Source organism: Equus przewalskii, chromosome 20 (genome assembly GCF_037783145.1).
Source record: "Equus przewalskii isolate Varuska chromosome 20, EquPr2, whole genome shotgun sequence".
Taxonomy (NCBI): Eukaryota; Metazoa; Chordata; class Mammalia; order Perissodactyla; family Equidae; genus Equus; species Equus przewalskii.
This window is the reverse complement of record NC_091850.1, coordinates 17220337-17292425: the sequence shown is the minus strand read 5'-3', so window position 1 is coordinate 17292425 and position 72089 is coordinate 17220337. Positions and strand designations below refer to the sequence as shown.

The 72089-nt window shown below is 43.0% G+C and overlaps 2 long non-coding RNA genes across 2 annotated transcripts; one reads left to right on the top strand and one right to left on the bottom strand.

The window, feature by feature from the left end:
- Positions 1–2154: 2154 nt before the first annotated feature.
- Positions 2155–3743, top strand: LOC139077926 (uncharacterized). The gene is made up of 2 exons (XR_011530600.1): positions 2155–2347; positions 2964–3743. It is a non-coding gene; the product is annotated as an uncharacterized lncRNA (long non-coding RNA).
- Positions 3744–27770: 24027 nt separating this feature from the next.
- On the bottom strand, positions 27771–66205 carry LOC139077925 (uncharacterized). Its single transcript, XR_011530599.1, has 2 exons — positions 66044–66205; positions 27771–28497 (listed from the first exon to the last, which is right to left on the bottom strand). It is a non-coding gene; the product is annotated as an uncharacterized lncRNA (long non-coding RNA).
- Between the last annotated feature and the right edge of the window lie 5884 nt (positions 66206–72089).

Here is a 72089-nt window from a genome sequence, read left to right as displayed (position 1 = left end):
TTCATACTATCAAATATCCAATTGGTGTTCAGATGTCTCTGATGATCTAGTGCATGTCTTGTTTTCACATAACTGCTTTGCTTGAGTCAGGATCCTAAAGTCCACACATCACATTTGTTTGATGCTTCTCATAGATGTCTTTTAATCTATAGGTTCCCGGTCTCTAGTTTTTTTCTTGTGATCTGTTTGTTGCAGAAATTGGGTTATTTGCCTTGTAGAGTTTCCGACATTCTGGATTTGGCTGACTGCATCTCTATGGTGTTGTTTAACATGTTCCTCCATCCCTACATTTCCAGTATACTAGTAGTTAAATCTAGAAGCTTAATAAGAATCAGGTGCAAGTTTTTGTTAAGAATGATTTACAGGCTGTATGGTATATTTCTTCTTGCATCTCATCACAAGACAAAATAACATTGGGTTGCTTCTCTTTCGGATATATTAAGATTGATAGGTGAATTCAAGTGTTGCCAGGTTGATCCATCTATTTTAAAGTTCTCCATTAGCCTGTCACCTAATAGTTTTGCAGAGTCACTAATACAATTGCCTAAATCCCTTATTTTTGCAGTGGCAAAGCACTGAAGTTATTTATTTTATCATTCCTTCTTCATTCTTATCTGAAATTCTTCTATAAAATTCCTCCATCAGTGATTTGGTTAGACTGAGGCACAGTGCAAGCAGGAAAGATAGGATAAGTGCTTGATTCTTTCCTTTTATACCAACTTTTAGAAAAATGAGTCCCCTGGCTCCAATCTCCAAACATGACCATTGGTTCTGTTTTGTTTGTTTGTTTTGGAATCGTTATAAACTTGTGAATTTTAATATACAATATATTTCATTCCATTGCAATTACTATTCTTATTGATGTTCAAATTTTCCCACCTTGCTTATGGTGTTTTTCAAGATTTAATCTAAGTCTCTAATGCCTGTTGCTTATCAATGTCCTTTCTAACTCAACTGACGGAAAGTCAGTGTTTTGTTGTTGCCCCCAGTGTTTTGTTGTACAGACACCATATGGGTAGTCCTTCCTCCAACAATAGTGATTGAAACTTCTAAAACTATAGCCACAGAAGAGAAGGCTAGAGTTAAAATATTCAACCCTGAATTCCTATAGGTCACATCTTTTTCTTACCTGCTATCTATTATAATATCTGAACTTACAGGTGCGTTTTGCCAAGGTGTTTGTGTCTATGTCCAAAGTGCCTAGAATAAATTATCATATAATTTACAGAGCTGTTGAGTCTATTTCATCAGTCAATATTTGGAAATACCGTATCAGTTAACAGAAGTTTGGTGACATGTCGCTGTGGCTCAATGCTGCTACAGTGGATGTCCCTAGATCCAGAGTTCCAGAAAGGCTTTGATCTAGCAAGTTTCCATGGAACATAAGCCTCATGTTCCCAGACTGGCCAAAAGCTGTTAATGAAGAGTTTTTGTTCCTTATCCTATTCAAGGATAAGGCAAGAAAATTCTGTCATTTGGGGATTTTAAATGGGGAGAAGAAAATATCATTTCTCAACATTTCCTCATAAAGAAGCAAGGTCACTTAGGAGAAATTCAGAGTTTCTCTGAAGGTAGTCGTTTCTGGTACTAACTAGTGACTTAATTCCCCAGAAGTTCCTCTGGGAGAAGGCAGTTTTATTCAGCAGTTCTACCATTTCTATTTCCAGCTAAAGACTTATGACAAAAGATCAGTTATAAATGTATCCCTCCTCCTAGGAACAAGCAACTGTGCCATGCATTTGGTACGGGAAGATGGTTCCTAAAAGGCGCCCATTCTGCTTGAGAGAGGCGTAATACTATAAGGCAAAAAATATCCAGTTTCTTAATATTAAAAGTAATATAGTCTATTAACCAGGAGAAATGGTTTTCTTGGAAGCTGGCCAATCTTGTCCATTGCTTCTTTGGTTTAAGTAAAAATTGGTTTCCCTGAAAAATATACAACAAGTTATTGGAATAATCTAAGGATCTTCTGATGTATACAGTGCGGAGAGTGAGCATTCCAGGGAAAGAATGGTTCTTACAGATGAGGACAGTTGAGATGAACGTCAGAAATCTGAGGGAAGTAACTGGGGAGAAGTCCCAAGCATAACTTTGTACTTCAGGAGCCTAGGGCGGGAGAGGTCTGTTATAGGTTCTATTTTTAAAAGGCATTTCAAGAATGAGAAATTGTGAACAACCAGTTGACTCCTTTTACACTGGAGAGAGAGAGAATTGAATTAGATTCATCTTGAGTGTCTGAGTTTTAAGACTGGATAGCAGATAATCGAGAGCCCTGAGCTAGAAGTAAAGGGAGTGAGTGGGCCTGCAGAATGTCAACTCGGCAGCTGTGCCCTGACAGAGGTTTGAGGTGAGTAGAGTCTTTAATGTTTAGAAGACAGCTTTTGCCTCACCAGCTTTAAAAGTCAGGTTCTAAGGGGTGTGTGTGTGTGTATTGGGAGAGGGCTGGGAAAGAGAGAATAAGACCAAAACTTTATGAGAAAAAGTGTAGCATAAACTCAAGGAGAGAAGGATCTCAGAGAGAGTTAGCAATTTTGTTACCTCAAATAGAAAGCAGCCTTAGGAACAACTTCCAACAGCTCTGTATATTTCCACTGTGTTAAATATAGACAGATAAGCCACTTAGCTGAGTACCTGGGCTCTGGGATTAAGGGGAGGGGAGAGTGTAGGTTTTATCTCCTAGGGAGTTAGATTAGCCCAGATATTTTCTCTTTTACAGATAAAGTCTTTCTGGAATGTCATTAGAAATTCAGTGGTGTAGAATTCCAATAAAAAATGTAGAAGGAAAAACGGAATGAGAAAAATCACCATTTGGCCATCACCAGAGTAATAAATGTCCCAGGCAAGGACCTTAAAATGGTTGCTAAAACTAGTGAGCTAAATTGTGCTGAGAAACAGGATATTTAAATACCTTCTCACAAAGTATTTTTTCCCGAGATACTTGTTAATTACAAAGGGGGCAATAGTACCTTCACAGTGGGGAAGAACTGAAAGGCAGCACCTGACCAAGTGATGAAAGAAGACCTCATCCATGACAGGGTAACGTGAGCATCAACGCCTCCTGACGCGAAGCTCTGAGAAGGAGTCAGCATCTCTCATGGCATTCCTGCCCAAAACACACAACCTGAATCTGATCCTGAGGAGACATCAGATAAAACCAAGCTGAGGGACATTCCACAAAAAACTGGCCTGTTCTCTTCAAAAAAGGGCACAGTCACAAAAGTCAACATGACTACAGAATGGTTCCAGGTTAAAGGAGACTAAAGACACCTGATAACAATATGCTATGTTTTATGCTGTGAATTTCTTTTCTTTTTCTTTCTTTTCTTTTCTTTTTTTTTTTTTTTTTTGCTATAGAGGACATTATTGAAACAACTTGTGAGATGTGAATAAGGTCTACAGATTATGTAACATCATTGTACTAATGTTAATTTCATGATTTTGAAAATTATACTGTGGTTATAAAAGAGAAAGTCCTTGTTTTTAGGAAACATACACTGAGGAATTTACAGGTAAGGGGGCATCATGTCTGCACCTGGCTCTCAAAATTTCAGAAGTGTGTGTGTGTGTGCGCGCGCGCACGCACGCATGTGTGAAGAGTAAATGATAAGTGAAAGGCAGTTAAATAACTTTTGGGGAATACGGATGAAAAGTGTATGGGAATTCTTTGTACTCTTTTGCAATTGTTCTGTAAGTCTGAAATTATTTTAAAATAAAAAGTTAAGTAAAAATAATAATTTAAAAAAGTAAATCCTGTGGTGTTTTACTATATCATCTTCAAGAATGGATCAACAGTCCCTTTTCTCTGATGACCCAGTATACGCAGAATTGGGGAAGGAACCCACAAATGCCTTGAGCAATCTGAAAGCAACAAGTGGTCATTTCCTATCCTGATATGGTCCCCCCCACCTGCAACTTGGTCCATTGCTCTAGGACTTTAACAAGGCTGTATTCCTACCTGGCCTACAAATGGGTGGATATGTAGTTCCAAATCCTAGACCTTCTGATGGTAGTGCTTTCATTTAGAGGGACAATATAATTACATCCCTTGGCTCTCTGAGGTCTAAACCTTCTGATCTCATATCCTTGATTCCTATAGAACCACAAAGAAAAACATTTGTCAGAGGCAAAAGAGATGGATTTGGTTCTAAGAAGGCCAGGAGTCCTACTGACTTTTCTGTGATGGGTTAAAGTTGACAGCTGAGAGGCTGCTGAGATGCTCAGAGAAGTTGGGAATTTCGGGAACTCCTCTCCCTCCTGTCAATCACAGGGTAGTTGGTAGCAGAGCTGGGACCAGAAGCCAGATCTCTAGTCTTGCAGATAGGAGCTCTTTCTCTCACAGCACTTTACTGGGGCCTCTTCGGCTCCAACTGCCTGAATTACTACTCTTCTTTCTCCGAGGAGGAAAGGAATGCTTATGAATATGAAAATGGAAGCAGAAGAGTACAGTGGAATTTGAACCTTGGAGTAATCAGACCTAAATTCAAATATGAATGCTACCAACTTTCAGCTCTGTGGCTTTTATGCAAGTCATGTCATCGTTTTGAGCCTCCATGTCTGCATTAAAATATAGAATAATATCTCATTTACAGATATGCATTTGACCTAATCAGTCTATTCTTACATCAATGTACAAAATGGCAGGCCCTGGGTATTTCTAGGTCTTTCAAGAAAGCATATAAGTCCTCACTGACCAATTTCTTACTAGGACAACAGGGGATTCTGGTTAAGATGGAAGGCTATACTCACTTTTTTTTTTTTTTTTTTTGATGAGGAAGATTGTCCCTGAGCTAACATCTGTGCCAATCTCCCTCTATTTTTTGTATGTGGGACTCTGACACAGCATGGCTTGATGAGCAGTGTGTAGGTCCTTGCCCAGGTTCTGAACCTGCAAACTCTAGGCTGCTGAAGCAGAGCACACAAACTTAACCACTATGCCACTGGGCCAGCCCTCCTATACTCATTTTTTATAGTGAATCATGGCTTGAGAATATCAAGCAATCGGGAAGTTCTAAAACATGCCTAATAAAATAAATATTTTCCCATTAAAAACAAAAGAATTTGTAGTCTGGAATCTTGGCACGTATTTCAGGAGCTTACCTCTGGTTGCTTTGTAGATAAGTATTAGCTCACCATCTATACTTGGCATTTCAATAAATATTTGTTTAATGAATAAATAAACTACTTAAAAAGTGCTTTACAAAATTTAATTATAAAGTGTATATTTATATAACAAAGCTGTAGAAATAAGTCAGTGCAAGACATTTCTTACCCATTTATTTAGCAAAAACACATGGACAGTACCTAAATTTATTGAGGTCTAAATATGTGCCAGGCACCCTGCTGGGCACATTATGTAACTCATTTGATTTAATTTTGTTTTAAGGGGGCCTGTTATGCTCAGTTAACAGATTAAAAAAAAAACCTGAGGCTCAGAAAATTTAAATAATTCACCCATAGCCAACAAGTGGGAGAGCCCAGTTTTTGACCTAGTCCCGTGTGACTCCAGACTTCATGCTTTTCCCATTACACTGATGCTAGAGTGTGGAAAACTCAGTGAGACTCAGGCAACCAAGAAATTCACAAGACATGCACTCCAACCCGAAGGAGTCTAATAACGTGGAACATCAGTTGGTAGGTAGGACTAGGGCTGACAAATGCCATTTTATGGTCTGGCCTGGCTAGGATACAGTCACTATTGGCCAGAGTTTCTAATGATTCAAAGAAATAGCTCATTCTCTATACTGTACTTATTAGAAATGGCAAGTTAAAGACAAGCAGTATTCCAGTTCTTCTTTACAACTGCCATTATAGATCAGATAGAGACTTCCTCATAAGACACTGGGGGAAAGAGGTTAGGATTGAGGGGAAAGGAGTTCTCACCTGGCTCCAGGCTGAAGGCAATCCCTTTCTTGGCCCAAAGGTGACTAGCAGATACCTTCTTTCTTAAGGCTAAGCTTTTTTAAATTCGGAGGCAGAGAGCTCAGGGCCATTACCAGTGCCCTTGGGTGAACCCAGGGATGAAGTAGGAGCTCTGATATACCACACTTGGTGGTATCAACTGTGACATGGAATCAATTTTTTCCCTAAAATCATGTAGACATTCCACAGACCCACAAAATTACATGTGGACAGGACTGAGTGTTATGAGAATAAAATTGTCAAACTTGGCCAAAAGACAGGGCTAGAATGCTCTGGAGCATATCTTGATTCTGAGGGTCTTTTTAAATACAGCTCCCTATGATTCTGATAAGAAAACCGGAGCTTTATACTGATCCTTCCCACAGTGGGGTCTCATAGTCAACCACAGCTTTGAAACTCCCACTGGAGAGGAGAGTAATCGAATTATCCTAGGATCAGCTGGGAGAAGGGGAAGGCAGAGAGGGAGACATGGAGTCTACTCACTTGATTCTCCACAACCTGATGGCTTTGCCAAAGGTCCAAGTCTCTGGACAGGACAACGGTTGGCCAGAAGGTGCAGGGGAAAGGGAACTGGCCAAAAAATCTCTATCTTGAGCAGATATTCATGGGGAAAGGAGACTCTGGAAGGCCAAACAATTCAAAAATTTAGTCCCTAATGTTCTGTGTGAATTTACCAAAATGTCCTCACAGCTAAGATTCAGAAGACAACAAGATCCTGCGCTCCTGAAGGATGAGCTCAGAGAAATGCCTCCTCTCTATGCGCCCTTTCTTCTTTCCATCACAATGGGCAATATTATGTTTGCCGAGAGCAGCCTGGCATAGAGGGTTCTAGGTTCCTAGAAGAGGTCAGAAGTCCATGGCAGCCAGGATGCCACAGTTTAGAGGGTGCCCAGGTAGCACGCTAAATAAAGTGGGACTCGGTTAAGTCCCAGGAGTGATTCCTCTTAGTGGGAATGAGTAGCAGAGGCATTTTAGGAAACCTGAGTTCCTCAATGCTGATTTCTGCAAATCAGAAATGAACAACTGAAAACCAGGTCCAAATAATTATCCATGCTCCACCATGACTGGGTCAGTCTCTGCATAAAAATACTAAACAAAAACCTTTTCGAGGAGCCAGACAATACATTCATCTACAGCCCTACCTGGCAGAGAGGTCCAAATCCACATTTATATAGAAGTAAACAGAGATTCTTATGGGGCTTATGCCATTACAAGCATGGAGACCTTCCATAAAACTAGCAAATGATTGGGGGCCAGCCCACTGGTGCAGCGGTTAAGTGCGCACATCCCAGTTCGGTGGCCTGGGGTTCGCCAGTTCAGATCCCGGGTGCGGACATGGCACCGCTTGGCACACCATGCTGTGGGAGGCGTCCTACATATAAAGTGGAGGAAGATGGGCACGGATGTTAGCTCAGGGCCAGTCTTTCTTGGAAAAAAGAGGAGGATTGGCAGATGTTAGCTCAGGGCTAATCTTCCTCAAAAAAGAAAAAAAAAACCCTACCAAATGAGATTGTGTAAAAGGTGATTCATCAGGAAACAGCAGGAGGTAGTAGGGACATCTTGCCTGCGTTAGATACGAGTGTAGTAGGCTAGAAATGCCCTCCAAAGATTTCAGATCTGAATCCCTCAAGCCTGTGAATGTTACCTTATCCAGCAAAGACTCTGCAGACGTAATCAAGATTCTGAGATTGAAAGATTACCCTAAATTATCCAGGTGGGCCCTAACTTTAATCACATACATCCTTACAAGAAGGAGGCAGAGGGATGTTTGACACAGACAGAAGAGGAGGAGGCAATGTGACCACGGAGGCAGAGACTGAAATGAGGCAGCCACACGCCAACAAAGGCAGTCAGCACCACCAGAAGTTGGAAGAGTCAAGGAAGGAATCCTCCCCTCAAGACTCCAGCAGGACCCAGACCCTGCTGAGACCTCGATACCAGCCTGGTGAAGTGGAGCTCCAGCTTCCTGCCTCCAGAACTGTGAGAGAATAAAGTTCTCCTATTTTAAGCCACCATGCTATGGTAATTTACTAGAGCAGCCATCGGAAATTAATACAAGAAGAAAGGATAAACCACTCTCACTGAAATGGGAATTAGCTCTATCTGCTTTTTTCAAAGAAAGAGCCAACAGTTCTAAGAGAATGGGACATTTTTGGTTATTCAAAGCCGTTGGGCCAGGACCCATCAGCCAATTTCCAGTTTGAACAACGAACAGATAACTAAGCGACAATGCAATACAATAGTTCCTATACATGGAAAAATACGTTAGCACCTAATTCAGTGAGCTGTAACAGTCAAACCAAAATTGCCAAAACAAAAAGCTGGTGGAAAATGTGTGAAATGACTCCTGAGTCTGGTTGCCACTGAGCTCGCTACTGAAGAGACCCCAAGAAGCAGGGGTGGGGGTGGGGCGGCAGTGATCAGAAACACAAAGACGCTGATCCTTCCCTACTCAGAAAATTAAAGGACCAAGGTTTAATGACCCCATTGTGCTCTCCATTAAGTTGTAATAAATTAATTTCTATCTTATGGGAAATGTGTTCAGAGTTTCTTAAAATGTAGGTGTTGTCTTGAGCAATAAACCCAGACTCTGGGAGAAGAGGTAATTAGACAAAACTCCTAACCCAGAATCAATCGTACTATTTCCTCAGTGTGGCCCTGGAAACCTGTATCTCTGCGGCAGCAGCAGCAGCAGAGACTAAGATGGATGATCTTCCCCGACACCAGCACAATGGTTCAAATGCAATTATTGGCTTTAGGGAGAAGGAACAAGGCCAGGCGTCATAAACCTCAAAACCAGAACACTCCACTTTTCAATGATCCTGAATGATCTAAGCTAGCACTAGAATGAAAATCACTCAGTTAGCCTTGTGCTCTACTTGGCAGAGATCAGTGCCTTATAGAATCCAATTCTTACTTTGTTCATACATTCCTTGAAATGAACAATAATTTCTCTAAATCTGTAAAAAGCTTTCATTTCATTTTAGAACTTGATGATTCATTGTCTTTGTGGATTCATATGTTTAATTCTTCAGGATATAAAATTTTCAGCCCAAGTTTTTGTGGTTTAGCTTTTCCCTTTTAGATAGACGTCATATTATGGTGAAAAACAAGAATGTTACTTGTTTATCTTGGTAGGTCGACATGGTATAGTTTGAAAAAACAGTGAATTTATTCTGGAATAAGAAAATAGTTTGAGCTGTAATACAATAAATGTTTTCCCCACAATTATCTTGTCAAAGTATGATATTAGGCGTAACAGAGAATGTTTAGATTTCTTTCACAAGCTCTACCCATCCAGAGTCACTGATTAAAATGGTCATTTTTGTTTAGCCATCAAAAGCAAGAAAGGGTGTGGGTTTTTTTTGCAAATGACACAGTGGTTTTGCCTCCTCCAGCTGAGGATGGTAGTGGCTGGAAACAATTTAGTCCTTTGAGGTTAAGGTGTGACAGAAGACTCGACCATCAACTGCCTAAAACACTCTCTCAGTTGGATGCTTAGCGGGTTATTGGCTGGAACCGACTCTTGAAATTAGAAAAACTGGTTTAGGAAGCCAAACAAACAATCGCAGACATTTGATTATGTGTACAGGGCTGGGTAGTTCTGAACTCCTTTTACAATTGAAATCGATTCCTGAGTAATCTCTCTTTCCACCAACCAGATTGCAGAGGACATAACATATGCTCAATAACTGTCTTCACTGAGCAATTTCAGAGAGAAGGTTTTGATCATCTTCACCATCTCCAAAGCATGTCTCCACGATTTTTTTGTTGTTGTTTTTTTTTACTTCCTAAAATGTTCTGCAGCTGCTGGGTAGTAAATCTGAGGCATCATAAAACGGCTGAGAGTTGACCAAGCTCCTATTTGACAGAGGCCATAAAATTACAGATTTTAGCAAAAGATTCACATTCCATTTGCATGTGAAAAAGGAGACAGGCTCTGCAAAGGGGAAAGCCAGGACAATAAATAATAGGTTTCTTCCTCTTCGCAAGTCACAAATAAAAATGTGCGTTTTTGAACACACAAGCTAAACAGAATTGGAATGCCTTCTGGCTATCTCCAATTGTACTGAATTGAATGATGATACCCTGCTCTTTTTTAATATAAATTTATTGCTTTAAGTTTTACTCATTTTAGTTTCACAATGTGGTGTTCATACTCAGAACACACACGCTGAAAGTGCTAGAATTAGCATTTGGGTTTCTATCCTTGCAGAGTTTTCTCAACACACCCTCTCTTCTCCCCATGTAATGGATGTTCTTTATGACTGTTAAAGAGGAAGAGGAGACAGGGTATCCCAATGAAATTTATTTATAGAACTTTAGTCAAACATATCCTGCAGAAACATCTCAACTTTGTTACAGTAGCTCTCAGCTGCTCTGGTGAGGAGTCCTTCCAGTGGGGCCTCCTTGTTCTGAGCCACTGGGGCGGGTTTTTGGAGCCCCCCCCCAATCCCAGACCTCCTTCTGCCTCCAGCCTGTGCTCTGCCTAAGAATGATGTGCTCGATGCAGGCATGAGGCCCCCTATCGTTTTCTTCAGCCCCCTCCTCTCATCCTCACTCAGGTAAATGTATTCCAGAACACCAGGGACTCTCCCCCAAAGGGAAACAATAAGTGGGCTACCAAGTAAAGCAAATGTCATTCTCCTCCACCAACCTCGTTTCATTTATTAAATTACTGCAGCGTATTAGGGTAAACGGCGGCCAGTCCTAGTGTCCCAGAAAATTGCCTTCTCCTGTGAAACTAGTCTTTTGGCTACTATAAGAGGGAAAGGACCTCTCACACTTCCAAGAACAAAAAGATAATAATAGCAGCCTTAGCTACCATTTGGCTCATGTCTGCTATGTGTGGAGCAGTGTGCTAAGCATTTTGTATTCATTATCCAGGTTAATCCACACACAATCCCCATGAGGAAAGTACAGTCTAGTGGACAGGAGCATGACCTGGAGTCAGAGGCCCTGGGTTCAAATCCTGGCTCTGCTACTTCCAAGCTGTGCAACTGTGGGTAAGTTGCTTGACCTCCCTGTGCTTTAAGGTCCAAGCCTGTAAAGTGAGATAATGAGTAGTACAGAAAAAAGCTTAGAACAGCACCTGAGACATGGTGAATGTTCAAAATGGTTTCAATTATCTTTACTACTATTTTCCCCATTTTACAGATGAGGATACTGACGTTTAAAAGATGTGTCATTTGCCGTAACTCACGGAGCTAATCTAGATCTTCTGACTTTAGAGGCCAAGGGACTTGTCCTCAGTCACGAGTAGTCAGCAGTAGATCAAGGAGCAGCAACAGGGCACCTGGTCCCTAAATGATATGCTGTCTCCACACTCACACCAGAGACAGAGAGTGCGGGCTGCTAGGGTGAATTTCTATAGACTCTAAACACTTCTTAGATGCTGCTTTAGGGGCACAGGAATTGTCACATTCAGAAGTGTATTCACATAAAAGGCAAGGTACACAGTCTGAGGCCTTGTATACAACAAAAGGAGCTCTCTTTTGTCCTTTGAGTCAGAGCACTGGCCAGGCCACTGGCACAGTGGGTGCCTGCTTTGCAGAGGGAAGGGCTGTGCGTGGTGAGAAGAGCTCACCCCGAGAAGGAGGATGGAACCCCTCTCTTACCACACCTGACTTGTGGCACTTCCCCTCCTTGTGGAGCCTGCCCCTGTCTCTACAAGGACCAATAGTTGGGTCAAAGGTCCCTCATCCCAGACACCCCTGTGCCAGTCCCTTATGTAAGACATCACCTGTTATGGCTAATACCTGCCATTGCTAATATGTTTTCTTGATACTTGCCTCTTTGTTCTTAAAGTAGAAGGAATAATGAAAGAAAAAAGAAAACCTTAAAATAATTGGATTTTAATTAATCAGTTAATTTAATTAATCAATTTTGCCTTCCCTGGGCCTTATAACTAGCTTGGGGTTTTAGTTCCTGTTTACAAATGTGTTGTATTATAACAGTGGTTTGTTTTCATAGGAAAAGTCACACTCTAAATGTATTATAAACAGTTTCCCGATTACCAGGCTGTGGCAGATTGTTCTCTTGTTCCAATTACTCAGGGCCTCCTCCCTGTGAGACGATTATCCTCCCCCAGCCCACTGACATCAGGCTTGCTCACGTGACTTTCTTTTGTCAATGAGATGTGAGCACAAGTGATACATGGCACTTCTGAGCACAAACTTTAAGAGTCATCACGTGATGTCTTTTCCCTCTGCTGCAAACACAGCAGCGCCCAAGAGAGGAGCTGCTCCTTCAACTTGGATCACGGAATAAAGGAGAGATGTCGAGCAGACCCACAGCCGACCCACAGCCCACACACAACAGGAGTGAGAAATACACTTTGTTACTAAGCCCTTGAGATTTGAGAGTTGTTTGTTACTGCAGCACATCCTAGTCGATCCTGGCTACCATATCCACTAAAGCCTATTTAGACCAAATTCATCTAAAATACTGTATATTTGCAATGAAAAGTAGTGGAAACTGATGCTTGAAATGATCACTGTTAAAAATTTTTTTAAGAACTAGGGCTAGAGGTAAGGCATCTTTACATGACCAATAGCATTCTTGTCAGTTTGTATTTTGGTTTTGATGCCTTGGGACACATTAAGCTCCCACAGAAGGTAGTTTCCATCCTAATCCTTTCTTTCTTCCTCTATGGTGCATCTGTGAACTAGAGAATTCACCCTTCCTCTTCTCAGTGTCACACTCAGAGCTTTTGCTAGCCTCATGATCTGCTCCTTTAAATGCATTCCGGACAGAAGCGATTGCAAAGCAAAAGCCAAATTCAATCCTGCACATCCCACTGCAGAGAAACGGCTCAACGGTTAAAGGCAGACATGTGGTTCACTCTTGCTATTTCCTCTAAACCCGACTTCAGATTTTTTTATTCCTTAGTCATGTAAAGCTATAGCCAAATCAGCTCTCAGATCCATGGACACTGTTTAGAAAAAGAAGGTGGAATGGCAAACGAGAAACAGTTATATTCAAGAAGACCATTGGGAAATGTAGACTTTTAGAAAATGAAATCACATGTAAGCAAACATGCTCAGTCAGTCAAATTCCTAGGATGCAGGAGGAAAAAGATCGAAAGGTTTGAAGGTTTATCTATTAAAATAAATAAGGCATGTGGAAGGTGGTGGGGGTAAAGTACCAGTGAAGTTTAAAACTGATGGCTCTGGATACAGATTAAATACACACACACATACATATGTATATATACACATATAACTACAGTATGTTAAATAATGGATATAATTTTATGTACTAAATCTAAATGTACACAGACATATCCTGCAGGATTTACTCATGCAACTCTGCTTTGAGTTTCCTTTTAAATCCATCTTTAGTGATAAAAGGATCCCTTTTTATTTATTAGACACAGCTTGAATTTGCTTAGTGTTTTCTGACAATTGTGTCTATCCTGTGCTCACTACAAAGTGTCTGGTTTTAAAACCAGCAGTACTGAAATGAGTAACTGCCTGGGCAAAGGAGCACGTCTGTTTGGCTTAACAGGATGAAGACAAGCGAGGGGCTGGCCCCGCAGAGACGCCCAGCTCTGCCCAGCTGCGCCGACAGCAGGACTCACCAGATTCTGAGTAAACACGGAAACGTCCTCCGTGCTGTTGTCAGAATTCACGCGCACCAATCTTCTAAGTCTGGCGGAACTTACAATCGTAAAAGTTATAGTTCTGTTTCCTGCACTGTTCACGTCATTGGTCACAGTTCTCAGGCGGTGAGATGAAAGGGGCTCCATGGAACCTAAGTGAAGTTTAAAACACACACGTAAGGAGAAAGCATATGAAGGCTGCCAGTTAATGAAATGATCTTTATAGACCCCTGAAAACTCTGGAAAACACACATGGTTACATATGGGTGGACTGGCTAGCTCTAATTTGAAATTGGGCTGTGAGGCGCTAGTGATCCTCAAGGTATCTATTTATGGGCGTGATTTACTACTGGGGCTGGAGAAGGAAAATCAGAGGAGGTGGGGTCCTCAACCCCTACCCGGTCTTGGGTATCTAACTGATTCCAAGAAAGAGAAGGCAACGCCCGTGCATGAGGCTCCCAACTCAGCAGGAAGTGGAAGCTGACTGTGTGCACTGAGAGAACTAGAGACAGCACCCTCCCCTGGGAGGGCACGCGCGTCCTGGCCTGATGGCGGCTGCAGGTGCTCAATGGAGCGTCCATCTGGGGACTCCTGGGGGGAGAGGTTGGCTCTTAAGCAAACGTGAGACGTCTCCAGAGGACCCCCAGACATGCAGGCTGCACTGACATTGTGGGGAGGGAAGGGCTCGTGTGTGCTACTGTGACCTCATTGGCAACCAAAGGCCAGAGAGGCTTGAGAACCCTCAGGTTAGAGCAGTACTTCTCAAACGCTCGGGGAAGGATCAGTGTCCGCCCTCCAATCCATTGTGGGCTAATTTTACAAAATACAATAAAATGCTGCAGCAATGTCAAATTGCTATAAAACTTTCTAAACACTTCTTTCACTTTCCGTTCTTATCAGTTCACAGACCAGAAGGTCTGTGGACCACAATTTGAGGAGCACAGGTTGGAGTACACCTCCCTTTACTCTGCAGTGATTCAGGGAATATCCCCAACCTTATAGGATGGCAGGTGGGGGGAGAGATTCACATAGTCACCTCGGCCCAGAATCTTACCTTTTCGGTTTTGGCCCTTGCTAAAGGGCTTTAGCATTAGGCCTCTGCAGGGCAGCCCTTGGAGTAAGCCCTTTATAAATTGTTTATGAAGTTGAATCAACCACCCAAAAATAACTAAGCCTCCTGAATGACATCCATTTTGCTTTCCTTACTCAGCCTCTGTAGCTTTGGAGAGCGAAGGCCACTGGTTGTGGTGTTTAAACCACATTAGGCACTTAAAAGTGGGACCCAAGGGGAAGCCAGCTCTGGGTAAGATTTTCAAATGTCCAAGGATTGTTCTGAGCCTTCAATTAGGAGGCTCCATTTAAAATTCCTAACAACAAAAACAAAAACAGACAAGTAGGACCAAATCAAACTAAAAAGCATCTGCTCAGCAAAGGAAACCATCAACAAAATGAAAAGGCAAACCTATGGAATGGGAGAAAATATTTGCAAACCATATATCTGATAAGGGGTTAATATCCAAAATATACAATGATCTCATAAAACTCAATAGAAAAAAACCAAATAACCCAATTAAAAAATGGCTAAAGCACCTGAATAGACATTTTCCAAAAAGACTTACAAATAGCCAGCAGATACATGAAAAGATGCTCAACATCACATCATCAGGGAAATGCAAATCAAAACCACGATGACATAGCACCTCACAGCTGTTAGAATATCCATTATCACAAAGACGGGAGATAACAAATGCCAGTGAGGGATGTGGAGAAAAGGGAACCCTTGTGCCCTGTTGGTGGGGACGTAAATTGGTGCAGTCACTATGACAAATAGTATGGAGGTTCCTCAAGAAATTAAAAATAGGAATACCATATAATCCAACAATTCCACTCCTGGGTATTTATCCAAAGGAAACAAAATCATTATCTCAAAAAGATAACTGTGCTCCCATGTTCATTGCAGCATTATTCACAACAGCCAAGGTATGGAAACAAAGTGTCCATCAACAGATGAATGGATCAAGAAAATGTGGTAGACGTATACAATGGAATATCACTCAACCTTTAAAAAGAAGGAAATCCTGTCATTTGCAACAGCATAGATAAACCTGGAGGACATTATGCTAAGTAAAACAGCCGGACAGAGAACTGCATGGTGTCACTTATATGTGGAATCTCAAAAAAAAAAGTCAAATTCATAGAAACGGAGAGGAGAAAAGTGGTTGCCAGGGCCTAGGCGGTGGGGGAAATAGGGAGATGTTAGTAAAAGGGTAAAAACTTTCAGTTACAAGATAAATAAAGCCTGAGGGTTTAATGTACAACATGGTGACTATAGCTGATAACACCGAATTATAATTGAATTGTGCTGAGAGATTAGAACTTAAATGTTCTCACCAAACGAAAAAGAGTAAATATATGAGGTGATGGATGTGTTGATTAACTCCATGGGGGGAATGCTTTCACAATGCATACATGTATCAAATCATCACATACGCGTTGAATATCTTACAATTATATTTGCCAATTATGCCTCAATAAAGCTGAAAAATAAAACAAAACAAAATAAAATAAAATGCCTGAGCCTCTGGGATGGACTGGGTCCTGGGGCTCCTGGCGGTGAAGTAGGAGTGCTGGGAATGTCAGCTTCAGGAGCACAGCTCTGCCCCTGGTTCAAGACTGCCTTGGCACAACTCTGGTTGTTATACAAAAGGACTCATGTGATGTGTGTAAATGTCTCCCACATTTCTCTCACTTCTTGCTGCGGAAAGTTTTGCAGTCACTGCCACCTTCCAGCTTCTGGAGCTGGGGACCCAGGGTCTGAGGTCAGCCGGAGCAAGCCCAGAGGCATTATTCTGTAGTCTTAGTCAGTGTTACATGAAATCAGGTGGATTCCTGTCAGGTGGGTTATGTCTCTCGTGTGTGTAGTCTTTGGGTACCCCAACATCCAATTCCTCTACCTTCAGTTTTTCTTTAGAACTTTCTCCACTGTGCCTTCTTAATTATTTCCTTCTTATAAAGGACCCTAACTCTTCACTTATTCCTTCACCTCCAGGGTTACCTTTGGTGGATGGGAGGGTGGAAGGGATTCTTTTTTTAAAATATATCATTCCATTCATCTTTGGGGGTAGAGGACCCAACAGAGATGTTCCAGACCAAGAATCCTTTTCTCTCAGCCAAGGTCCATCAATCCCTCATTCCCTCCTCCAGCTACCTAACCCAGCAGGGTATCGAGGGCTTAATGCCTATTCAGCAGTCACCCTGGGCATGCTCAGTTGGCAAGAGTAGCTGGCCGTACATTGCAAATGCCTGACAAGCGTCTTTTACTGTCCAGCCCTATTCACCAAAAGCCAAATATCATTTTCCCCCCACCCCGCCCCATTTCATCCAAGCATTGATATTTTCATCCATGAACTCCAGGCACTAATTTGGGAAGAATTTCTTTAAGGTCCCACCCAAATCTATATCCCACTGAATGTCTGGCTGTCCTCCAGGGGTGCGGTAACAAAAGAGCTCTAAAACCATATCTGTTTGGCGAGCTCTCACTCCACATGCACTTCTTAGAGATTTGAAGAGCAAATCAGACTCTAAGTCTTGGAGTAAAGAAATCTGTTTAATCCTCCTTTTAAATACAGCATTTCTCAAACATACTTATATCTTATTGTGTTTGTTTCATGAAAAACAACCACTACCATAACAGCAAGAGTTTCATGGCCACCAGGCTAGGAGGCCTTGTGCATTTCTTCAACAGACATTATTAAGTGCCTCATATGTGACAAGCCCTACAATAAGGAGTGGAGATACACCAGGAGACATAGTCCTGCCCTTTCTTTTAGACATCATGATAATGCTAAGAAGTATATATTTGTTTCTGCATCACTAAGAAGGGATGATAAAGTTCAGAGAGGTTAAGCAACTTGCCTAATGGTCAAATGTAGGTCTCACTGACTCTGAAGTGAGTATTTTTAAGGTTGACACTGTCTTGCCTCCACCGTACTAATTGGAGCTCAGGGCCGAAATGATATCTGAGTTTGAAAAGAATATGATGGATCATTCAACAAATCCAACAGACTCTCCTCTTCACCTTCCAAACACACCCTACCTCTTCCCCGGTCTTACCTTCTGCAGCTATGCTGTCCTCTCTGGTATGCTCACCCCTCTTCATTGCCACACATCGAAATGCTACTCATTCTGCAGGGGCAGCTCAAGACCTGTTTTGGCCAACACGCTCTCCCTGACCATTCCAGCCTACGGGCAATTTCCCTGCCCTGAACTCACAGAGCTCACCCGGTCTCCACCACTCACCAGACACTCAGCATACGTGTTTTGCAGGATTAGCGTACCTTTGAGTGTAAGTCTCTTGTTTCCTTGAGGATTGACAATCTTTTCTTATAGTCCTTGGTTACTCTCACTAAGTCTTAGAATATTCAGTTGGGTGTTTTAAGACCAGCCGACTAAAAGGTTTTACAAATCTCTGCTCTAAACCCTTTAACAACATGCCGTGATTTCCTTCTTTGTCCTTTTCTCCTTAATTCCTGCCATGGAGGACAGATGGCCTATTGGTAAGACGCCATTGCCTCCATATCACGACCTAACCCCAAGGGGATTGAAGTCACACAGTTTGTTATGAACGCCCTTCACTGATGGACTACTTAACTGCGGTCTGTGCAAGCTTATATTCTAGACCAGTTTGACAAAACTCTCAAGGTCAACCCCTCTTCAACACTCTTTGTGAAAAAGCCAAGTACAATTTGTATACACAGAAAAATTCAGTTGTGAGGCCGCAGTGTGTTCTTACATGACACCACTAGAGATAAACACATTCAGTGGAAGCACTCAAGGTGAAAAACTGGTTACAAAACTCCTTTCCGGGGACTAAATGTCACAGAAACAAATGGGACCAACTTCGTTGGTGGCTGCTGCAGAAGCCGGGCTGAGCGAGGCTCAACTGGGTCCCTGGAGAGAGGACGAGGAAATGTGGTCATCAGAACCACACACACACAGGGAATTCTGATATGGAACAGGGCGGGCCACTGCTACTTGGGGATGTTAGGATAGGAAAAAATGCCAAGAACAACGGGAGCAGGAGACCCATAAGGTCCATCCTGACTCTAAAATCTGTGACTCCACAGCTCTCATTTCCACACCCACCCAAGTTGAGAGTTTGCCAAATATAAGAGCCACCTAACGGAAATGTACATGAAGTCTATCTTCCTTCCTACAGGCCAGGAGCTGGAACTGAAACAAGTCACAGTCTGGAGATAGAGAGTGACACAGAAACCAAGAATAACAGACCTAACGTGCGTGGGGGAGCTAGGAAAAAGGAGTGGCTCACTTTGAGATTTGACGATAATGTGCAAGCTCCGGTGGAGGGTTCTCGGACACAGGGAGGCCTGGTCAGGGCGCAGGGCACGTTGGAAAGGGAAAAGAGAAGTTACTCGGGGCTGTGTTCAACTGTTAAACAGAGGGCTATGAAAACTCGATGTTTTACACCGTTCTACAACGGTGACGGGAATTCTGGCCACTTTAATATACTTTTCATGCTGAACTAATATTCAGCAAAACAGGCATCAGAAACTCAAAACTTTCTAGGCTGTGGTGGCTATAACTCTAATACAACTGTCTTCATTACTAAACCAGAGTTTAGCCAGTGGAATGAAAGATATTTAGTCTTCTGTAGCAACCAGATTTACTCTGATTTTAGAACTTTTTATTTCACAGATTACTATATTTTTCAGATTATGAGGGTGCAGTAGTTTGCTTACTTTTTAAACTCTAAATGGCACCCTAATTGCCTTGAAAAATTGATAGAAGCATCACACTTATTCTCAGAGAAATATTACGGAACATAAAAGGTTTTGGAATAGAAGAATCTACGCTAATATATCTTTCAATGGATTTCGATAAAGTTTCTTTTCATGAACTCAAATGCTTAAAGCAACTAAAAATTTCAAAATGTCTCCTAAAACTTGTTGGATCTTTTTTAATAGTTACAGTGATTTCTTTCTAGGTCTAGTATAGAACAAGCGAGCTTTATCCATCGTTTACTGGTTGCACAGCCAAATTACATCATCTCCCTAAGCCACAAATCCTGCCAGCTTCCTGTGCCTATATCACCTACTTCACTTAGATGGAAGGATTAAAAGATGATCACAGTGCCTAGCCCATGGCTCTCAATCTGGCTGTACTTCAGAACCACTTGAGACTTAAAAAGTATTATGATGGCCAAGGCCCCATCCCAGAGACTCCCATTCAAGTGGTGTAAGGTAAGGCCCCGGCACTGGTATTTTTAAAAGCTTCCCAGTGGTTGAGAACAATGAACTAGAGTGACCATAGAGTAACCATAACTAATAAAATGCATAGTGTCCTTCTCTATCTATGTTTCACTGGTAATGCATATCAATTAAATGAGTCATGATGCACAGGGGTGTTTTTTTATCTGTAATAGAAATTTTATTGTTTCATGTGTTGTCTACATCAGTGCAGTTTTTTCTGGAAACAATAAATTTAAATTTATTTTCCTCCTTTTTTATTACTCCTGCCACTGAGTAAATCTTTCCTTATTCCTGCAAAGAGAGTACCGAGCCAGAGATGCTCATTTAGATCTTTCCACCTCAGCCCGGCTGAGATTCTTGGCAAACAGCAGTACGGAGGCTTCAGGGCCCCGAAGCAAGCACTCAGGGGAATCCTTACAGTCCCGTGATGCACAGGGTTTTTATATTCAGAAAAAGAGAACCCCAAGATCTGGATGGTCACTGCACAGCCTAGCTCTCCTTGCTTCTCAAGGACCCTCGGGAGAGAGCAAGAAAAACGTGTACATGGACCAGAAAGATGGCTGCTCCAGTGACTCCTCCCCCCTCGCCCTTCACCAACATGCCCTCCGCTGAGGAACCGCAGAGGGGACAGAGAGAGAGGGTGGAAAGACCCAGCCTTGCCTTTGCTAAATTCCCACTAAGAGAGCATTCTCTCTGGGACTTTAGAACTGCTCTTGGTACCCCTCTCTGGTAAAAGATACTTTATACCATGCAGGTAGAACTTTCTAAATAAATTGAAAAACAGTTAAACCGAAACACTCACTCAAGGCAAAAAATCTCACCTGGAAAGATGCTCAGTCCTCTGTTTACTTCTAAGCTAATGATCAGAGCTTGAGCTGTGATGCTGAACTCACATCAAGGTGCAAAGTTCAAACCGTCAGTGACCTGAAAATGAAAGCTTTCTGACATCGCTCCTTCAAAGAAGAAATGACACTCGGGTCAATCTGGTTGTTCTGCAGAAGCCACCCACTTTCACCCTCTCTCCCACCTGACCCCCTGCCCAGCGACCCTAACAACTGGAGAGCGTATTAATATAGGCGCTGAGCTCACCAAATCACATATTGCCAGAACACGAAGTCAAACGAACATCAATAAAAGTCTAAAATGCATTTTCTCCCCCACCCCTCCCCCATGACACAATAAAAGAAAGCAAAGATGTCACCTCCAAGAAATTCTTTTTAAATTTTAAAACATATTCATCATCCACATTTTATTATTTTGGAATCAATTTATAACAGGAAAAGTAATGCATGCATGCAACACACACACATACGCACACGCCCTAGCAATTTCTGAAATATTGATCATACTTATTTGATAAAACTGAAAATCAGGGGCTGGCCCCGTGGCCGAGTGGTTAAGTTCGCGCGCTCCGCTGCAAGCGGCCCAGTGTTTCGTTGGTTCGAATCCTGGGCGTGGACATGGCACTGCTCATCAAGCCACGCTGAGGCAGCGTCCCACATGCCACAACTAGAAGGACCCACAACGAAGAATATACAACTATGTACTGGGGGGCTTTGGGGAGAAAAAGGAAAAAATAAAATCTTTAAAAAAAAAAATTAAAAAAAAAAATTAAAAAAAAAAAAAACTGAAAATCAAAACTAAAGGAAAGTAAATAAGACTTAGCCCCTCCCGCAAATTAATTTCTAATATGCATCTATCTCAAACTAGCTGTTTTCTGCTAAGAGCGGAAAGAGAGAATGGGGAAAGAGCCAGCTCCACTTTTGTTAAATTTCTGCAAGAGGAGAATTCTACTCTCACGCTTCTGTCAAGGGATTAGTGATATTGGTAAAGTTATAAATTCACTTCCGTGCATAACAGAAATTGAGGAAGGCTGCCTATCGATCCAGTTCCCAGTCCAGTTACCAGTCCGACTCACAGAGCACCGGGCAAGATCACCATGTACAGAGCCGATGTCCGCATTCCCATCACCCTCTGAAAATGTTCACCCAGCAGTGAATCTGGAGGCCCAGAGGTTTTTGCATCATGTGATGGGTAGAAATGTCTCTTTGTCTCCCTCAGGGATATGTGGCAAGGAACAAAGAAGGCATGGTCAGACTTTGCAATTACAGGCAAGTACTCCCTTAATAACACCATTAAATAAAGGGTTGATCGATAGCTTAACAGTCTCACAAGTCTCTGTTATCTAAGCAAAACCACAGAGTTCTGATTCCTCACAAAAAAGGGTTACAGACTTCAAAAAATTACCCAATACACTCAAGAGTCGTCATTTAAAATGAGAGAATTCTGAGTCTGCCTGATTTAGAGTAGGGGCCTATCATCAAATTTTTGTTTTCTTGTTTTTGCTGAAAATAGCACTTCGAAAGTTGTATTTACTGAAACGTGAAATTAGGGAGAGAATGCTTTCTGCCATTAGGCCCTTTGAACATTTCATGAATCCGGAAATGATAGAAATGGAATCGAAAGGAATATATCAAAACAAATCCTAGAATAGTATACTGGGTATGCCCTGTCATGCTAGTTATGAGCAAAGAGAAGAAAGGAGGGAAACATGAAAGTCGGGTGACCTGTGGATGTTCCCCTGTGCAAGCTCGGATTCTCCTGACAGCACTCTCAGAGGGCAACCTTAAATCACTTAGCCTCTCACATCATGGCTGTATCAACCTACTTAGGTTGCTATGTGGAATAGTGAATGAGATTAATGGCAGAGCACTTTGCAGATACAAAATGCTAAGAGACTAATTAGACCTAAGCCTTTGTTTGGGGCTGACGGGGGTGGGGGGACAGATGTAGCAGGAGGACCAGCTGGTTCAGCATGTTACAGACCCATCTGCGGCTAGGCTCCAGCCACGCTGAGGGCTATTACTGCCTCCACATCCATTTAGAAAATGTAATGGATTGGCTCTCCAAGAGCTTGCTTTGAACACTCCTTCCTGCTTTTTTAGAAGAAATTATTTTCTGTACTCACCAAAAGCAAATATTGACCTGGTAGTTGACAAATAAATCAATCCAGAGAGCTAATTTTTATTTTAATCCTTGATTGCAAACAGCGACTTCAGTTCCTCAGCCTCCTCTGCCCTTCAGCGGGTGGCAGCTGGTGGAGAAAGGCCAGCTTTAGGGTCAGACCAACTTACATCCTTCTGATCCTAAACTCCTTCATCTCTAAAATGGGGTCATTACTCCCAACACACTAAGAGAACTTCCGCAGATTAAATGAAATGGATCATGTGGTTGCACCTCCTGGGGCCTAGCAGGTGCCAGAGAATCAATAATTCCTTTCCATGGCAAACTGCATACTTTCAGAAATTCGGAATTTCCCTTGTGCAAGTCTCTAGAGCAGTTTTCTCCATTTTGAAAATATGGTAATCTTTTCATAAAAATAAAAAAACTTTCTAGTCTTTCACCTAATAATACTTGGAGTTTTGGTATCTTCTAATCAAAACCACACATAATGGGCAGAAACCTCCTATCCACTCAGTGCCTCTTTAAATAAACTGTCTTTTACTAATCAGCTCATCTGCACACATTTAAAAAATGGGAACACAGATATATAGAAAAGGTCACTCAGTCTAGAAACCATGCTTCAGCACATCTGTGAGTAGATTTAGGATATTGTTGCAATAAAAGCAACCCCATAGGTCCCCAGGCTACAGGTTCATTACCACTAGATGAGAGCATCACATAGTAAATTATTTTCAAATTACTTGGGGATTCTTTGCATTAACTGCAAAGACAATCAGGAAATTACTGCATTTGGATTTAGAAGATGTTTTATCTTTATTTTCTTCTCTACATTTTCAAAGAAGATAGTTCAAAATGGCTGAAAAGATATGACTTTTGGCTTTCCCATTCTATGTGCCTTGCTCATGCTCCCTCCATTTCCTCCCACGGGCTGGGCAGGGGCTGTTTCCTGCCAGTCCACTGACAAGTGCAACCCAGACACAAAGCCAGGCTGGACTGCGCCTTCTGCAGATTTACTGCGGCTGTTTGGCTTATTGATTTTTTGATTAACAGAAGGAGGAAAAAAAAGCCTTTTAATATCAGAGTCTCTTAGAATTATGGTTATACTCATCTGTTCATTCATTCATGTCGTCATTCATTCAACAGTTATGTTTGTTTTGTTCACTAATGTATCACTAGCACCTGGAACATTACCTGGCCCATGATAGGCATTGAATATTATTTCATTCTTTCGACAAATTTTTATTAAGCCCTTCCTATGTTGTAGTCACTGTTCTAGGTGCTGAGGACACCAGAGCAAACAAAACTCAGCTTCTGCTCCTGTAGCACTGACACTCATGGGGAACACAGACAGCAAGCAACATCAGTGTTGGGTCGTCAGGGTAGGGATGGAGAGCACCAGAGGACAAGGTGCTAGTTTATCGGGTGGTCAAGAACAGGCTCCCTGAGAAGCTTCTATTTGAGCATAGACCTTATATGACAATGTGAGAATGCCATGCGTCGGTTACAGCTACTCTCTAACGTCTGCTCTTATTAGCCTTAGTAAAACGTGCCACTTTTTAAAAAATAGAGTCTGGAAAGTTTTTAGATGGCTTGTGGTTTTCTGTCAGCAACTCTGAGGTGTGACTATCGTGTTAACCTCTGATTGAAATGCATTTGAGTTTCATGGTGTTTTTCTCTGTGACTGAATGGTGTGTACAAACACCAGCTGGCCCTCATTGATTTGAGCCTGGGTGAAGTTCTGGATGCTTCATCCAGGAAAGGACTTGAGAGCCAAATGCCCATTGCTGGGTGGAGTGACCCAGCAGGTGAGGTCCTGTGGGGAGGAGTCCCCATCCTCTACACAAAGGTCACCACTGGTAATGTCAGTGACAGAATTCACCCACACCTTAAAAAGAGGAGAAACAATTCCAATTGCAAAGACCAATTCACACTGGTAAACTGGATAGCAATGATATCCTGGACCTTGCAGGAAGATTTGAAAACTAAAGGCATTCACCAGTGTTTTTAAAGCATGAAGTTTTTTAATCCAAAACAGACACATAATTAATGCCAGATGAAATGCAGGGCATGTTGCAATGTTTGTTTAATTTATGGGGTCTATGAGGATTCAATAAAAAGTACTGTTCATAATTATTTATTCAAAATTAATTACTTAAATTAAATTAATACTTAATAATTAATTGAACTATTTAATGCATATATAATGCATTATATAAAGTATAGTAACAATAAAAGCTGACGGTTACTAAGCACCTTCTGTATGCCTGGTGTGTGCTAAGTATGAAGCATATGCTAAGATTCTATGTGGAATCTCAGAAAATCACAAAATCTACTTCATAGGGCTGATTTAAGGATTTCTATTGATTGTTTTAAGAAGCAAAAGATTTCATCAGTTTATAAATATTTGAGGGAAAAACACACATTGCACATTTTAAAAATTCTCCTTTATCTTACTTTTCTTGCAGGAAACCAAAAGGCTGGCTTCTATGGCCTTGCAACATTGGCTGTGCCGATAGGTTATCTACAATAGTTTCAGAGTAACAGTCTCTATTTTCCAGTTACATTTAAAATCTATCTAAATTGCCTAAATGTCTTAATTCAACAATTCGTCATTTATTGAGCATCTACTGTGTCCCAGGCAATGTTCTGGGTGCTTGCAATCCATCAGGAAACAAAACAAAGAGTCCTGCCTCGTGGAGCATTCATTCCGGCAGGAGAGGATGAAGGAACACAGGGATGAAACAATGGGCACAATAAAGAAATGAATGATATAGTCTATTAGAAGGTCACAGGCACTATGAAAAAATTTGAAATAAAGCTAGATAAGGGGCTCAGGAGCGGGAGAATGTTAAGTAGGAGGCTCATTTGAGAAAAACTGGAAGGTGTTAGAGGAGCCACATGGATATCTGGGGAAGAACATCCAGGCAGAGGGAACAGCCCTAAGGCAAGAGCAAGCTTCATCTGTCTGAGGAGCGAAAAAGAGGCCAGCATGGCCGGAGCAGGAGAAGCAAGATGAAGAGTAAAAGGAGATGAGTCAAAAATAAAGGAAGCTCTTGAAGGCCACTGTAAGAGCTCTCGCTTTTACTTGAGTGCAATGGGCTATCATCGTATGGCTTCAGGTGAGGAGTAACCTGGTCTGATTTAGGTCAGAATCCTTGTGGCTTGTGTGTCAAGAATAGACTGTGGGAGGGCCGGGGTGTTAGCAGGGAGACCAGTTACAAGCTAATGCGAGATCCCGGAGAGAGATGAGAGAAGAGAGTGGTCAAAGTTGTAGAGGTGGTTAAGAAGCGGTCAGATTCTGCGGGTATGTCGAAGGTAAAGCCAACAGTTTCTGATGACTTAGATGTGGTGAGGTGTGGGAGAAGGAAAGGTGGCAAGAAGGACTCCGTGGTTCAGGCCTCAGCAACCAGAAGGATGGCGTTACCATCAACTGAAATGAGGAGAGCTGCAGGGAGCATGGCTTTGGGAAGTTAAGATCAGGAGTTCAGTCTTGAACACGCTGAGTTTAAAATACTTACTTAGACATCCAAGCACATCTGATGGAATTAGGCTGTTTTGAGTTTCTATAATCATGCAGTCACATGATATTTCACTAACACTAAAAATGGGCGGCTTTAGCACTAACTAAATTTTTACATTGCTATCTGTATTTACAAACGTCTTCCCCACAGAAACACTATGACATTCCTAAGCTTGTGTGGCATTCTTTGCTTTCTGACTAGAACCTTATTATCTCCCGTGCTTGTTACCAAACTTGTTTAGAAATTCAATCCTAAAGGACTTAGAAGATCATCTTTCTGGTCTAAGGACTGTTTTCCTCAGTAGAACAGGCATTTTGCGAAATAATTTATGCCCACTCATCATCTGATAACTGTTTAAACAGAATTTGAGAAAGGGAGATCACAAAGTATATAGGGTTCCTACATTTTCATGTCAGGATACGCCACTTTAGCTATGTACCCTTGGGCACACTTTTTCATTTCTCTGTGCCTTAATTTCCTCATCAGTAAACCAGGAATGATAGAACTATTTTGTATAATGAGTGATTTAAGACATGTAAAGTACTTAGAACAAGCTTCACCTGGCACAGAGTAAGCATTCAATAAATATTAGCTTTATGTTACCCATCCTCCTCATCATATTTGGCTCCAAGGATGGATGTGATTTTTTTAATATTTCTTAAAAGTCATTCCGAGTGTGACGATTACTAATCTAGGGGCCATTCTGTAACGAGTACTGCAGACTTTGTTTAATCCCATGGCATTCCTCCACAATTTGTGGTGAGTAGTTATCTGTTTAGTCACTGTGTTGTCAGTGGATGCTCCTATATCTCGGCGTTTTGAATATGCCCACTCAGGATTTTTCAGCCCTAAACTCTAAGTACACCAATTTTTTAATATCTGTCAGAAATGCAAATCAACTTAAGGTTTAAATTATAAAATTTTGGCCTTCAGTTACTCCACGGAAAAGCTACAGTTTCTATAAAATACACAAATTAGACTGTTTCACAAAATTCCAAGCCCGCTCATTCTAGTTTTTCACTTTTTACATTTTAAAATCCATCCATGTATCTGAGTCTCATTTCTTCAAGAACTCAGACTGATTTGGAAATGTATCGCCATTCCTCTTCCCATGACTGGCAGATACTAATTTTTTCCAACACCATGCATACAAAAGCTGGATGAAACATGTTTTCCATTGTAGTTACTCTTCTGTGAAACACTGCTTTTGCCCCCTCTTGCCTCTGGAAAATACCATCTTCCAAAACAGATGGAAAACCCGCCACTCAAAACAAGAGCTGGTAAGCTCAGGTCTTCATTGCCACTCAAACCAAATTTAGTTCATTTAACAGCCCCGTTAGTTTGGGTGAGGCCTCATCCGGTTCCCAGTCATCGGTAATAGAAACTTCAGATAGATGGGGAGAAGAAAAACAACGGCCCCCAAACTTGAATTCAGAATTAAAAGTAATCCAAAACCAAAGAAATAATGGTTTAAGGAATAAATATCTGAAAAAATTAACACATTAATTGGGATAATATATTTTTAATTCACCTTTAACTTAAACAGCAGGTTAATGGGATTTATAAACCTAATTATAGTCCAGTATAATCCTAATTATTATCCATCTAAAAACCCAGACCGTCGTTTTGAGTTCCATAGGAGGGATGTGAAATATTCATGAATTCACTACCCCATTATTCGAACTTCTGCTCCGTCAGTCATCATTTCAGACTGTGCTCCCCTAATTCTTCTACTGTCCCTAGCTCTCTTTTTACTGATGACAAGTGTTTATCAGAAACAAGCAAGTGTTTCTATTTTTGGTATAAAAAACACCATCAAAACAAAACGTACAGTATTATTGAAAGCAAAAGTTGAAAAGTAAGAAAATGAAGCCCCCTTGTGGACACACATATATTTTATCAGGTATGCGCAAAAATCATTGGTCTGCCTGAACACAAAAGTACTCAGTAGAACATATTTCAAAGTAAAATGCAAAGGATTCACTGGAAGTGGTCTAACTCCAATTCCTAACTCCAGTTTGTCAAGATGGAAATGATCTCTCCTTGGGCCGGACCAGTGGCGCAGCGGTTAAGTGTGCAGGTTCCACTTCAGCGGCCTGGGGTTCACTGGTTCGGATCCCAGGTGTGGACATGGCACGGATTGACAAGCCATGCTGTGGTAGGCGTCCCACATGTAAAGCAGAGGAAGATGGGCACAGATGTTAGCTCAGGGCTATTCTTCCTAAAAAAAAGAAGAAAGAAAGAAAGAAATCATCTCTCCTACCAGTGAATGGCTCTGGGGATCTGCCAGCCACAAGTCCTATGGCTTAAGGAAATGTGGTTTAAAGCACTTCAGAAGAAGAAGTGGACTTGAAATGCGGGGAGAGAGTGGGTAACATTCAGATTCTGCCTTTGAACTCCCATCCAGAGTCTGAGATGCTATCAGCGGCCCTACCTCTTACACTCCCACTTCCTTCTCCCAATTAGACTGCAGAGGACCCTTCTTGCCACCTCGTCCAAGCTCCGATGACAAGTAAGGAGAGCGAGTGGTCCTGTGGGATAATCGGAAGGTCTTGAGAAAATGCCGTTTGAAAAATCAAAGACAGCATAGAATCTGGAGACCATGATGGTTAACTTTATGTGTCAACTTGACCGGGCCACAAGGTGCCCAGATATTTGGTCAAATATTATTTTGGGTGTTTCTACGAAGACATTTTTGCATGAGATTGACAGTTAAATCAGCTGACTAAGTAAAGCAGATTTCTTCCCTCACGTGGGGGCCTCACGCAATCAGTTAAAGGCCTGAGTAGAACAAAAAGGCTGATCCTCCCTCCAGCAAAGAGAATTCTTTCCTGCCTGACTGCCTTGGAACTGGAACATCAGCTCCTCCTGTTGGCCCACGTTTGGGAACTAAACCATTGGCTCTCCCGGGTCTCCAGTTGCTAACTGACACTATAGATCTTGGGACTTGCCCACCTCCATAATCACATAAGCCAATTCCTTATAATAAATCCATTTATACAAATAAAGGTATTTATTTTCTATATAAAGGGAGGTATATCCATCCATTTATATATTTATATAGATACAAAATATATATATATATATCTCATTATGCACACACACACACACCCTCTTGGTTCCGTTTCTCTGGAGAACGCTAAATAACACTGAGACCTTATGAATTCATATTTAGAACTGCCTTTGCCCCAAACTCTGCCACTGTCTAACTTGCTTCTTTTGGGCAAGTCACTTAACCTCTGAAGCTTTCTTTCTTTTTTAAAATGGGAATAAGAGTGATACTCATTTTATCTGCTTCACCAGGTCCTTGGGCTTCTGAACTATAACTGTGAAGGATGAGGGAGTAGAATGTCATTGTTACAAGCAAACTTTTGCCTCCCACCTCTGCCACTTCCTGCCTGCCAGCAGCTCCTCCACTGTTGACCTCAGGCAAGTGTCTAAGCCTCTCTGGGCCTCAGACTCCTCATCCTTACAATAAAAATTGTGTCCCATAGAGCTGTTGATGATGAAATGAGTACATACAAGTAAAGTGCTTAGAACAATGCCACACACAGAGTACATGCTACGTAAGCATTGGCTATCGTTAACGATCATGTAAATGATGGCTATTAGTACCATTTGATATGCTCTGAAATCTACAAAAACCACTGACTGAAATAATCCCCTACATCTGAACCTTTGCCTGGCAAGAAGTAACTAGGAACCATAGCTTTGGAGACACTGCCCGTTCTTGGAGAACGCACTCCCACAGCTCTGCTATTGTGATGACACGCGCTTTACACATTAGTTTTCAGAAAGTTAACAAGCCTGATGTGTGACAATTCTTTAATTGTATTACTAGTGACCAAGTTGTGAGAACACCTTGCAATATGTCCCCCCACACAGTATTTCCAGGAAGTTTTCTAGGCTCATCTGCCATAGTTATATATTCTCATAAATACGATAGAAATCTCATACTCCAATAAAAAATAATTAAGGGAAGAAAGTAAAGGATGTCTTAGATTTCATAAACTGCCTATACAGGCCCTCAAAACTAGCAAGACCAATTCCTGGCTGCCTCTTGGCCCTTTTTCATCAAGTCTAAATTATGCTGAGATTGATAATAGACACTGTGATTATATCATAAAATTTCAGTGCACAAGATTTCATTATTCTAAAATCCTTAAAGCAATTTCATTCACATTGTACTATATATAAAAGGAAAGCATTATGGTAACTATATGCCCTAGTCTACACTCCCCCTTCTTCAAATATTTAGAATTTTATAATTTATTCTGTTCTTCCTTTTCTGTATTTCCCCTTCACACCATGACTTTGGGCCACAGTAGCAGATCGTAAAGTAAATCAGCCAGGTTTGCAGACAATGTACCTTGTCCTTCCATCTCAAATCCTTCCCTGTCGGAGAGAACACAGCAGCTGGGCAGCGTCTGGGCAGGCAGGTTAACCCGGCAGGAGGGGCTATGGCGCTGGGCAGTCACAGGGAGACTTCAAAGCTGAGGACAACAGTTCGACGTGCCGCCCCAACACAGAGACCTCTGACACATAGGAAACTATCCTGATAAAGGGGTATTAGGGGGGTTGTTATAGGCGACATCAATTCTGTTATAATCCTATTATACCTGTTTCTAGGGGCCCTGGTAAATATAAATTTCCGTAAACGAACTCCTAGGATTTACTCAACCTGTAGGAGGTCCTGGAAACAAAAGAGTGATAAAAAAAAAGTGATTTATCCATATAAAAACATCTAGCTTTGCTAGATCAGTGGCTTACAATAGTTTTTAATTAGCACCCAAAGTAAGGAACACACTTTACATGGTAACTTACTACACATATGCATATTTGTATGTGTGTATGTTTAAAATCCAACATATTTATATATGCATCTGAAGGAAAAGTTTCATAAAACAATACTTACTCTCATTACACACTGTGCATTCCAATAATATCTATTTTATTCTATTGAATTTGTTTTTTAAATAGTGGTCCTGATCCACTCAATTAATTTCATAGCCTACTAATAGGTTGCAACCTGAGCTTTAAAACACTGTTCCAGATCCCTCCCACTGTGGATAGCAGAGTGCGGACTCCATGCTCAGACCGCCTGGGCTCAAATCCCATTGTCTCTCTTACTAACTGTACGACCCTGGCAAGGCGACTTACCCTTTCTCTGCCCCACATCTCCCCACATCTACTGTGATCCTCATTCTATGCCAAGGGTTGTTGAGAGAAGTGAACGAGAAATCACATGTGATGCTTTCAGAACTGAGCCTGGCTTACAGCAGGGGCTCCATAAATGCTGGCCCACTTCCCACCATTATCTCTGGAGGGCAATGGAACAAAACAGTCAGGCGTCGGGGTCCTCATGCTCAGAAATCAACTCTCACCATGGAACCTAATATCTTACCACTCTCCACCTGGTCCAGTCACTTTGAGCTTTTCATGTCCTTGAACACACCAGGCCCTCTACAGACTCACTACTTTTGCTCTGGATTATTCTTTTGCTGGGAATGCTCCTCCCTCTAACATTCATATGGCTCCTTGCTCTCCCACCTAATCACCCCCACCCCCATCCTGTATTCAAAAAAAGAGGAAACACGGCAGACTTAAAACTGACTTTCCCTGGAAAGGCCTGCTTGCAAAATTGGCCCTTGGCTGGTGTGAGGGAAACAGTTTCCTGAACTGATATAAAACTTGCTCTGAATGATAAGAGCGGCTCACTGTATCTAAACCGTTTGCAGGAAGAATGTGGTTTGTGCTGGACACCTGCTTTCCTTCTGGGAGTCTGGGATTCTGGTACATACAAGGCAGCGGGTGCCCACCAGACCAACCCCCAATCAAAATCTTGGCTCTCAGTATCTAAGGAACTTTCTTGTAGGCAATACTTCCTGTGTGTTGTCACAACTTGTTCCCGGAGGAATTAAGTGCGCCCTGTGTGACTTCACTGTGGAGACTTGGAGTTTGCCTTAGTTTCCTCTGGGCTTCAGTCACATGCCTTTTCTCTGTGCTGATTTTCTTTGCATCTCTCACTGTAATAAATCTTACCCGAGTTTGACAATATGCTGAGTTCTATGAGTCCCTGGTAATCAACTGACCAAGGGAGGTCTCGGGAACTCCTGACACACAGGCCTCCACTCAAATGTCCCTTCCTTGGAGAGACCTTCCCTCACCCGCTCCCTGCAATGTCAGCATTCTCTAACCCCATGACTCTCTGTCCCCTTAAATGCTTTGCAGAAAGACACAGCAGATCGTCACTGTTTATCACATCATTTCATTGCCTCCCCCCCTGAGCAGAAGCTCCCTGAGGGCACTTAGGCATTCAATACTTGTGTCCCAGGTACTGTGCCAGGCACTGAGGTACCACAGGGAAAACACAATGTCCCTTCCGCATGGAGCTTACACTTATGGGAGGAGACAAACAGTAGATTATTTGCTTAATATCAGACAGTGATGGGCAGTAAAAGGAGAATAAAGCAGGGTCACGGGGTGGAGAACAGCAGGCTCTCTCTGCTGCCTGTTCACGGAAGCCTCTGTGACACACCGCTTCCAGAAGCCTGGGGAGCCAGAGGGTGACCAGACCTCCCAGAGTGGGTAACACACCCACTCTCAAGGAGAACTGCAGCTACATTCTGCACCATATGACTGAAAATCAGTGAGATCTCGAAAGGCTCTATTCACAATTGCTATAATTTAAACAAAGAAAAATATCAGTTTTGGCAAATGAGCCGAACACCTGAGTATGGAGAGATTCTCATTGATAGAGCACCATGACCTTTACCTACAACTGAAGAAACAAATTCTTAAGATTTCTGCCATTTTAAAACAATCAAGCAAATCCTGCCAAAACTTCTACATCTTTATGTGACTAGTTAATGTGTTCCACAGTGATGCCTAGTCACCTCCAGATTTCAGACCCACTGACTTTAAAACCAAAACTATTCATGTGTTTCTCAAAGAGAAGAGAAAAGGTTTCCCCTAGTCTAGATTGGAGTGAATCCATCCAGTAGAAAATGGCGGCCCTACAGCCTCTCCATCTGGCCAAGCGCAGCTTCCCCCGGAGAATATCGAGCAAGGTTTACAGTCCTAAAAACCAGAGGACATTAGAACTGGGAGGGACTGAGAGATGACCAAGGGAAACACACACACACACACACACACACACTCCTCACCCTGCAACCTGCTCATGGTTTTGCTCTTGAGGAAAGTGAGGCCCAGAAAAATGTTGCTCATGGTAGGCAGTTTATAAACCTTAAACTCTGGTCTCCTAACTTTAATCCAGAACTTTCAAGGCAGAGAATGAGTTTCTTATCACATAAATGAATGAATAAACTCAGAAAGAGCCAGTATCAAATGACTACATCCATCAAAATTGAGAAGTAGCCCACTTCCTGGCCTGGACCCAGCTATCCAGGGAAGAAGGTAGGAATAAAGGCAATAGCCCCTGCCCCCAGCTACTCTTCCTTTTTTTCTTGATAGAAACACTGGAATCAAGGATGAGGGAGGGAGTCTGGGCAAACTGCCTGAGCAAGCTCAACGTTCCTGGCAGAGACTGTATTTCCCTAATTTTAAGGAAAGACGAAGACAAAGACAAAGTCTAAGGTACACTTTTTCCCATCACAGTTTGATGGGTATATTTAAATTGATGCCTACATTTAAATGTAGTAAAGCTATTATTAAGTTGATGGTACATCTTCTAATGGATGGCACCTTAGAACCGAAAGCCAAGCCTACAATGGGGCTTCAATTCCTTTTCATAAAGAAGCTTAAGAGTTTACTACCTTATTTCTTGGTCTTCTCTCCTTCAGCCAACTCCAGCTCTTTTCCTGTATCTTTCTAGATCCTAGGTCCCTCCGCTGGATCTTTCTCATCTTGTGGTTCTGCATCACATGGCAAAACGCCCAAATCCTCCACCAAGGTTCCTGTGCAGATGCATATGTGTCAACACAGCTGCTGTGGGCCTCTTCCCTTAAAGTCCACTTTAGTAGGAGCAAGGGGCACAGCAGCTTTGGAGCTTTTTTCTTACTGTAAGGACAGCCCTCGATTACGTGATGCACTGAGAGAGCTTGAGTCAGTCAGGGGTAATGGGGGAAAGCAGCAGAGCATGGTGGAGAGAGTCAGACATGGACAGACTTGGCTTCAAGTCCACACGTTCCCTGTGCTCCCACTTTTCAAGGAGGAGATTAATCACAGCGGTTCCTTTGTAGGGCTACGAAAATCACACCAGTTATGGAAGATGTCCAGTACTCTACTCGGTAAGCAGACAATAAACGTAAACTTTTATAGCTCTGTACAATTCCTCACTCTATCCAACAACCTACTTCTCAGATCGCTTTGCTGAGAATGAGTTCAGTAGGTATTAATACAGCCAAGAAATCAAGAGAAGACTGAGACTCGGAAGGGCAGCAATGAAAGAATTAGGAAAGAGCATCAAGAGTAAGGAAGTGTCATTAGAGACCAAGGCCAAGATTATCCACGCCCTCATAGTCCCTGTTACTATGTATGGGTGTGAAAGCTGGACAGTGAAGAAGACTGGCAGGGAAAAGCATTGATTTGTTTGAAATATGGTGTTGGAGAAGACGTCTATGGACACCCTGGACTGCCAGAAAGATGAACAAGTGGGTCCTAGGGCAAATTAAACCTAAACTGTCACTGGAGGCAAAAGCGATAAAACTGAGGCTGTCCTACTGTGGGCACCTCATGAGAAGGCAGGATTCTTTGGAAAAGACAATAATGCTGGGAAAAGTAGCAGGCAGCAGGAAAAGAGGAAGACCAAATATGAGATGGATTGACTCCATGAAGGAAGCCACAGGCACGAGTCTACAGGAGCTGAAGATGGCTGCCGACGAAAGGACATGGCGGACATCACTCACTCCCAGGGTTGCCAGGAGTCGGAGAGGACCTGACGGCATGTGACAACAAGGTCTTAACACAACCAGAATCTGTGTGAGGAGAGGGAGAAAAGGAGCTGAAAACACAGGGGGGTGCCTACAAGTTTGACCCGCTAGAACATACCGTCCCCAGGCTACCTGGGAAATGACTGTGAGGTACACTACAGATATAAAGTGACAAGTTCCAAAAGTATAAACACCACTAATTTTTCACTTAAAATGTAGAGGCTGAATAATGAGATAAGCTAGAAGATAACTAAAAGCACTAAAAAACCTATTCCTAGATCCAATTTTTATGAGCAAATAAAAATAGATCTAAAAAACCCCAGCGATTTTTAACAATGTAAAATTTTCTGCTTAGCTTAGCCCCAGGTGGGCTCCCGGGTGTGCCTGCGCAATCAGTTAATTGGCACAGGGGTATTTTATAAATTAAGGTCAAAGGCTTACTGCTCCTTATTGCCGGCTGTTCTCCTTGCTTTCTTCCTGTCCCTCGCTGTCACCTGCCTGGCCACCACTCTCACCAAAGGCCCTTTTTCTCTTTGTGTCAACCACCACCCAGACATGGAGGCTCTGCTGCACCATTTTGTAGCTCGGTGGTCTAGATTCTGTACCACTTAGAAAATAACATTTAAGATCTACTGTTTTAGACTAGCGCCAATCCTATCCATTGTTTTGTTAGTTAAATGGTTTATTTAACCACTCCCCGCTCCACCGCCCCCCACCCCCCCAAAAAAAACAGGGTAGAAGAAAGCAGGAGCAAAGGATTCTTGGAGTAGAAGTCAGGAGACCCTACAACCAACCAGTTACAGTACCTTCGGCTCCCCACTGCTCCCTGGGCTTGTTTCGTCATCTGTTAGGGTTCAACTTGATCCTCTGTTTTTCAACAGAAGGACTATATATAAAAATACGTAAAACACACATGATACATACAGACATAAATATTATATACACTCTGTAATATATAATACATAAATACGTTTCCTATAGCTCAACTGATCTACATTAGTTGGTTACTATGCAACAACTAACACTCATGAAAAACAGTGATGGGGTCTTTAAGACCCATGACTAAATTCAGCCACAAGGCCCTTCAGAGACTGCTACATAGACTTCCTATCCTTTAGCCACGATTATAATGAGCTTCAGAAATGGAGGGGGGGAGAACAAATGTACTTTAAAAGGCAATTCTGGAAAGAATCTGGAGGTAGACTCCAAAAAGAATGAGAGGCTGTCTGAAGCAAGGGAGAGGGACTCCCTAAAACAATGAACACGATATTCTGTTTTTCCTTTTTAAACACTATGAAGATAAAGTGGCTTTGAAAGTTCTCCATTCTCCCAGGCCTTCTAGACAGATAGAATATATCTGCATATTCTTCCCATGGCCACAAAATAAAGTCCAAATCCTTTCATAGTATTCAAGGCCCTCATTTCCAATCTTATGCCGTAAGACACGGATCTTCGACTCCAACTGGGTTGGTTTTCTCCCTATCCCCTGTACGTTCTTGCCTCTGCCTGTCAGAATCTCCCCTTAGAGCCTGGAACTGCACAGCCCAATACAATAGCCATGAGGCACATGGGGCTATTTAAATTTAATTTAAATGAATTAAAATTATATAAAATTAAAAATTCCATACCTTAATCATACTGGCCACATTTCAAATACTTCGTAGCCACATGTGAGTAGTGGCTACTGTGTTGAACAGCACATATACAAAACATTTTCATCATCACAGGAAGTCCTATTGCATAGAGCTGGTCTACAGAAGGGGTTGGCATACATTTTCTGGGAAGAACCAGAAGGTAAAAGTTTTAGGCTTTGTGGGTCATGAGGCAAAATTGAGGATATCACATAGGTACTTATGTAATAAGAAAAAAAATTAATTTCCACAAGTTTTTACTGATAAAATTCAAATTGTAATAATAGAATACAATTTTTTGCAATACGAGAAGAATGGAATTTCTTTTTGAGAGATAACATTTTGCTTACATGAGTTCAAAGTTAGTGTTCTCTACTATCAAATTGGTTGCCAATGATCGTCTATAAAAAGGACTCTTAGCTTGCACAGTGTACAGATGAACAGGCAGCAGTCTGATGAGGCCCATGGGCTGTAATCTGGCAACCCCTGGGTAACAGTGTTTCTCAACAGGACACTATCAGCACTTCGAGTAGGACATTTCTCCATTTCGTAGACTGTCCTGTACAGTGAAAGATATTAAGCATCCCTGGCCCTCAGGCATTAAATACAGTAGCATCTTTCAGTCAATCTGACAACAAAAAATGCCCCACTACATTTTCAAGCTCTCCTCTATCCAAGGGAGGTACCATTGATGCGGGGTCGGTGAGCCGAGGAGTCGAAAGAAAGATTTCTTAGACTCTTAAGATCTGGCAGTAGTGCTCTTTTATTTAGAGAATAGTGTAGCATGGGGACAGGACCCATGGGCAGTCAGAGCTTCCGCTGCTGCCGCTTCTGTTGCCCCTGCTGGCATGGGGACAGGGCCCATGGGCAGGCAGAGCTGGTGCGTGGGGACAGGACCCACGGGCAGTCAGAGCTTCTGCTGCTGCCCCGAGTTGAGGGTTAGGGCTAAATTTAAGGCATAGGTATATGATTCATCTCTTTACAAGACAAAGGAAAGAACATGAAAAAAAGTTAAAATGGTATCAGTGCGGGTGGGGTCTGGTCATTGGGTGATCCCATGACTTTTAGACAAGAATCAAATCGGATTAAGTAAAGGTTAGAAAGGTTAGACGCCACCACCCTAAACCAGTTACATGAGATTGCCAGACAGCAACCAACTTAAGTTCTTGCCTTCCCCATTAAGAGCTTCTAGAGATAAGACCATTCCCCCTTCTTCCTGGCACAGAGAGGGAGGCATCTTCACAGATAGAGGTTTCCCTTAGAAATCTAAATGTTTCCCAACAAAGGGGAAAACAAATTCCACTCCTTGGAGCCTGAATCTCATCTGTAGTTTTAAAACTAACCAGCCTAAAAATCCTCATCATAAGCCATTTTAAAATTAAGCAGCCTAAAAATCCTCATCACCATGACCAGGTGGAACCACTGGACCTCTACTCATATCTACCTCTTCTGCATCTTCTCTGGTCAATCAACTTCCTCTAAACTTCTAAAGAACCTATTATTAACTATTTGCCTTCACGGGTGGTATAAACAAGGCTGAAGTTGCCCAATATGTATGTAGGAAGGTTTGTCTCAGCTAAATTTGAACGTGAACACATTCAGATTCCCATGTGTGGATATAGCTAACGAATGAATCCACTAGGGGCTGATTTGTGTGAGGGGTCAAGGATTCTCCCAGAAATGCAGCCATACCAAAGGAATAACAAGCCAAGACAAAAGCCTGGTCTCTGAAAGATGGGCCAGTGTGGGTGAGGGGTAGGGAGAGGATTGACAGTTTATATTCTCATTTACTCACTGCCTTAACAAATATTTCTTGTTTCCTGTGTGTCAGACATTGCTGGACACCATGAACAGAAGCATGAACAAGCCATCAGACTCCCATGCTGTCACTCTCTCCTGAGCCTGTCATTCAGCTGTCATGCAATTCCCTCATCTGTCCAGTGAGGGAAATGGCGACACACATCTCAGCGAGCTATAAGCCCTTAGAGCGGTAACTGGCACATGATATAGCCAACATGTTTTGAGCACTTACTATTATAATAGTTACAATCATTCTCCAAGCTAGAATAGCGGATTCGTGCCCACGTCCTTAGAAGAAGAAACAGCAAGAAGTGGTGAGTTAAAACCAGGAAAATTTATTAAATGAAAGCTTTGGGATACTTAAGTGTAAACTGGCACAAATGGGTTCACTGGCATTGGCACTGGTAGTGCTGGTATGGCAGGAGGTGGTGCCATCAGAGCCAGATGGCTTCCTGTACATCAGCCCCTTTGTGTGGGCAATGAAAGCCCCAACAGGAAACCAGTATAGGAGAAAACCAAAATGGTGGACATTATGTGGCAGCCAAGACATATTTATCTGCAAGTGCTAAAGAACCACCCCCAGGGGATTCTCAGAAAGAGTGAAGGGTGATAGAAGTTCCCAGAACCAGCAAAATACTGATGCATGACTGTATTGTGACTTTATTTTATTCTAAAACTGGTGTGGTCTTGGAGTTTTTTAGTAATAATAGCTGCCATTCATTAAGCCCTAACCAGCTGTTAGGCACTATGAAAGAGTTTTATATCATTTTATCATTTAATCCTCACAACTCTGTCTCCATTTCAGCCCACCTATACAACAGCAAATTAGGGCTAAATAACTTGCCCAAGGTCACACAGCCAATAGTGCGAGCTGATTCACACCCACAACTCTCTACCACAGAGTCCACTCCCTTAACCCCCGAGCTACCAGCCTCACAGCAGTTTCCTGTGTGCAAACACCTTCCCAACTGTCGAAGAAAATAATGCATAACCAATCTATAAATGAAAATTTGGGTGAGTTTATTCTGAGCTGAAATCTGAAGACCATGGCCCGGGGCCTTTCTTCCCAAAGGAAGAAAGGGCACCCAAGATGTGGGGTGCACAGAGTGGCCATATACCCCCAAACAGGGTGTTTCACATATGATTGAAATGTCCCTCCCACAATCATCACAAGATTGCCGTGTCGGCACAGCACTTGATGGACAAAGCAGGTAGTGGGTCTGCTATCTCAGAGGGCGTAGCAGGAGGCAAGTCTATTGTCTCGAGCTGGGCGGTCACAGGTGAGGGCAGCAATCAGTTTCCAGCCTAAGGAAAGAAGCTTAATCCTCAAGGAGACGCCAACATTGGGAGGGGGAGGGAAGTTGCACCTTTATCTCAAGGGCCTTTGTTCTTGCCATAGGGAATATCTAAAGCAGATATACAATGCATGCTCAACAGCCAAGGTCAGGCCCTTTTGGAAAGACAAGGTCAGGCCAAATTAAGTTTATACCAAATGGCTTCCTCATATTCTCCAATATATCCTATTGCTTGCCATTTTTATTTGTCACAACCTAGTAGAAAAGGCCATGCCACAGGGAACACAGCGTGAGAGGTACCCACTCAAGAAATACAATATGACGGTAACTCATCGTGATTCATCATCTCCTGACAGTGCCCAACAGGATGGACTGGTAATAACTAACATTTATGTAAAACCAGTAGGAATATGTCAACTATGCATACATAGTCATATGCTTTATTATTTAAAATTAGAAATAATACAAAAGAAAATCAAATCAGTAGCCCTAATGTGATTATGATAAATCAAAGAGCATGGAACACTTACCTGAAGGATTTTACTGACTGTTATTACTGGAGCCTCATCGTTCACTGATTCAACAACCACAAAAAGAGTTTGGGGCAAACTCTGTTTTCCAAGATCTGAGCTATTTGCAAAGATGGTGAAATTGTCAAGAAGCTCCTCACTATCATCATGAACATAGTAAATCAATTCATTTTCCACCTATAATCAACAATAGAAAAAATCACTGACTTAACTGAAATGTGATTTAAAAATATGAATAAATTGCTATAAAAGAAATCCTAATTTTGTATATCCCTCTAAAGCATAGGAGCACATGTTCATCTCATGAAGTTTGATTCTGACAATCACAGTGCAAACTACAACGGATGGTATAGTTTTTATGAATGCTGCATTCTAGAAATAAGTTTAAGGAGGCACAGAGTGATGGAGCAATGTTGGGTCATAAAGACAATGAGGGACGGGTAATCAGAAGACTCCAGTTCAAAGGCTATTTCTAACACTAAAATATGTTGTAGGTAAGTGATATAATCCAGCCTTTCTTCCAACAGAACGACACCCATTAAAATTCAGACTCTGTTTGTTTGCTTAGAGTGACTAATCTTTGAAGTTGTGGATTGCTCTGTTGGACAATTCAGAATGTTAGGCTTAGCCTCTGAAGCTTCCACCCACTTGTTGGATTTCCGATCTTTCGTCCATATGGAGATATATGGACCAGAGCAACTATTCAGTTTCCCTGAGCTTCTCTTTTCTGAGCTAAGCATGCATTATTGCATTAAATGTTCTTTGTATGAGAGGTTATACCTGCTACCTCCTAATCCTGCTCCTCCTCCTTCCGAATACAATTGTTTTTTGGTGTATCTTTAACAGATGCTACCCATGGCTAGCTACCATACATTGCCTGTGGGCAGAATATAATGAAATATATTGGAACCGAATTATTCCATCAAGGCAAATTTCCCTCACTCTGCTAAACCCGATGTAAACATTTACTTTTATCTCTGTTAGATTTCATCTTTCTAATTTTCACTCTGAAATGGTCATCCAACCAATTAGTTATTCCTCTTGGATTTGTAATAACCACAAATTTGATCAGAATGCCTTTCATGTCTTTAAGGCTCTGGTGGAAATACCAAAGAGGACAGGATCAAAATCAGAGACCAAGAGAATTTTAAAGCTAGAACAGAACTTGATTTCAGTGAGTCTGTGACCCAAACATACAATAGCGGAGAACTTCCAGAGCCCAACAGGAGTACTTGAACTTCTGAAAAAGTCTCTGAGGTTGTGTTTGTTTTGATAAAATACAGCCAAAATTTTTAACCGTTCAACTTTGCCCATTCCTATGGCTCATTTCCTTTGAGCAAAAACTTTTGATCTCTCAGAGGTGTTTCTGACAAGAGTTGAAAAGTTCATGAAGAGTCTCAAGGGAAAGTTGTGGCCACTTGTACACAAGTGTTATGAGAATTTCTTTTGAGTTCCATGGGCAGACAAATTTCAGACCTTAGGCCTGATCACGTGTTCCTGGAACATGCTGTTTTAAGCTATTTGAAAACAAACATGGAAGATAGCACTAATCAGAGGGTGGGAGAAATTTTAACCTAATATGCTTTAGGAACATGGCATTTGAATAGAAGTTGCCTCTTTAGTATCTTTCCTGGAGAAATGCATCGTTTCCTCAATGGAGTGGCACTCCCAAAAATTACATGTCATTTAAAAGGTATTACTCTAAAGGCAAAGAGAGGGTTTGGTGGGGATGTGTCCATTCCTAGACTTCTAACACTAGAAAAAATCTGCTGACCTAAAATTAAAGGATATAACAAACTTGTGGAAAACCTTAAAAGATTAAAAAGTATTTGGTTCCCCACCACCAATCATGTTCAGGGCATTTTGCGTCACTCTTCTGCTCACTTCCTGCCTCCTCTATTGCTCCCCATCTCACTCAGGGTCAAAGGTGAAGCTGAAGGCCCTCCCATGCTGGACCTCCCTAACCTCATCTACTGCTCTCCCCCTTGTGTGCAGCTCCAGCCACACTAAACTCCTTGCTGTTCCCCACAGAGCTGTTTGCCTGCTCTTCCGCCTGGCTGAATCCTCTTCCTCCATATCCACCTAGCTCATCCATCCATCGCCTCCTCCAGGTGTCTACTCAAATGATGCCTTCTCAATGGGGCCTTCCCTGCCCACCTTATTTGAAACTGAACATCAGTACACACACACACATGCACACACGCACACACACAGACACACACACCACTGAAGACCCCAGCATGTCTTATCTCCTTTTCCTGCTTTATTTTTCTCCATAGCATTAATCTTCATTCAACATGCCACTTATTTCACTTATTTATTTATTTTTTGTTTCTCTCTGCCTCATTCTTTCCCCACCAGGAAAAAAGATGCATATGGGTAGGGATTATTGCTGGGTTAGTTCACTGCTTTGTCCGCAGTACTTAGAACTGGCCCGATAATAGACACTAAAAAACTACTTGATGAATGAATGAATGGCAAACATGGCCAGGGAATCTCCTTCTCCAAGCCACTAAAGGCTATAGCCACTTAGGGGTTAGTGTCACTGTAAGTGAAAATGATGATGTCTCAAAACTTGGAGACCTCAGGAGTTACATAGGAAGAGAAAGTGTGAAGGGGTCACCTGAAGAGCAGAGACACACAACCTTGACTGTGAACAAGGCTACATGATAACACAGATACTACAGGGAACACACATATTCCACCTACAGATCTCAGCCAACTATCCTTAAATACACACTTCTTACAAAGCACAGTCAAAAATGAATTGGCCAAGACAGAACCAAAATTTAGCACTCAGTCCCTCACTTAGAGTGCACAAGGTGAATGGTACTAAATTCAACTCACACCAGAGTGAGTGGTTATCTTGGGTGGTTTGTCCAGCCTCTGAGAGGGAGGCTATGATTAAGAGATGCCTGCATGGAGTCACTAAAGAATCACCTTCTCTGGGTCCCCAGTTGCGAAGCTCTTATTTCTAAGGTCTTTTCTAACCCTCAGAATTCTCTGCTTCTCCCCATGGCACCCTAATGCCACCTGGTTAAGTCTAACCCTCTTGACGTGTAATTCAAGACTCTCCACATTCTGACCCCAAGCACTCTCTACCACTCCTCATCTGCGAGCCTTGTGGACTAGTCCCCCGTCCCCAGAATGCCTTTCACTTCAATGCCTCCATGCCTTTGACCATGCTCTTACTTTGCTTGCATTGCTTTTCTTTCTGTTTCCTCCTCTGTTAGCTCCCTGCTCTTTCTCTCTCTTCTCAAAGCCTAGCTTGAATGTTATTATCTCGGTGAAGCTTTCCCCAATTTCTTCAATTGAGTCAAATGTGCCATGTCTGCACTCTCACAGCACCACTGTGAAAATGCTATGTGAAAGATAAGAGGAGTATACCTTACATTAAAGTTCATGTGCCTCACTCCCCACGGCATTCTTGAGGGAAAGGAATGTGTCTACTTGTCACAGTTTCCTCGCACAGTAACTTGAACAGAATAAGTGGTTAGTAAATCAGTTGATGAGTTAAAATCCTTAGAAGCAAAATGAAGCAGTGCACATGAGTTCTTAGCTAACTGGGCAAAGATACCCAAAGGTGCCAGGTGGTTGTTAATGGTTTCCAACCTGAAGAATGTGTATTCCTAGGAGCTTATAAAGGAAATGATGGGAATCTGCAAGCTACTTTTCAATATTTAAGAAGAAAGTAATGGAAATTGTTCAGAGAAAGCAAAGTCTCACAATAATACCATTCTGGCCCAAAGCAAAGAAACCTGACAGCAGCCTGGAGTTGACTCTGGGTATTTTATGCTGATTGCACACCAGACTAGCAGTTGTGTCCGGATGCTGGACTGCAGGGCCTGGGCCATTTTAGCCATTGATAGCACTAAGCTTTCTTGTTTTTGTTTGTTTGTTAATAAACTTTTTTATTGAAGTTATAACATGCGTACAAAGACCAGGTCTGCTTTTGCTCATTATTATATCCCCAGGGCCTAGCACAACACATGATGGGTAGACACTCAATAAATATTTGTTGAACAAATAAATGAATGCAGAAATACCCCTTATGCGGAGGTGTTCATAAAATTCACTTTAGGCAGGGAGAGGCTGGACTTTGGGGTCCACACTCCCCCAAAGGGCCCAAAACATAACAGCTTCCACGTATTGGGCAGACTCCTACTATGTGCTGGATCTTATGCTTCATCCTTTACACGAATTGTTAGCTCACTAATTCTTTATCAAAACCTAAAAGGTAGATTAGGTTTCCCCTTGCAGATGAAGAAACGGGGCTCAATTAGAAATGAGGCTCAGGAAGTCCAGCATCTCTGCGACTCCCGAGCCCAGGCGGGGCTGGACACCCTCGAGGCATGGGGCGGATCAAGGAGTGGAGCGCATGGGGGTGACCGGCCTCCCGGGAATGGGGACAGGCCCTGGGCCATCACAGGAGGAGAGGACTTAGCAGGTGCCGGGGTGCCGGCTACGGAGTAAGACCTTGAGGCCGGACCGGAGTCGCTTCCCAGGCCCAGAAGGCCCCGGCGGAAGAGGCCTTTGTGTTCGTTGCAAGTTCTACCTCATCCGGTAGTGAATGGCGACGCGCTCACGGTGCTGGAAGCCGCTGCCATCTATGCCGGCCACTGCCCGAAATGCAATTGTCCCCGCCCCAGGGCTATGCTTTGGATAGGTCATGGCACAGTATGCACTCCAGCAGCATCAGAAGTTTCTAAGTGGCAGATTTCAGCTCAGCATAAAGAACTTTCTAACAATTGGAGTGTTTTTAAAATGAAAGGGCCCATCTCAGGAAGTAATGAGTTCTCCATCCCTGAAGATATTCAAACAATGGCTGGATGGCCTCTCTATGGGTTATTGGGGAAGGCCTTCTGGCATCTGTTGGGAGGTTGAACTACATACCCTCTGAAGCCCCATCACTCCCAAGAGTCTATGAATCTAAATAATAAATAGCCAAATTCCTTCTCTTATCCAACATACCCAAATATATTAACTGAGAGCTATTACCTGTTTCCTGGTAAATTTCCTTAGCTTTACTCTTGGAAAATGACAATTTTCAACATGACCATGTTTTGGTGGTTTGAGTTGAGTAGAGTCAAGTACCTCAAAATATTTGCTTGGAATTTTGAGGTAATCTTCCAGAAGTGCTTTGGACCCACTTTCTTGGACTGTGATATTTTGTACCTCCAGAGGAATCCACTTAGGGACGGATTTCAACTCCCCTCACAACTTGGAAACCATTCATCACATCCAGTGAAAAATGGTCCTGTTGTTGGTCAAGAGCTGTCTGCACGTAACAAATATTACCATCATCAATACCTTATTGTGTAAACGTCAACGGGACTTTTCATCTTCACCCAAGCTGCTTTCTTCTGGTAAAGATTTTTGGAAGTATCCATGCATTGCCAGAGTTCTGACAATGAACAGTGCCTCTGAAGGAATATTATCCTCACGCACAGCCTTGAGTTCACATACACAACACACAAACACAAAAACACATTAAGATAGGTAAGAGTCAAGACCCTTGATGAATCAAAGTTTTTTCTATTAATGTCCACAAATGGCTTAAGTTACAATCAGGGTTGATACACAGTTTAAAACTGGGTCTGCTCCGGTGATCATGCCAGTATTTTGAATTTCAGCCCTGGTCGTAAAGATGAGTAATGGTCAACAACACTTGAATAGCTACTAACGTATTAACAAGGCATCATTCACAGTGGCAATAAACCCAGGACTCAGAAAGATGAGGTGACAGAAATAAAATGGTCCAAGGAGAAGGAATAAAATATGGTGGACACAGCAATTGAATCACTAAAATTGCAAGACTCAAGAGGAAAATTTGTTTTTCTCTCCCACTTTAACTAGCTCGGCATTTTCAATATATATTGAATTTATTGATTCTGCAAAATCCATCTCAAAACTGTTCCCAATTTATAGCCACTGAACTAGACATGCCACCTTGTGGTGAAACTTACACATAAACTATCTAAGATCCTGAAAAAGAATTGAGAAAAGCTAGTGGGCCCGGTATTCCCTTGGTCAAAACTCATTATTTAGTAAACGGCTTCTGATCTGAATTGATTTCTGTTTGATGTTGTTGGCTCAATTTAGCAAACAAACTTGTTTGCAGTCCTGAAGGTAGATTCAGAAAGCCTGCATCTGTGGCCAGTTGTCATAAATCACATTTTATGCACCCTGTGTACAGTATTACCCTAAAAAGAACACTCTCTCCTAACTCTGATCAGCAGGTCTGGGCCTGCTGGAAATTTCCAAGTAGGAGCCCCAGGAAACCAGGTGGCCTCTGGTGTGAGGTCTCACCCATGGCTTTCCATTGGTCAAGGCCAATTTTATCCATCAGTTTCAGGAAACTAAACAAGGCCACATTCAGAGCTAAGGAAATAAACTGTGTAATGCAGTATCCTCTGATGCTTTAGGAATCCTCTTTATGTTTAAGTTACTCTAAGTTTTTTGACGCTGCTTCATCACGTTACGAACGTAACTCAGTTGAAAGGAAATATTGGCAGTTTCGCTATGATAAATGATCTCTTAATTTACTATAATATATACATCCCCTCCTCATTCCCAGTTCCTCCTACACTCAACATACACGCATATTCACGCCCATGTGCACGCAGCTTTAAAATAAGGCTTAGTATTACTTATATTCCATTTCCAACTACAGGAAAATTGGAAATATCAGTGAAGTCTTCCGGCTTTTCTTCTCAGTGCCATCTACACTTTTAAAGAAGTCATTCCAAATACCAGGAGAGAAATCAATACAAAAATAACTTTCAGAAGCAAACAAATAGATCGTTCTCCTCTGTGGTTCTGAGAGAGTGAGAATGGTTGGTGCTAGGACGACTACGTCCCTAGAGCCTTCCTCTGCTCAGTTTTACTGGTTTTCCTTCTTCAACTACAAGGGTCTTGCTGTGCAGAATCTGGGTGTGATGTCGGTGGCTTTCCAAGTACACTCATACATAGACACCCACTTGTAAATATGTGTCTTTAACTTTTACCATCACGTTGAACACATCAAAGTTGCCACTGCCATCATGCCTGTAAATCACACGTCCTTGCTTCCCATCATGCTGGGAAAATGAGTGGGACACTGAATTGTCGACCAGCGCTCTGCCATGCTTTGAGGACCACACGATGTGGAATTTGATCTCATGGTCTGTTCTGACATCTTGGTTTGTGGTGACACTGAGACTAGCTGCTGTGAGGGTATTGTCCTTTCCTCTCTGTACCAGCATCCCTGTGCTGTTGGCTATCTGGACGTAGGGGTCTGACACACTGACCTCAAGAAGGGACAATGTGTAGTGGACGCCATCTGTCACAAACAGCACAAAGCAGGCCAACTCTGCACCCTGATGCCTGAAGAGCACACGTCTTTCCTGCAGGCTGTCTTGCCTACACTGGTAGAGTTTCTGAGTGGGGGCACTGGCTCACACCAAGTCCCCATTTGGGACCCCCCACCGGGTGTAGAGCAGTTGCCCATCATCAAAACCTGAATCAGGGTCATGGTGACAGAGATCTGCCAGAGTCCATAAGCACTGGCCATTCTGCACAACACAGAAGGCCTTATCTACCATATGCACTGGTTTCTCATCATTCTTTAACTAGATAGAAATGGTGACTTTGATTTCTGTAGACAAATGCTCCGAGTCAGGATCCCTCATCATTCCCTCTTGGCCTAGTCTCATGCTGGAGGCCATAAGAAGGAATTCATCACAGTGAGCCTCAGAGTCCTAGTGGACATACACCAGCCTCTCGTTCACTATGTCTTGATCAATGAATATGGTGATATTGTCAAGACTTCCTAGAGAATCTGGAAAGTCAATCAGTTTCAGCTTCCCATGCTGAGGATTCTTGGTGATTTTGTATTGGAAGGTCTGATTATTCAAGGTTTGAGCAAATAATCCTGACTTTTCAATTAATTTCCCTTCTCTTTCTTTTACAAATAATCCTGTTGGTTACAATAATATGCATCTTATCTGCTTTAAAGTTTATTATGAAAGTATAATCTTTCAATTCTATGTGTTTTGCGACAATCAAGAACCTAAAAGTATCTTGTGTGTCTTCCCTGGGCCTCTCCTGTGGCTCATAACTTATCTTACAGTCTGTAATGTTTTGGTGGCTGAACACCAAGTTTGTTTTTTAGAATTTTATTGCCACATAGCAATTTTCCTTTTTCAGGTAAGGTCAGTAACTTAAAATGTAATTCCCTCTCAACTGTTTCCACACCCTCTGTCACAGCCTGCAAATGATCGGAAGTCAATACTTGTCTGTTTAATTTACTGATCTCCAGAGGAACATTTTTCAGAAGTGTAAACTTTAGCTATTGTACGGTAACAGGAAACATCAGCTCTTCACTGATTTTCCCTTCTATGTTAACTTTAAATTTAAAGTGATCCGTTACATTTTCTAGCTGCAATTCTCTGAATATCTTATGGTACCGGACCTGACCCCAATCAATGGAATGCTGAGAAAAGGTACTGACTTGTTTCCATTCGCCACCCGACCCCTGCTACTGACTCTGTCAATATTGAGGTGGACAAGTGATAGTATAGTGGGTCTCCATCTCACGGCATCAACCATTATCTTCCGCTGACAAGTTACTCTGTGTAATCAGAACCATGCCACTCTGCGGTACAACCACACCAGTTCTGTTGACCACTTCAAAGTCCCAAGGAACAGCCATGACCCGTAGCATCACTGTATTGCTAACCAGCTCTCCATCACTTGCTCTCAGAAGGATCCAGGAGTTCTGATGGCCCCTGTGCACATAGAAAATATTGCCACCTCTTAAATCCCTGTGTGTGAAACCATTAATGGCTCTCCCAGGATCATTGATGTTTTCTAAAAACCCAGGACCTGAATTGAAGTTGCCAAGAACTGAAAGACTAAGACTCGAGGAGTCTGTGTCAGGGTCTGACACATGTATCATATTTGGAGTCAGTCTTCTCTTAGAGTTCTCAAATAGGAGAAGCAAGTTTCCTTCAGGAAGCTCAAGGTACGGGAGATGATTAACTGGAATAACACACGTGGAACATGTCCTTGCAGATATAACAGCACTTCCTTCTTGCTGTTGGAAAAGACCAAAAACGTGAAATAATCCCTAGGTTCTTCTGAACCATCATGGACATACCAAATCTTTCCTTGCCCCAAATCTAATGTAGTAAAAGCCTTCTCCTTTTCGCACTCATGGGAAACATCTAACTGAAGGAGCCCATGAATAGGCGTTTTCTTTATTTTAAATAGTATTTGAGAATGATGTACACCCAAATCCTTAAATTCCACATCCACCTTCACATGCCTTTGTTCCAGTAAGGCTTGCCCAGCTTCTTGAACCTCCAAGTTATTCAGAACCAAGAAACAGCCACTCACATCTTGCAGAGAAGGCTTGCTAGCTTCAGGAACGGCAGTGGAAAGGGGAACTTCCGACTGAGGTAGGTTTGCTGTTGTCGTTATGGAGTGATTTACATTCTCATTACTTTTGATTTTACACTCAGCAGATATATCTTTGGAAACAAGGGCATCCTTTAATGCTCTCTTCTCTGGGTTGGTTTCTAAGCCTCTTATGCACCCTTTGAAAGAGATCCCTTGAGCAGATTTCCCAGGCACACAGGCAAGTTCTAACCTTTTAACTTCTTCTCCCTTATGGTTATCAAGACCTCCCACAAAGAGGGGGCCTTCAGATACAAATAGTTTGCTGTGCAAAGGCAGCAACGTCCTCACCCCTTCTTCATCTATCATGGAGTCCAGATACTTTCCAGTGAATCTGAGTTGAATAACGTGCCACTTGTTGTCACTAAATAAGCTAAAGGAAAAGAGCCAAGTATTACTTTCACTCCTTCCTACATGAGACTTCAACAGACCTTTAACTATTCCCAAAGCAGCAAAATCTCCTCCTCTTCCTGACTGAAATAAAAGCAAGGCTTGTTGAGTTCCAGTCTGCAAAGCAAATTCCAGTAGCCCCTCCCCTTGCACCCTCCATTCTGGGAAGGTGACACAGGATCTGGAGCTAAAGAAATTGATGGCTTCATCCTCCCCTGCAAAAAATTCATCACTGCACCCTTGTGACACCTCACAAACCTTCTCAAAACCAGAGTAAGATCTAAGGGATGTAAGGATCTCCCTCTGGTTAAACACCACATCCTCCATACATTCACAGAAATTGGGGAGTGCTCCATCTAGGTAAGGGACATCAAGTCCACCTTAACCTGCTACGTAGATACCATATTGAAAGTGAAAATTGTGCATCCCACCAGTGATTTGGCCAGTTGTCTCATAATGTTTATCAATAACCAGAGAGAGATTATCCTTAACATAGTACAGTTCCACTATATGCCAAAGCAAGTCATTCATACGAAGCCTTTGCTCAGTAAGGAGCACTTGTTCACCTGGACTCAAATTCACTCTCACCTGAAAGAGAAAGAATCACAATTAATCAGTCTCATCCCATAGTGTTTTATTGAGAAAACAGGGCCATTCACAAAGAGAGAGAGAGAAACATGGGCATGAAAACTTTTTCTATATTTATGAACTACACATAGGAAAAAATTTCAGGTCCAAGCTTTGGTGGCCTAATGGTTAAGTTCAACACTCTCTACTTTGGCAGCCTGGGTTCAGTTCCTACGCGTGGACCTACACCACTCATCTGTCAGTGGCCATGCTGTGGCAGCAACTCACATGCAAAATAGAGGAAGATTAGCAACAGATGTTAGCTCAGGGCGAATCTTCCTCAGCAAAAAGAGGAAGATTGGCAAGAGATGTTAGTTCAGGGTGAATCTTCCTCAGCACAAAAGGAAAAAAAAAGATTTCAGAGTGAGAATATTTAAGAAATGCTGGTAAAATTGGAGAAGATACCAACTCTTAGAAACAGCACATGATTTTATTTTAGTGAAATAATAGTAATCAAATGGATAGATATTTTGTTCTCTTTTTTCCTCCACTGTTTTTCTCTCCAGTAATTGAATGCTTATATGTTTTTAAAGACTTTTTAAAATCTTACCCATAAGTTTCCTGTAGAAGTTCTATTATACAGTAGTCATTTTCCCCAGCTACAAGAAAAAGTAGTCCCTGTGGGTTGCTGGTTTGAAATTTTAACTAAAGAGTTAACTCAGAGAAAATTTCTATGATGTTAAGCTCCACATAGCTTTCACCATAAAAAGATGCTAGGGAAAAACTTTTTAAAAGAAGTTTAAGTTAATAAATTTATTACATAATGACTATTTTACTTTATATTGTCATCTCCCTTCAGGGACTGACCCTCCAAAGAAAGCTGCCTTGCCCAAGACCACATCTGCTCCCTGAGGTGGCCCACAGATCCAACGTGGGGCCTAAAGGCTCAGTGTTCTCTCGCCCCAACTCAGGATGGCTCTGAGGAGTCAGTCCCTCTTCAGAACTCTCAAGAGGCATGGCTGAGGCTTCTGATGAAACTGAATTGCATCTCGACTTCTCCGTCTACCCAATAATGCTTCTTTCCTTAATTTCTACAGGGGTTAATCCCAAATTGCTGGTAGTAAACTGGTGTAACAGCGGAAGGGAACCCATTAGCCAGTAGGAAATATCAAGCCATGAAAAATACAGGGCAAATAATAACTCTGAGGACAATGCAATTGGGTGTCTATTGCTAAGTTTGAATGAACCTTTGGGAAAAGATAAGGAAAACCTAGGAGAGATTAACTGACTATTACAAGCTAAGTGTGAAAGCCGGAGGGCTTCCCTGGTAGCATGTAAAGTCCTTCTCACCTCCTATAGCGAGAAGGCAGAGGAAGCTGAGACTCCACCCAGGAGTCAGAGTCATCAGCTCCAAATAAAGTTCAAGTCCCAACCAAGACAGGCTTGCTCTAAGAAGGATAAGGACCTGGCTGGAAAAGAGTGGAAACCTGACATAGGAAAGAGGGGCATCTGGGTTGATGCATTCAAATATCGTAGGTCCCTAGACCCCTCTGAACCCTGCAGAAGGGGCCTATTTCTCTAGTAAGGCTGGCACGCCCCTTGCTTAGAGGATGCAGAGGTCTCTCCCCACAAGTAACAGGTGACCCCTGAAGATGTGTCTGCATCTCTCCTGCTGGCCGCTAGACAACAAACAAAGTTTAAGTCACCACGTAACCCGTTTAGGGACATGCTGAGCTTGATATGGGAGGAAAAGGATGAGACCCTACAGGAGCTGCAGGACCTACCCAGAAAGCACTGCCTGTAGCTGGGAGAACACACATGGGTCAAGGGGCCAAGAACATCAGGTTGAATAAGGGAGAGTTTATAGATTTGGAAGTCCTCTCCAGGGATATAGGATATAACACACTGGCAAAGACTCTCGGAAATGGTGTGAACTCCCTACTAAGGTGGCTCCTAGAAGCATAGAAAATGTACTGACCCACTCTTAAGTAAGGCAAACATGACACAATTGCTATGACAGATGGTGGAAGAAGAGATTAAAGGGATGGCAGTGGTACGTCTGGGATTAAGCATGAAGAGGACCAGAAGGCACAAGCAAGCTACATGAAAGGGTAGCCCAGACCGCCATGTCACCACCATTCTCGCACGAGCACCTTCCGCTCAGCTCACACCTATGGCTGCACGGAGGATCTCTTATTACCAGCTGATGGAGGAGCAAAACACCTGAGCTTGGTTCATGGTTGAATCAGCGTCATCATATAGGTGCAAGCTACAAACGGACTCAAGCTTTAATACAGCTCCTCTTAGGTGAGAAAAACACTAGTGAGGGAAAATCCTCCCAGAGGATTTTGTGGTAAACCTCATCATCCGCTTTATATGGAGAGAGAAGTGGCCTGAGGTTAGCATATATAAAGGCTCACAGGTAGTGGCAAATGGCTCGGGCACATGGACAGGAGCCTAGAACGAAAAAGATTGAAAGAGCAAGGACAGGAGGTCTGGGACAGATGCACGAGTGTCAGTATGAAGTGGGAAGATCTTTATACTGCATGTTGTCGACGAAAATAATCCATAACCAATATATAAATGAAAATTTGGGAGAGTTTATTCTGAGCTAAAATCTGAGGACCATGGCCTGGGGTGCAGAGAGTAGTTATATACCCCCAAACAGGATGTTTCACATATGATCGAAATGTCCCTTTTACAATAGTAGCGAGACTGCTCTGTCAGCACAGCAATTGATGGGAACAGCAGGTAGGTCTGCTGTCTCAGTGAACACAGCAGGGTGGCAGTCTGTTGTCTCGAGCTGGGTGGTCACAGGTGAGATGGTGGTCAAAGGTGAGTGCAGCAATCAGTTCCTAGCCTAAGGAAAGATGCTTATTCTTAAGGAAATGCCAATGTGGGGAGAAGTTGCACCTTTATCTTAAGGGCCTTTGTTCTTGCCATAGGGAATGTCTAAAGCAGATATACAATGCATGCTCAACGGCCTCGGTCAGGCCCTTTTGGAGAAACAAGATCAGGCCGAATTAAGCTTACACCAAATGGCTTCCTCATATACTCCAATATATCCTATTGCTTGCCATTTCTATTTGTCAATGTTAATGTCTGCCAGAAAACAGCCACCACAGAACAGGCACCAAACAACCCAGCAGACAAAATGACTTGGTCAGTTGACATTAGCCAGCCTCTGTCAGCTGACCCTCTACTTTGGCACAAAGGGTGCATGATGAGGTAGCCATAGTGGCAAGAGTGGAGTCTGCATGCACCCTACAGCATGGGCTCCCTCTGACCAAGGCTTTCCTGGCTGCCGCAGCTGCTGAATGCCCAACATGCCCCCCACAGAGTCCAACACCAAGTCCCCAGTATGTTCCCCTCCCTTGAAGAAACCAACTGTCCACTTGGTGGCAAATTGACTTCAATGAAACTCTTCCTCTTTGGAATGACCAGTGATTCATTTCGACAAACACGGACACATATTCTGGGTATATATTTGCCTCTCTTGCCTATAGGGCCTCAGCCAGCACCACTGTCTGAGAGCCACTAACACAGGATGCCAAATGCATCACATCAGTCCAAGACACGTCCTTCACTCCAAAGGAGGTGTGGTAATGGGCCTAAGACTATGGGGTCCACTGGTCCTATCACCTACTACACCACTGCAACTGCGGGCCTGATAGAGTGTTGGAACAGCCTGATGAACAGTTGAATCACCAGCTCAGAAGCAATACCCTATCAGGGTGGGGTTCTGTCCTCCAGAACATAATACACACTTTAAATGAAAGATCTTTACATGGTCTTTAAATTAAAGATCTTTGTATACTTCCTACCATGTCTCCAGGAGGTATAATATATGGATCTGAGAACAAGGGATAGATTGGAAGTGGCCTTGCTCACCATCACTCTCAGTGACCCACTTGAGGTATTTGTGTTTCCATTCCCATAAACCATAAATCTATGGTTTCAAAGCCTTTAGTTTTCAAAGGGGAGAGCTTCCATCAGGGGACATGACAAGATTCCCTCTGTACCATAAGCTATAGCTGCTGCCTGAACATTTCAGTCTCCTTAGCAGACAGGAGTCATCCCCAACTTGGCAGGTAATTGTTACACAATGAGTCCACAGAGGCATATGTTGGGTGCCCACGTGGTCCCCTTGGATGCCTCTTGGTACTTCTTTGGCAGTAAATACAGAAGTGCAGTCACCCTGTCCTAAGAAGAGCGTGTTGACAAGAGCTCAGACCCCTCAGGAATGAAAGTCTGAATCACACCATCTGAGACCAGCAGAGTCTTCAGTTGAGGGTAAAGGGATCTACAATGGAGAAGGAGGAACATAAAGATTATCACCCAGGCACTGTTCCCTGGATTTACATGAAGAAGAGGATCCGGGTGATGCAAGGGGTAGACTGTGGTAGAGTCCGTGATGCACCACCCTTCAGGAATAAAGGGCTTTTTACACTGCTGATATGAATGCTGCTGGCAGATAGCCCCCAGCATCCTCATAACTCCCCTCAAGTTCAGCTGAGGTTTCCATTGAGACTACATTGCAGGTTGACTCCCCTCTCTTCCCAATCCAGCTCCCTTCTCTTTTCTTCCTTTCCCTTCCTCAAATGTTGATCCCAAGAACATTCCCAAATAAAGTTCCTGCATATTAATCACCATCTTAGAGTCTGCTTCCTGAGGAACTTGCAATGTCTGCATCTCCTCTTTGTTTCTACAACACTCTATGCATCACTTTATCCTAGCATTTATCATGTTGTATTGAAACGACTTGTTTATTCTTCTATCTTCTGCACTATTCCATGAGTTTCCTATGATCAGGGACCATATATCTCTTCTACTTTTGTCTCTCCGATACTTATCACAGTGCCTGGCACACTGTGTATAACAGATTCTGTTGGTGCCCCATTTAGATCCCCTGTAATAGGCATGTACACCCATCCTCCAGCTGATTAACCACATTATCGACAAATTCCAGTGAAGCTATACCCCCTGCCCTGGAGGGTTACCTATACAAAAACTGGGTTGAAAGGGATGTATGAAGTATGTAGAATTCAGTGTTGCCATTCATATTCCAGAGCTTTCTCTGGGATCTGGCTGAGATTAGATCAGCTGTAACAACATCTTTGCTTGGCTTCTTCCCCTGCCCTATCCTGCTTCCCTGACTTCCTTACTGCTCCTTGCTGGCAGTGCTCACTCAGTAATTCACTTGCACAGGAATCCCTGCCTAAGCCTCTCTCTAGAGAACTGAACCTAAGATAGGTAGGTAGCAAGCAAGCAAGCATTTATTGAACCGAACTAATCTAACCTAATAGACCCACATTTAACAGTTGAGTAAGTTCAGGCCTAGAGAAGCATAGGGACTTCTGTAGAGTCAACAGTTGGAAACAGAGTAAGACAAAAACCAAGCATTCCCAGACACTAGTCCACTGCTTTTACCAAGAAAGGAAGCTGATTCAGAGATGAATAGGATCCCTATGGACTTTCTCAGATATGCGTAAGCACCCTTTTCTCTAGTTAAAAACAGCCATTAATAAGTAAACTCAAGAAAAGCAGAATGTAGAGATATGGTCATAAAGCTGAAACAAGCAATTACAAACCCACTAGTTATCCATGTTGGTCCTCCTGGCCTTCCCATTACTGAATCCCCCCCGCTCCAATTTTGACAGACTTTGAGGTTGTATTGTTAAGTTTTCAAAACCAGGAAATGTTTTCTAAATCATAAACTCTACTGCTGAGAATGACTAAGTAACATTCATAAACAATATCCATATATTTTCCCACGTTTCACCTCTCTGGCACTAAATCAATTCCAGTCCCAGCTGGTGGCTAGAAATTTCCATTGCCTCAGGGGAAAAACAAGGAAGCAAGTTTAAAACTTCTAGTCTGATAGCCTGAAGCCAGTTCTGTCCTCACATACCAGCAAATTGACCCCCACTTTTGTGGCCCCTAGTAAGTGCCTCAAAATAACAATAAAAAGCAAATAGAAGCACAAGTCAGACTTTTAGCTAGAAAAAGAAAGATCTCCACCTGCAGCAAGGGAAAGGGGGATTTCAGCATCATATGCATGTAGCAAAGCAAGTTGAACAAAGATCAGAGCAACTTCCTGGTTTTGTGTGCTTGCATGAAAGGTGAAACCGTTGGGTGGAAGCCACAGTTTGGCAGTAAGGTGGGTAAAATACATTTCATGGAAGGGAAGCATTTGTGTTTCTCTGTCATCTTCCCAGGAGACTGATTATTTTACTCATTTTACCTACCTTAGAATTGGTTCCTATTCCTTCCTCCAAACTACATCTTTCTGAGTTTTTGTTTGATTTTGGTTTTGTGGGTTTTTTGAGTTTTTGCTTTACTACACTTTGACCACCTACTGTGTGCCAAGTACAACCAGGAGTTGGAGGTAGGGAATTAATAAGACAAAGGGCTTGCAATCTATCAGAGAAAGCTGCTCAGAAAGAAGAGACATCCAAATGATATTAGAAAGTTGGTACAACAGAAGCTTATCTGGGGCCCAGCAGGGGTAGGAGAGAAGGAGTAATCTACCTATTAAGTGTCTCTCCTTGGATATAAGTGTCCCATCCTATGTGCACTTACTCTATCCACAAATACTCCAAGTGTTTGGTTCTGGGGATTCAATGGTGAATGAGATAGACTGCTAAGCAAGCAATTACAGTTGCTTGATTATTAACTGAGAAATATTAACTGATGCACCTAGTCAAGGGGAGTGGAGTCAGGGTGATTCAAGGAAGATAATGGTTTCTAGGAAAAGTTGGTGAGGGATAGGGGAGAGGAAGAGGAGAGAAAAAAAGAGAAGAGAGATAAGAGAGAAAGAAAGAGTTAACTGCAAGGAACCAAAGGTCCCTTCTGCCTGAGCACAGTGTGAGGAGTGGGCAGCCAAGGTAGAAGCTACAGAGGTTTGAAAGGACAGGTGGCAAAGGTAGAAGCTGCAGACGTGTGAAAGGCCAGGGGACAGTCAGAAGGCTAATGCCATTGTATTCATCTGAAAGGCCTTCCGTAAACTTTCAATTTAAAGTGCGTGTGCACACACACATGCTTGCAAATGCACACACCAGTGGCTGGCTACTCCTTTCAAGGCCCTTATCATAATCTCTAATTACCTTCTTTATTTGTTTTCCTTGTTATTATTCAGCCCCAATACCACACCACCCCCAAAAATGTGAGATTTTGACGTCAGGAGCTTTTGTGAGTCTTGATCGCTGCTCAGTTCTCAGTGCCTGCAATAGTGCCCGGCACATGTAGGCACTGAATAAATGAAGGCTTTGGAAGCCAAGTTGAAGAGTTCAGACTATCCAAAAAGGGCCATAAAGAGATCAAACAGAGAAATGACATGATCAGACGACAATTTAGAAGATGATTCTGGCTGAAATGCAGAGAATGGACTCAAAGGGATGGCCAGGGTGCAGGGAAGCAGACAGGGAGAAGTGGGTGGGTTCAAGAGACATTTTAAAAGTAGGACTATCAGAGAAGGGAAAAGTGGAGGACAAAGGGCAATCCAGATTAATTTCCAGATTTCTGGCTGGGTATCCACTTCCTGAGAGGGGCTCCCTGGAGGGAAGCTTTAGTTTCATTTGACTCTGTTTTGTGGGAGCATAGGTGACAAGAAATTCTCAACAAACATTTGGGGAGCAAGTGGCTGTCTGATCAACGGGATGCCCGTGGGCAGGGACCCATTCCACGGGGGGCCTTACAAACCATCCTAGGAAGGTTGAACCTTGTTCTGCAGACAGTGAAGAAGCATTAGTGGTTTTCAGTTGGAAAGAGACATATCAGTTCTGTGTTTTATAAAGACCAGTCTGGTAACTGTGCAAAGAAAGTATTTCAAAAAAGATTTCAAAACTGTTTGCTTTCACTGAAAATTAGAATTGCCTTTTCATAATGTAATATTTTTGGTAATTTTATATTGTGCCTTTTTATGTATTGTCTTTCTTCCAAATGTGTTCTACAGATGATATATCATAAGTGTAGAAGCTTATTTTTAAGATTAATGTAAAAAACAAAACTTCTCTGCTAAAGTATTTGCATTATACAAAGTCCTAAGATGAAGTCCGGAGAAGAGGCCTAACATTATAAAACAGCTCCTACTCACTCTGTCTTACTCATGCTGTATCATTTGAGTGGAGTAACTTCACCTGGAAAGGAAAGCCACATTTTGCCGTACAAATCTATTCTTAAGAATCTCTACAGTGTTTTACTATGATATCAACAGTGCATACTTTATCAAACTGAAGTTGAACATTTATTCAAGAGATAAGTAACTTTATCCAGAGCACTCCGAGAAAGAAGAAAACTTACAAGTATGAAATAAGTCAGCACAAACATCCAACATGCCCTGGGAGGACCAACCTCCTTTATTCATTGAAAGCAAACTCCAACAGAGAAAGTTCTAAAAGTCTCCTATAAGGTTAGGCCTTCTCTACTCACTGTTATATCTGGGAGCCCAGCCAGGCCCACGGGGCTTCTCTGGTCAGTCTCTGAGCATCCCTGGCTAGACACAGACTCCTAAGAATGAGCCATCTTTTATTTTTCCTTCAGGATGGAAGACTGTCTTATTTTCCTTCTGTGGGTTTAGCCATATATACTGCTAAAAATGGCTCATGTTATCCCTATTAGTAATCTCCAGCACCCTGCCACTGCCCATAGTAGTGATGATTTTCTTGGGCTGAAGAACCCTGGACTGGATGGGTGGGAGTTGTGGCTCTGCCCCTAGCTATATGACAAGTCACCCTGTGCCAGCTTCAATTTCTTCCCCTATAAAGTGAAAGGGTTAGATTAAATGATCTGTAAATTCCCTCCAGACTCAAAATTTTATGATTCTAATTTGTCATCGTTGGCATCAGCACAGCTCTGCCCTTTACATAGAGCTCGTTTAATTAGCACACAGAGGAACTCGAAATGTTTGAATTTCTTTACTAACATCAGGGTGGTGATTGCTAATAAACTTGGAGCTTTTAATTTATAAAAATCCCTCGAAGTGTCAAAAAGAGACCAGGAATTATCTCCCTGTAGAATGCCACTTACTCCTCTACTTTAAATTAGTTCTCATGTGTCACTTAAATGCTTCAAAGATTGAATGTGGTTTCTAGCCAATTTCTGTAGCAGTTAAGATGGCTCTAGAATAATGAGAAATTAAGATGCTCAGTTAGGGAAAGCCCAGTTCTAAATATGATGACTCTAAGGATGTTTCTGCACAGTGTCTGGTCAGGAAACCTGCCCACATAAGGGTCACACTCAAATTAGTCATTTTGACTGGCACTCACTTGCCAGGGCCAAGCAACATTATTCTATTCAGGTATTAACCTGAAGACTGTTCACTCAAATATTAAGATACAGAGAACAGGCGTTGAATATAGAGATGTGCCTTCATTCAACAAATGCTCCTTTCACTCTTCCAAATGCAAAAGGCACACTAAAGATGTCATGGTGCAAACAGACATGAATTAGAGCCCCTGCTTTCAAGGAAGTTACAATATAGAGAGGCATATAAAACATATACAGAACTAATTTTAGTAAAGGTGAATTAGAAGCTGGATCCAAAACTCTCTTTTCTGAAACTGTCTGACCCATAAGTCTTTGATGATGTGACCAGCTTAAGCAGCCACGTCCAATTTACGTGACCCCTCACCGTCCGACCCCATGTGTTTGGACCAGAGTGCGTTCTAGGTCTAAGGGGTGTGACCTTGGGGAATAAGAGTGTCGGAGTTAATCCTTTCTCAAACTATCAACCAGGAGATATTAAGAATGCAATGATTTTGTGGCAGTCATATGACACGTAAGTCATGTGGAGATGGTTCCTTAGTGAGCACCAGTAAAAGACCCATGTCCGCCAAAGTTATGGAGGAAGAGATACCATGAGTCAGCAGATAAGCAACTGCCTCTGTCTCAGTCTTTGCAGATGGAGATTGGCACCATGTGTCAGAGAAAATCTGATTAGAAGGGACAGTCAGAGCCATAGCCAGCAGCTGGTATTGGCTTTCTTGTTCCCATGAAGCCCAGATGTACTTCCTGAATTTTGTTTCCATGAGATTCTTTTGGGATCTTTTGATAAATCCACACTGCACTACAGCTAGTATACAACTCTACGAATTCAGGTGTGCATAAATGACAATTTTCTATATTTTTCCAAAACTCAACTTGGTTTCTGTTTTTACCTCTCAATTTGCTGTGGGTGCAAAACTGTATCTCAGTCAACTGAGGTTTTCTCCCCTGCATCTTCCACCCCCACGTTGTGTTGAAGTTCCATGGGACTTATATAGTGCCAAGACAGAGATGACTGGGAGAAAGAGTGTGGCAGTTATCAGCTCTTGATGCCCTATGAGACGTTCCTCCCCCCATGTGGTCTTTGGATGTCAGTCCACACAGACTCTATAGAGCCAGGCTCATTCCCACCTGAATGGCCCTGTCAGGTGCTAGCAACCTTTTCTGTTTCTCCCAAGCCACTTTGAATGTTCTCAGCCCACCCCTAGTGTAGCTATTCTCTGTGAGGCTGGGTAGGGCCTTGGCTGCCAAGACTAACCACACAGACATGTTCTCTCCTGGGGTCTTACTGTCTTTCTGGGGCCCATAAATCTAGATGTGGGGATTGTACTGCTTCCATAGGGCCCTGCCTTTCTTTAGGACCCACCAGTGTTATCACTCTGACCACTTCTCCTGGCTATCTGTCCCCAAACCCAGGAAGTCCTTTGCTGAGTGGTAAGACGGGAGGGACACTGAAGAGACCAAGATGGAGTTTTAGCCACACAGCAAAATAGGATATGAAATCATGAGTTTGATTGTTCAAAAATAAAGCTACCACTATTGCAAATCTGAGATGTAGACTGGGATTTGTATTGGCCACGTTAAGGGGGCTATCTAGGAGTGCTAAGAATTCTCATGGAACCTGCCCTACTCCCAGACTAGTTTAAAGATGTTTCAATTTGAGCCAATTTCTCTGAGGCAATGGCTGTGACCTCAGCAAGAGTTGAAGTTCAAAAATGAGGCAGACTCTCAGAAGTCACTGATAGTTTCAGAAATACCAGTAGTTATAAGAATATCTCAGGATGCTTCAAGTCTCCTGGGAAGTCAACAGAACAAAGGAAGAAGGGGCAAACAAAGACTCATTAGAGTTTCCTGCCAAGATTAAGAGCTCTGAGTTCTAGGAAGTTATCTAAGAGTCCAGGATCTCTTTAGGGCATCTGTCAAGGATTCTGAATTTCTTAAAAAGCTGAACATCTTTGTAAGGGGAGCAGCGCAATTCCAGCTCTTTTAGGTGTCTGCTCCCATTTCCAATATGTGTGGGGGTGGGGGGACAGGGGGATGGCGGAGGGCTGCTTCCCAACACCAACAAACAATTCTCGGACACCAGCAGGATGGTGTCTCAAGAACTCAACTCAATTCTGATACTATCTACCCAGAGTGGCATCAGTTTCCACAAGTAAATGGTTCAGTCCTACAAGACTGCCCCCACCTCCAACACACACACACTTATGCTTCAGATGCCAGTCTCAAGCCAGGCTGTTACCTGAACTTTGACCAGTTGGCGATAAATCAGAGATTCTCACAACCTCCTTCTTGAGTTTAATTTATTTGCTTACAGCAGCTCACAGAACTCAGAGAAACATTTTAGTTACTAGATCACCAGTTTATTTCAAAGGATATAACTCAGGAATAGCCAGATGAAAGAGATGCACAGGGCAAGGAATGTGGGAAGGGGCAAGGAGCTGCTAGGCCCTCTCCAGGCACACCTCTCTCAGCACCTCCATGTGTTTACCAACCCAGAAGGTCCCTGAACCCCGTCCTTTGGGTTTTTATGGAGGCTTCATTACATAGGCACGATTGATTAAATCATTGGCCATTGGCAATTGATTCCAACCTCCAGCTCCCTCTCCTCTTCAGAGTCGGGTGTGTGGGACTGAAAGTTTTCAGCCTCTAATCACCTGGTTGGTTTCCCTGGCAACCAGCCCCCATCCTTAGGTGGGGTGCAAAAGTCACCTCATTAACCTAACCAAAGGCACCTTTATGGCTCTTATCACCTAGGAAAATTCAAGGGTTTGGGGAGCTCTGAGCCAGGAACTGTGGGTGATGATCAAATATACATTTCTTGTAAGTCACAATATCACAGCAGCTGAATCAACTACCTCCAGCAACCAGGAGGTCCCTTGTTACCCTGCAAGACCCACAAAGCTTGTGCCAGACTGATAGGAGTACAGTGGCCTGGAGCACATGCAGCATCTTCCATCTGGGCCAGAGGAGAGCTCTATCTAGCCCCAATGCAACTATTTCAAGACGGCTACTCAGAGTGGAAAAGGGGAAGTGTTCTCCAAGTCTGAAAGTGCAAATGTCTTCTGCTGTCCCTTGACTCATAGGAAGATATACACTTGATGGGAGAGTCTACCCCGAAAGAGAACCCTCCCCCAATACTTTTGAAGCCGGGGTGTATTTGCTGGGGGAGCGGAGGGGACTTGCGAACCAGAGGAGGATTGGAGTGGGGCCAGTATGACTCTGCAGGAGCCTAGGGTCTTTCAGTCCCCTTTCCCCTACTAGGTCAAAGAGCCCCCAAGGCCCAAATAATAACTGTAAGGAAGGGAGGGAAGAAGAATACAGCTAATGAGCAGTTTAGGTCACAGCCCGTCATTCAGGGAGGTAGCTGTTCACACAGGCTTTGTAACTCCTATTGGGTGAGTGGTGAGAGGTTCAAATCCCAGCTCCCCCATTCAGCAAGGCAGGTCACTTAACCTTTGTGCCTCAGTTTTATTACCTGAAAAATGGACATGGTATAGTACCTACCTCCATAGGGATGTTGTAAAGTTAAATGAGATCATCCCTGTAATGCACTTGGCACACGATGGTTGGCAGCATTTTGGACTGCTAACTATTCCTGTTGCCGTTAAGCAAAGGAGCTATCCCTTCCTTGAAGAATGCTGTTCAAAGATTCGCAAAGACCAAGAGGAAAAGGAAATAGCTGGGTATGGAGGGAGGCAGAGATTTGTTTCTCTTAAAAAAAATATTACTCTGCCACACTAGTTTGTTTGCAAGGAAGAGCACCTCACTAAAACGGCCTTAACTAGAACAAAAGACCACATGTGATGAACGTGAGGAGAGGAAGAGCCCTTTTTGGTATTTGAGCTGGACTTTGAAGAATGAATCAACGGAGGTGGTGTAAGAGCCCAGGAGGAAAAAGGACACAAAGCCCTGGTGCTTCCAGCTCTGTTCTTTCCTCCTCTGGAGGCAACTGCTGTTCCAGGGATAAGAGGAAAAGGAAAGAGCTCTGAGAAGGAGGAGGGTGGTGTCTCAGAATGTCAGGAGTCTGTGTAACTTCTCAAGTTGTTCAGTTTATCCCCATCAAGAACACGTGGGCTTTTCCCCACCAGCAGCACCCTCACTCTGTGTCTAGTTCTCCACCCCTTTCTTGAGTTATGAGTGTCCTAGGAATTGTGAGGAAACAAATTGGGGGCCGAGTGAGGACCTCACTTCATCATGTCATTGGTGATTCAAAGTCCTCTCTTGACACAAACAGAGGGAAAAGTGAACTGGGTCTGAGAGCACAGGCACTGGGCAGGTCCTCTCAGGTGGAGGCTGGGAGGTCCAAGGACAGGCTCAGCTCCATGCAGCTCCTCTATCCTTGGCTAGCCTCCCCACCCCACCCCCACCTGGTGGTCCCCCCTCTTTTTTTCTCTCTCATCCCCATCTTTCCAGTCTAAGATAATCTCTCAGTCTGGAGAGGAATCTCCTCTCTCCGCTCTGCTTTGGGCTCTGCAGAGGGAGGCAGGAGAGGGAAGAGGACAGAGCCTGCCCATCACCGTAGCTTTCGTGTTCCAAAAAGCCAACACCCTTATGGGAATGGCATTCATAGGCACAAAAATAACTGCCTCCTTGAACGGCAAATGAAACGGTGCCCACAAAGACAGAAACTGTAAATTAGTATCTCAAACTATTCCTTCAGCCACCCTGGTAATAGGACAATATTGTGGGTCAGGCTGATGGCCTATCTTACACCTACTTCTAGAATCTAGACCTCAGCTCAGAGATTTGGAATTTAGGAGCATCCTGAACTTTGATTTCAGTTTATCCAGGGATTGGTCATGGGACCTAAATTCACTGGAAGTCTGGCTTATAGTCAAAGATAGAGAAGGACCAGGAAAGTGCAGGTCTCTGAAGTTAAAAGAGGGAAGAGTTTCAAGGAATGAGTGTGCCTGGGAAGAGCTTGTTGGCTCCAGCGTGAGAATGGGCTCTGGGAACGCCGGCAGAACGGTTCCTGCAGGCGGTGTGGACAGGAGTCAGTTGGCAAAGGGTTAATAAAGGAACGGGGGATGACCCGAAAGCTTAAGGTGTGATACACACATGAGGAATTTAGCTTCAAAAGACGTTCGTGTTATCATGTCTTATTTTGCTGTCAGCGACAAATAGTTTAACATTGAAGGAATGTAAAAAATTTTGAAATCACATATGTTGTTGTAATTGTGAGGGTCAAACCACCATCTGCACTGCAAACCCTATATTAAAAAAAAAATGAGAAGGCTGGGCTAGCTGGTCTCTGAGGTCCCTGCCAGCTCTGAGATTCCACAATGCCTTGGACAAACGAACTTGTACAGAGGCCTTTCAGTAACAGAGCAACAAAGGTGGCTCTTGTCTGCAGCCACAATGGGAAGTCTTGTAACCTTCCCACACTGGTAAACCCTTCACTTTGACTGCCTCGTCTCCTGCTTTGTGCTCAGAACAGAGTCTTCTTCAGGCCATGGGCTTTGACGTGAGCCACCCACCAAGTGATGAGGGGTCCACACAGCCAGCTCTGAGTGGTAAGCTGTTCCCCACAAGCCCACCCACAGGACCCGCGCGGAGTCACACCCCACACGGAAGCCCTGTGCTGAGCCCCAAAGCTCCAGGGTAGTTTGTGGCCATTTAATGTGTTCACAGGACGCCTGTGGACTTCTCAGCAACTAGAAACTCAGAGATTGCCACCGCCACCCTTCCCCGCTGACAGCCCCTGGGGCTCAGACACAATACCAACAGGCACCAAGCCTCGTTAGGGGAGGACACGTTTCTGCCAAACTTGCATTTCTAACACAAAGCCACGTTCTAGTAACCCTAGTTAAAGAAATACGAGAAGCCACAAGAAACTATTTTTGGCTATCTTAGAACAGAAAATTGATTTTAAATTGTTGAACTCTGATTTCCAAAGAACCATTCACTGCTGCATTTGGCATCCGCCTTACGCAATTTACAGATGCAACTCAGTCTTACCTTCGCCCCACAACTGGGTGAGACTTGAAAAAAATGTACGCTGAAAGACCCCTCTGCCACGTGGCTCCTCCTCATCCAGAGCAGCGAGGATTTTCAAGTCAGAAGTAAAGAGCATCACCAGCTTTTCCACAGCCCCTTCTTGGCCCACTCCCTCATGATCCTGTGTCTCTGGTGCCATCTGCAGGAAGTAGGAACAGCCAAGCATTTTATATCTTCATACGGTATTAGTTCATCGTAATGTAGTAGTGGCAATTGACCATGGAGGAGAGGACAAATGAGCAGCCTCAGAGAGGCACCAAGAGAACCAGGGAAGTCTAATTTCATGGAGGCTGAGGGAGACAGGAGAATTCATCAGGAATGCTCAAGAATGCTAAAGGCATCAAGAGAGGTCAAGTAAGATAAAGATGAAAATCGTCCAGTGGTTTTGGCCACTTGGATAAAGCTAACCTTGATGACAGTGTCTCTAATAACTCAGTAGGAAACAGAAATTATACTGTGCTGAATGGATGGGACACAAAGAAGAGGAGACATCATGTGCAGATGGTGCTTCAAAGGGTTTAGGTAGAGTAGGAATGAAGGTAGACTGCGTGGCGAGGGAACATAATGTCAGGAAAGGGATTTTTAGGATTGCAACTTGCTTTCAGGTGGGGAAAAATAGAGAAGGAGAGATGGACGATTACAGGAGAGAGAGGCGATGCTAGAAGTGGGTCCTGGAAGAGGCAGGAGAGAACAGGGTCCAGACACAAGAGGAGATTTGTCCTGAACAAGAGGAGAGGAAAGGTGGATGAACTTAGGCATGTGTCAAGTTTATAGGGCAAAGCGCAGGGAGCTGAGCTTCGGAGCCTCAATTTTCTCTGTGAAATGGGATGAAAGGTGTCTGCTAAGTATAGGTGGGTTCAACATGGGCCTAAAGATTTGGAATTATTCTTGGTCTAATTGTCCTTCCCTTCCCTTTGGTTATGTAAAATTGTTTATAAGCAGGTTGCCCATTACTCCTGGTGTGTCCAAGACAGTCCTGGTTTATGCCTATTGTCCTGGTATAATTATTCGTAGTATCCATTCATTCTCAACAATGTCCCAGTTGGAGCAATAAATTGTATGGTGACTGTATATTATATATTTATAGAGAGACAGATTGGTGTTTCTTCAACCTACTCAATTGTGTCATGTTCTCCTGCAGTGCAGACCACTGCATCAGACACAGAGGAGGCAAAGTACAGTATTGACCCAGGGTTGGGACTTTTCTAGTTAGGTGAAGTGGAAGGCTAGGATTCAAGAGATTTGAAAGCTTTGATAATTGGGTAGCATAGGGCCAATGACCTCTATCAGTGCTGCTTCTGGGATACACAGGTAAGAAGACAAGAATAGATTGCAATTTTAGGCATCTCTCAGAGGAAAGCCAACCTCCCAATGCCCTGCAAGGTCACGTGACCTGTGTCCACCTCCAACCCTCTACCACCTTCCTCTTGCTTACTCCTCTGTGGAAAAAAAACGACAGCCTCAGAATTTACCATGAGGTCTGCACTGCAGGAAGGAGGGAAGGAAGTGTCTAGAAGTTGGGTGAACACCACAGCCCAGATCCTTAACATGTCAAAATGACAGCCTCTCTTTTACATACCCCACATATCCTAAGACATGCCCCCTCAGCGCCTGAGAACTGCCTTATGCATCAGGAGGGGTGTGGACTTTGTGATACATTGATGGGGGTGGAGGGACCTTGTGATAGGCCAGGGAGGGGACATCTAGGGATTACTAGAGAATGAGAAATACTGTAGTCCTGCATTAGCAAACTTCAAAGGGCCATATGGAAGGAGTGGCAATTATATACTTTTCATAGAGATTGCAATGCTTCTTAGTCAAATGATAGCAACCTATCATTTTACTAGACTTTACTTCCTTTCTCTAAATAACAGTTTGTGAAACTGGAAGTTCTGAGGGTCACAAGACACCAAATATGAGTCATAAGGAAAGGTCAGCCCCAGACTAACTGACCACCCTGTGTGCATTCCCTCCTCAGGGTCTTGACACTCGCAGTTTCCTCTCCTATGCTGCTCCTCTCTCACTGCCTGCAGGTCTCTGCTTAAACATCCTCTAATTGGCAAGGCCTTCCACAGTCACCTACGAGAAATAACACCTGCCTCCCACTTAATCTATTTTATTTTTCTTCATAGGATTTGTCTCTACTTGATGTATATGCGTCCTTATTTATTGCCTGCCTTCCCATGCTATGTGGGAACTCCATGTGGCGGGGACTTGGTGTGGGCATCGCAGTAACCCCAGTGCCAATAAGAGTGCTTGGGCCATAGTAGGTTTTCAGTTACTATTTGTTGAATGAATGAATAAATGAATAAGTGGTTTCTTTTTTTTTTTTTAAAAGATTGGCACCTGAGCTAACCTCTGTTGCCCATCTTTTTCTTTTTTTTTTTCCTTCTTCTCCCCAAAGGCCCCCACTACATAGTTGTATATTCTAGTTGTAGATCCTTCTGATTGTGCTATGTGGGATGCTGCCTCAGCACGGTTTGTTGAGCCGTGCCATGTCTATGGCCACAATCTGAACCGGTGAAACCCTGGGCAACTGAAGCGAAGCGTGCAAACTTAAACACTTGGCCCCAGGGCTGGCCCCGAATGAGTGGTTTCTAAGCGTATTAATGCAGTGTCTGTTTTCATGGAATTTTAAGAAGTCCTCATGATCAAATTGGGGATATATTCTAAGAGAGTAACTAAATCTTGATTCCTACGATACGAGTACGTGAGTTGGCTCTTTCTTCCTCAGGAAAATCTGTTGGGCAGGGAAGCTATGCTCAGTTTCTGAGATCAAAGACCTAAAAGGTATATTAATATTTTAAAACCAGAACAAAGACAAAACACCCTGTGGAACAGGCAATATTGTGGAACCACATTGCAGATGAAGAAATTGATGCTGGGATGTGGAACCGTATTTACTCAAGATCGTCCAGCTGAGGAATCTCCATCCTTGGATTCAAGTCCCCTGACTCCAAATTCCACCTTGTTTCTATGGCCCAGTGTGCCTCCCTTCCTGTAACAGAGAGAAAGGACATCTTTTGGGAAGAGTATCTCTTTTCGCTTTCTCCACCTCCCCACCTCGGAAACCCCTTTTGGTAGAGTCTCACCTGGCTTCCTCATCCCTGCTCCTCTGTTCTTATCATGGTCATCAGGGTCACCCATCCCTACATCCAGTGGCACATCTCCCTTCTCATCTTGCCCTACCTTCAGTGGCATTCAGGTCGACTCCATCCTCCTTGAAACCCTTCGTTTCTTGGCTTCCCTGAGGCACAGGCTCCTGGGTAGCCTCCTCCTTCAGTGAGCACACCTGTGCCGCCTCCTTTGTTGGCTCCTTGTGTTCTAAGCAGTCTCCATGTGCTGCAATGCCTCAGAGCTCAGCCCTGCCTCCTCTGTTCTCCATCTACAAACTCTTTCATCCCATGGTTTTCCCATCTCATGGTTTCCACATGGTACTATGTGGAAATTACTCCCAAAATCATACCTCTCCTCCCCCCTGGGTTTCAGCCTTATTTGTTTTTCCAAAAGTCTCGTTATGGACTGAATGTTTGTGTCCCCCCAAAATTCATATGTTGAAATCCTAACCCCCAACATGATGGTATTAGGAGGTGGGGTCTTTGGGAGGTGGTTAGGCCGTGAGGGTGGAGCCCTCAGAAATGGGTCTAGTGCTGGTATTAGGGAGACATGAGAGCTTGTCCTCCTCTCTCTTCCATGTGAGGATACAGTGAGGAGACAGCTATCTGCAAACCAGAAAGTGAGCTCTCACCAGACCCTGAATCTGCCAGCACCCTGATCTTAGACTTCCCAGCTTCTGGAACCATGAGAAATAAGTGTTTGTTATTTCAACCACCCAGTCTATGCTATTTTCTTATAGCAGCCTGAGCTGACTAAGACAAGCCTACTCGCCATCTTCTCTTGGATGTCTAATAGACATCTCAAAATAACACCCCAGGGCCCAAAATTAAGGCTCAGAATGCTCTTTCCCCCAAATCCCAAAGTGCCTTCCCCACCAAAGTGCTGTGTGGGGAAGTCGCCTCTCCCTCTTCATCACTCCCATACAGCTTATACTTTCCTCTACTTTTGTTACCAAGCCAGGTTCATTTTACCATTGCACAAAATGCCCATCACCAAGACAATGAGTTTGCAGCAGAGAAAGGGTTTATTCACAAGGCAGCCAGGCGAGGAGATGGGAGAACAAATCTCAGATCTGCCTCCCTGAAAATGAGGATTAGGAACACTTATGAGGAGAAGGGCAGGGTGGTATGAAGTATGGTGGCATTAACATGATCTGAGGGTGGAGATTTTAGCCCCCTGACATCAGGAGGTCACCTATCAGACACCTGTGCAGGCCCACTTGGAACCAGACAGAGGTCAACTCTTAGTTCCTGAAAAACAGCTCAAGCATCAGTTACTATGGTGACCCAGGGATCAGGGATGTTATCTATGCGGAAGCTAGTGAGAGGCAGGTAATATATTGCCCGAGCAGCACAGCTGACAATGGGCGAGTGAATAACTAAAGGCTACAATTAACAACTGCCCAAAAAACTTTAGTTACTAGCTACCTAATCATTAGCGGCTAACTGTCCACTGGTTTCACAGCCCTGCTGTGTCCTGATGATTTGAGTGCCTATGTCTTTATTAATTATACAATTATGTCTAATATTCTAGATAGCCTCATGGCACCTTACATGTTGTAGGTGCTTCACAAATCTTTGTTTCCATTTTCTCTATGGCTCACTCATTCATTTATTCAATGATTGTTAGACTCATTGAATGTTCAATGAGTGGAATATTCAAAGTTGACTTCAAAGGAGAATTTCAAGGTGGATTAGTTTTTAGCCTTGAGCTCTGCTCTGTGGGAGGGTCTGTTCCGGGTGTCTAGACACAGCATGGAGGTCGGATGTTAGAGACAAGGCTAGTTTAATGGGAAATCAGTTCAGGCAATAAGCTAGGCTACATCTTCCCAAACATGTCTCTTGGATAGATAATGAGAATAATAATAGCAATAATAACAACAACAAAACTAGTATTTTAAGGGTGTTTACTTTTCGCCGGGCATTGTTATAAGTACTTTATTCATTTAATCCATGTGATAACTTTATGAGATAAAGACTATTAGTATCCCCATTTTATTGATTTCATGGTGCCTGAAATTCTGCTGTTGGAAATTCATCTACTAGATTTAAAGCACACCCTCTTTAAAGCAATTCTCTCATTTTAAATGTGCATCCTTCAGCCTGATAATGTGCTGAAGTATTCCAGATGAAAATAAAGTGTAGTGTAAATTAATTGACAAAATATCTCACCTCCTAGTAGTCTGCACTCTTTGGCGGAACTAGAGGAGGAGGCTCTGAAGAGAGGGCACAGACAGGTGCAGCGGGAGAAGGCAGGATGTACACCTGTATCATATCAGACTGGAAGCCTATCTGGAGTTTAACTGGGAAAGGATGGCAGATGTTGGTCGGAGCAATTTTTGTGTCTTTTGATGCAGTTGTCTATTGACCCCAGGCTAAGTAAGAGTTTGGGAAAAGAGAATTGAGCCTTAGAACAATGGAGTGACAGATGCCTAGACCCAACACTCCATACACAAATGGTTGTCAGTCAAGGGTGATTTTACCCCCAAGGATATTTGGCAACATTGGGGGACATTTTATGTCGTGACTGGGGGTAGAGAATAAGGAGTCAGGGGCTATTGGCATTTAGTGGTTAGAGGCCAAATATGCTGCTACACATGCTACAGTGCAAAGGGCAGCCCCGTCACCAAAAAGATTATCTGGTCCAAAATATCGAGAGTGCTGATGTTGAGAAACCCTGCAATACATATGGAGCTGCATCTGTATGAATAGCAATCATCACTGGGCTTCTGGGTAGTGATGACTGCACAGGGGTGCCCTCCAGTGGCCAGTGTGAATCATGAGCCTAAATCCCAATGAGTGTCTCTGGGTCTCAATCCCTTCCCTACTGTCTGCTTAGCTTTTCGTGGAAGAGCTAGAAGGGATGTCCTATTCTTTACGGGTGCTGTCCC